We start from the raw sequence: 60,948 nt of genomic DNA on the forward strand, positions 1-60,948 counted from the left end.
TTGTCTGGACAGGGAGGGGTTATAAAGGGAAACTCCTTGGTTAGGAAATCCCATATTGGTGTCTCTTAGTGGAATGCCACTGAGGTTTATTTGATCCTCAGTTTTGTGTGTGTGTGTGTGTGTGTGTGTTGCATGTGTGTAAGCATGTGTAGCAGTTTCCTTCTCATTGTTGGGGCAAAACACCCAGCCAGAAGTAGCTTATAGAAGGAAAGGGTTTACTATTTCTAGCTTACAGTTTTGAGGGGAAGTTTTATCATGGCGGGGGAAGCAGGGTAGGACCAGACAGCAAGACATCACCTCTTCACAGCAGCAAGAGAATGAGCCAGGTCAGTGTGGCAAACAGGGCTAGGCTATCCGTAACAGCCAAAGGCCCGCCCCCAGCAACACACCTCCTCCAGCAAGGCTCCACCTCCCAGACTCCACCAGCTGGGAATTAAATTTGAGGCTTATTCAGAGAAGCAAGAGGATATGGGGGACCCTTTACATTCAAACCACCACAGCCTGTCTATGTGTGTGGGCACATGTGTATGCAGAGGTACATATGCATGTCTACACATGTGTATGGAGACCAGAGGGCCACCTTGGGTGTCATCTTCATGTGTGCTGTCCACCTATTTTTGAGGCAAGGCCTCTCATTGGCCTGGAGTTCACCAGTTAGGCTAGCCTGACTCACTGGCCATCAAGGTCCAGAGATTTCCCCCATTTCATTTCTGCCTCTCCAGGTGTGGGCTGCCATTCCCAGCAGTCCACATGGTCACTGGGGATCAAATTCAGGTCCTCATATTTGCAAGGCCAGTGCTTTGAGGACTATGCTCCCTCCCCAGCCCTGATTCTCACTTTCTAACAGAGACAAGAGTCATAAGGTAAAGCCATCCATTCCCATCAGATGCTGTTGCCCGTTTCTGGAAAGGATGGCTTCCAACTGTAACATGACATTTTCTTTTTCTTTGTGTAAATCGTGCCATATTGAGGCTGGGGAAAGACCTTGACTAAGTCAAGGTCTGTGATGGTTTGAATCAGATGTCCCCCATAAAGTCATAGGTTCTGAATGTTTGGTCCCCAGCTGGTAGAAATTTGGGAGCTGGAATCTCACTCGAGGAGGTGTATTGCTGGAAATGGGCTCAGGGGTGTTACATCCAGCTTCCCCTCGCTGGAGTTTGGCTCACTCTCTTGCTGCTGTTTTCCACCTGCTATTTCAAGAGGTGATGTCCAGCCTCTGCTCATACCACACCTTCCCCTGCCATCATGAAGCTTCTCCTCAAGACTGTACACCAAAATAAACACCTTTCCTCCCACCAGATGGTTTTGGTTGGGAGCTTTGCCCCAGCAGCATGAAGGTAACTACAAGAAGTTCCCATAATGGGTGTCATGGTGCATCCAGAACTCTGTACCCTGACTCTCCTTGAGTGAAACCAATCCCCTGGCAGCAAGTAGAGGAGGTGACTTGTCAGTCTGCCTCTGAAGGCTGTAGAAAACTAAGGTCACTGGAAGTGCAACTAATGGGTAAGAGGCATGAACAGGAGCTGCCTGCTGCAGAGGCCCCTTGACTTGATTGAGCCCATGGCACTAAGCACATGCTTCTGGCTGCATCACAGGTGCGCACAGCCCATCTACCCCAGCAAGGCCCTTTCCGACACTGGATGGATGCAAAGGTGGAGGAGAAACTCACTGGCTGGAAGGAACGCCGCAGCCGCTTTGGAGACATCAACGTGCACAAGTGCTACCAGTTTGGAAAGATCTTCTCCCCTTTCCAGGCTCTTGCCACGACAGTGAGTTCTTCCTTTATAACTCATTTTCAAATAAAATATTTTGGGGAACCAATGCCAAATTGCAATTCTTTCCCCTTTAGAGGAGTGTAGTAGTCAGTTCGGCCACGGTAATGCTGCATAACAAAGGACTCAGTAGTTTCCAATTATAAGCATTTATCTGACTCACCATCTGCAGAGAAATATATACCTTCTGGACTCACCATCTGCAGAGAAATATATGCCTTCTGTTTTTGTTCACTGCCAGCTCACACTTCAGGAAGCGGTAAAGAATTTAGAGTAACCCTCCCATTTGCTACTGTACCTGGGTCTCTTAAGGTCACACAAGATGGTGACCTAATGTTCAGCAAGGATCAAGGGAGGATTTGGAGTCAATGACTGTGGTTTTGATGTTCAGAAGCAAGGTAATTTCCAAGGGAGGAAGTAGATGAGGAAGGTGGAGGCTTTTGCTATATATTATGGTTCTAAAATTTTCCTATGCCTATAAATCACGTGAGAAACCTGATGAGAATGGAAATTTCAGCTTTTAGTTAGTCCAGTCTATGGGGGTGTGGGGTGGGGAGAAGGTCGGCGGTGGGGTTTGGAATTTTCCTCCTAAACAACTCTCTATTTGCCACCTCTGTGCTACTCAGACAGCTCAAACCAACCTGTTCCTGTGAAAACACATGTGGAAAATGGTACATCTTGGAAGGCATACTAGGGTAAACTTGGGAAGTTGCTAGTGGTGCTAAGCAATCAGTATCCTAAGCATTTTGGGGACTGGATGTCTCCTGTCACCATTTACAGCTCAATAGTGTGCACTAGGACCCAGGCCATGCACGTTTGCCCATCCGTACTTATCCTTCCCTGAGCATCAGAACCCCCTGTAGAATTAGACATCCATATAACAAGGTGACGTCCCACAACACTGACATAAGAAGCGTAGAGGTGGGCCCCAGACACACACCAGGAGGTTTAAAGCTCCACCACCAGGGTAACCAACTCACCCGAATTTTCCCAGAATTAATCTTTCATACTTGTCCTTGGAGTTTCCAACTTTTAGCTCTTTAAATCCCGAGTCTCTGGAAACCCCCTCAGTGCCTGTTTTAAAAATAAATACCTTGGGCTGGAGAGATAGCTTAGTGGTTAAGGCACTTGCCTGCAAAGTCTAAGGACCCGGGTTTGATTCTCTAGATGCCATGTAAGCCAGATGCATGTGGTAGTGCATACATCTGGAATTTGTTTGCAGTGGCTAGAGACCCTGGTAAGCCCTTTCTGTCTGTCTGTCTGTCTGTCTGTCTCTCTCTCTCTCTCTCTCTCTCTCTTTCTCCCTCCCTCTCTGTCTCTAATAATAAACAAAAAGAAAATATTTCAAAATTAAATTAAATTAAAGGAAATAAATATCTTATCTCCAGTCCTTGGAACCAGAGCAACTCACATTGCTTGCCACTCTATCTCCTGGTGATTCCTGAGTGTATCCAAAGGATTTATGCCTCTGAACTTTCTAGGAAGCATTGCAGACTCCCTTTTTATTCACTCATTGGTCAACTTTCCTTGAACATGGTGCTTGTGCACAGTCTAGCGTTAAGCACGCTACAGAACACAGGAATGGAAATGTCAAGCCTCCTACATTCAAGGGCCTTGTACTCTTCTAGGAAAAGATATTCTTGCACCAAAATCATGCTACAAATACAAACATGATAAATCATTAATGAGAACAACTCCATAAACTGACCACCCAGAAGGAGCTGAGAGAAATCTAGATTAGAGCAGTTTTCTTCTGAAAACACACACACACAAACATACACCCAATCTTGCTGCAGAGCAAGAACAAGTCTCTCCCCATCTCTCTCATACCCTCTAAGGTTCAGAAACCACTGGGGAAGAGGTGGCAGAAAGAATGTAAGAGCCAAAGGATGGGGAGGAGAACTTCAGAACACTGTCTTCCAGACACAAGGTGGTGGCTGCATGTATGACCTCACAGAGGCTGTCATTGTCTGCACAAGACCAGCATAATATTGGACCCATGAACATGTTGTCATGGATAATGGAGGAGAGAATAAAAGAGAAAAACATATCAGGAAAGATGGCTCAGTAGTTAATGGCACTTGTTTACAAAGCCTGTTACCAGGGGTTCAATTACCCCCAGACCAACATAAAAGCCACATGCACAAAGTGCATCTAGAATCCATTTTCAGTGACAGGAGGCCCTGGCACACCCACTCCCTCTTTCTCTTATTCATTCTCTCCCTCTCTCTCTCTCTCTCTCTCTCCCTCTCTCTTTCTCTCTTTCCCCCCTTGTAAATCAGTAGATTATTTTAGGAAGCTGGAGAGATTTCTCAGTGGTTAAGGCACTTGCCTACAAAGCCTAACAACCGGGTTCAATTCCCCAATATCCACATAAAGCCAGATACAAAAGGGGAGTTTGGAGTTTGTTTGTAGTAGCTGGAAGCCTTAGTGTGCCTCTTCTCACTCTCTCTCTCTCTCTAAAAATAAATAAAATAAAATATTATTTTTAAACCTCATCAAAATAGGAAAGATTAGTCAAAAAGACTAGTTCAGTGGAGGAACAATAAGGGTACAAAAGAGGGTGGTGGGAAGGGATTATGACCAGGGTACATTATGTAAATGTATGAAGGTTGTCAATGAAATTTTTAAAAACTGGATGTCTTCAGAAAGGGACTCCTTCCCTATGGGAAAAGCACATTCCCATGTACAGGAAGGAATAATACCCATGTATTGAGTTCTTAATATCAGCCAAGTATAGCACCAAAGACAGAAGAAACACGTGATTCTCATGGATTCCACCTGACACCTATGCAGTAGCTTGCCCATGTCGGTTATTAGTCTGTGGCAGAGGCAGGATTTGAACCCACTGAGGTTTATATGGACGCTCTTGTCAATCAATACCTCTTTCCATTGACATGGGGCGGGAGCTTTCCAACCTCTCACTGAATTTCACTGCCTGTCTTCTCTGCCTCATAGGAGATGCGAAGGCTGGTTTTTCCCCGAGAACTGCCCATGAGTTCTCACATGCAGACAATGGGTGCTTCGTGCTTTGGTGACATGACTCTCCAAGACTCACCCTTGTGTCCCACACAGCTGGGCTTGGGAAAGAATGCCAACAGCCACGACGAAGAGAAAGCAGCAGGCCACATCAAAGTGCCTTTATTCCCTCCCATATTTAACGCAAAAAAATATGACATGAAATAAAATTTCAATACTGCTTTCTGACCCCTTGTTACAAGATTTTGCATTACAATAAGAGTCCAGGGATCCAAAACTGCTGATGCATGTTCAAAGCCCAACCGTTTGTAGATAACTTAACAAACAATAATACCATGCTCGCATGTGATGAAGCAATTTAGAAACTTCAGCATGGGCATAGAACTGACTCCTCTGCTCTTCTCGGAAACCTCAAGGCCAGGGGAGGAGATAGTTACAGTTGGGAGCCAGAGTGCCGTTTTTTCTCTGGGTTCTGCTCTTGTATCCCCAGAGTAGTAGGTGGTAACCTCAGGCTTAGCCCTTATAAGGGTCTTAACACAAAATGTCCCCCATAGTCTCAGGCATGTATGATTAAATCTTCCACTTAGTCCCAGGTGGTGGCACCTTTGGGAAGTGGAACCTTGCAGGAGGAGGTGCGTGATTCGGGGATGGGAGCGAGCCTCTGTCAACTCACTCTTGCTGCTCCCTCCCAGCCGGTTTGACAAGATGCGAGGCCCAGCCTCTGCTCTGCCATGCTTTCCCCACCACGGTGAAACTTCCCCTCTGAACTGTAAGCTGAAAATAAACTCCATTCTTACCACTGGCTGCTTTAGGTTGGGTGTTTCATCCCAGCAATGAAACGGTACAGTTTTTCATGGTCCCAAGATAGCTGCTCACCGAGCACATGGAGTGCTGGAAGGATGGTGTTTCTGAGAGGGGGTACAGAGAGAAGCCCCTGCCTTTACCAGGTTCTCAATAGATTTCACTTGGCTGGAAAGGGGTGGCTTGTCCCTACCACAACTACAAAGGAAGCTAAGAAAGAGAATACTGGACATGTACTCGAAGTTCAGCTCTCCGATCAGAGAGAACCAACATGGCATACAGGGCTCATGCTAAGATGCTAAATTGTATCTCTCCCTCAAGGAGCCCATCACACTCTTGGTACGTTTTCCTAAGTGATGCTTTCCTAGAGAAACCACAGCCATGCTTTCACTCTCTTTTACAGAGCCTTTCTTAACAGCTTCAATAAAATCTCCAAGTCTGCGACATACACCTTTCTAGCATCGAAGCCACAAATCCCAGCCTGGCCTGAGTTGAGGTCCTTAAAGCATAAAGGGAACTCCTGAGGCTGCTGAGTATGACAGTGTGGAGCTGGACTTCTGCCCCTTACCACGAACAGCATCACAAGGCTGGCGCTCAGGCCTGATTTTAATATTTGTGTTTATTTGTTTGTTTTTATTTATTTGAGAGTGACAGACAGATAGGGAGAGAAAGAGGCAGAGGCAGAGAGAGAGAGAATGGGAGCGTCAGGGCCTCTGACCACTGCAAACGAACTCCAGATGCATGCGCCACCTTTGCATCTGGCTAACGTGGGTCCTGGGGAATTGAGCCTCAAACCGGGGTCCTTAGGCTTCACAGGCAAGTGCTTAGCCAATAAACCATCTCTCCAGCCCCTGATTTTATTATTTTTGAATTTATTTGAGAGAGAGAGACAGAGAGGCAGACACAGAGACAGAATGGGTGCACAAGAGCCTTTAGCAGCCACAAATGAATACCAGAAGCATGCAGCACCATGTGAATCTGGCTTATGTGGGTCCTGGGGAAATTGAACCTTGGTTCTTTGGCTTTGCAGGCTAGTGCCTTAGCTGCTAAGCCTTTCCTCCATCCCCTCTGATTTTAATGTTTTTATAACCCCAAAGTACAATGGTGATGCTGATAATTTTATTACAGTTTATTGCCATAAATTATTGTAAATCTCATACTATACTTAATTTATAAATTAAGCTGTCATAGACTTGCACGTATAAGAAAAACAGAGTATCTCTGATTACTATCTGTTGTCGGTACCCACTGGTAATCTCTCACATAAAGGGTACGGCTATATGCCACATACTAATGGATTTGTCAGCCACGGTTTCTTAATAGTCTTCCCCATTGTGACTGACACCTTCGAGCATTAACTTATCAACATGAGAATACTGACTTCTTGGCAGCTAAGTCAGACAGGCAGATCTCATGGAGCTTTGGAAGGTGTGTAGGATCTCTAAGGGTGAGAGATTAGGATGGGATGGGGTGTTGAAGAGATGGCTTAGCAGTTAAGGTGCTTGCTTGCAAAGCCAAAGGACCCAGGTTCAATTCCCTAGGACCCACGTAAACCAGATGCACAAGGTGGTGCATGCATCTGGAGTTCATCTGCAGCAGCTGGAGGCCATGGAGCGCCCACTGTCTCCCTATCTATCTATCATCTATCTATCTGTCTCTCCCTCTTTCTCTGTGTCAACTCAATAAAATTAAGAAACATATTGAGGGCTGGAGAGATGGCTTAGCGGTTAAGTGCTTGCCTGTGAAGCCTAAGGACCCCGGTTCGAGGCTTGGTTCCCCAGGTCCCACGTTAGCCAGATGCACAAGGGGGCGCACGCGTCTGGAGTTCGTTTGCAGAGGCTGGAAGCCCTGGCGCGCCCATTCTCTCTCTCTCCCTCTATCTGTCTTTCTCTCTGTGTCTGTCACTCTCAAATAAATAAATAAATAATTTTTTTTTAAAAAAGAAATATATTGAAAACAAGATGGGACGGAAGCAAGGTGAACTCCACCTGAGTTGGTGAAGGGCTACAAGCCAAAAGCAAGCTGAAACTGCCACGGAAAACTCTGGGACCAGGGGCTGGAGAGATGGCTTAGCGGTTAAGCACTTGCCTGTGAAGCCTAAGGACCCTGGTTAGAGGCTCCATTCCCCAGGACCCACATTAGCCAGATGCACAACGGGGTGTACACATCTGGAATTTGTTTTCAGTGGCTGGAGGCCCTGGCGTGCCCATTCTCTCTCTGTCTCTCTCTCTGCCTCTTTCTCCCTCTGTCTGTTGCTCTCAAATAAATAAATAAACAATTTTTTAAAAAAAAAACTCTGGGACCAGGAACAAAGTATGTGGTGCTGCTGAGGAACTTGGCTGAACACCTGTGTGTCAGTTTGCAGAGCTGCCCACTAAGGTTTTCCCCATGGGGCGTGGCAGTCCCAGAAGGGACATGTGGGCGGGACTTGGGCCTCTGCGGTGGGTCATGCTCCTCCTGCATCGCCATTTCTAGTCCGAGGGTCTTCAGCCCAGGCCTTTCATCTCGGGGCCCATAGAACTCTGGGGACATCCCTACCTCTGTGTTGATCCACTGCACCCTGCTACTCAGGGAGTGGAATGGGGGAGTCATCCTTTCCCATTTGTACCTCCACAGTGGTGAAAGCTTAACCCTTCTCTGGGTTCTGATTTTAACTGGTGACGCCAACACTGGACTTCTCAGCTCTCCCTCTTTTAGCCCGATTGAGCTCCTGACAAAGGCGACCTTCAGTGTGTGTCACATGAAAAGCAGAGGTCATGGCATGCCTCCCAGAGTGCCTGATGCGTTAACATCTTCTGTGGGTCGTCACAGTTTCCTTCCTCGGCTTTTACTAAAGCTTGATTCTAAGTGTCAAGTCCAAATTTCTGCATGTGCACTCATGCCTGACTCTGTGTGTGTGTGTGTGTACACATCTATGTGTGTGCACATGCCTATGTAATGAATTCAGGAAGAAAGGCCATGAAGCATAGCCGCCTTTCATTTCAGCCTGGGTATTCACCTTTTCCCACAATTCCTTGTGAGAACCTTCTGCTGCGAAGATCAGAGTCCTCACCCTCCCACAGCCCAGACCTTGGAGCTTCACTCTGCTAAATGCCCAGAGCCAGGCCCAGGGTCACTGGGTCTAGACTAGTGTCGGGACCTTAGTGGGAGTGGAAGAAACCCCCCACAGTTTGCCATTTGAAACAGGATTGAAGTCAAATAATAAGCTAGGTTACATTTTTGTGGAAGGGGGTGACTTTTATTTGAGTCTCTAGAGGTTATAACTCTTTGTTATGAACGTGCCCATCATCTTTGACTCTAACCTCTAACAGGGTCACAGATAGAAGAGCTGCATGTCCCTCATCCTTTTAACGGCCTCAGCAATTCCCCCCACCCCAATATGCTTCCAGGTGGCAGGAAGGACAGGAAATCAATCCATGACTCTGGGGGACTGGGCCAGGGAAACTTCCACTGTGCTAGGAGCTACGGGAGAGGCCTTTCCATGTCCCTGAGGGGTGTCACATCTGCAGGAGATTCTGAGTCCTGGCAAAAGAGGTAAAGGAGGGAGGCAGGGTGATCCAGGCATGAGGAAGAGCTGAGACCTCAGGGTCCTGTGACCTCAGGCCCTTGCACTTTTCTCTCTCTCTCTCCAACCAGAACACATTTTCTGAGTATCTCCCACTTTCCGCATCTGAGCTGGGCTCAGCATACGGAACAATGTCTGCATTCCCAGGGAGTCCCTAGCCTGCTCTCCCCGTGGCCGCGGGTCAGTGCTCACCACCCGCTCTGTGGCTCTCAGATCACAGCCCCTCACTCCTAGTTTCACCTGCTGAAACTTCTGCTTCTGACTCAATAGCCAGCAGCCAGGACATTGCCTGAAGCGATCTCGACTGTCCACTCGTGCCATGGCTATGAGGTGAGGCTCATGGCACCTCCGGCCCCCTTCCAAGGATATAGTGCCGGGTGTGAAGGCAGATGTCCGTACGTTAGGCTCATTCATCAATTGGCAAGAATCTGAGAGTCTATCAGCAATGACCCAGGGTTGCCACAGGGAGATGCGGTCTGCACCCACTACCCACCCACCAGCGTATCAGTAGCAGGAAGTACAGACACATGAGCTAGCTCCACATTAAAATGAGAAATTCTATGACGACATGTGTTATTTACTTTCCTCATCGTTATGGCCAAATTACCTGACAAGAAGCAGCTTAAGGGCAGAAAGCTTATTTGGGGGCTGGAGAGATGGCTTAACAGTTAAGGCACTTACCTGATGAGCCTATGGAGCCAGGCTCAATTCCCCAGGACCCACGTAAACCAGATGTGCAAGGTGGCGCATGTGTCTGGAATTCGTTTGCAGTTCTCGTTCTTTCAATCTGCCTCCCTCCTTCCCCCCCCCCATAAACAAATAAGTAACATTTTTTAAGAGCTTATTTTGGCTTACAGTCTTTGACAGTGCCATCCACCACGGCAGGGAAGGCGTGGCAGCAAGGGAGAGGTGGGTAATCCCAGCATGTCTGTAGCCAGGCACCCGAGAATGGGCAGGAAATGGAGCTGGGCTATCAAGCTTCAAGTCCTGCTCCCAGTGACCCACTTCCCAAAGGTGCCACCATCTTTCCAAACAGCACCACCAGCGAGGGACCAAGTACTCAAACATATGAGCTTGTGGGAGACGTTTAATCTCCAAGCCCAAAGAGAGCACATCAGCAGAGGGCTTGGGTTTATCTGCAAGATCAGGAAAGGCTTCCCTGAGGAGATGACATTTAAGTTAAGAGCAGCATGAGTCAACCACAGGGGAGGCATGGAGAGCCTGTGCTGTCCCACAGGTCAGCGACCTGTGCAAACAGCAGAGGGCCAATGTGCCCGGTACAGGGTTCGTGCATGGCGAGGATTAGCACCAGGTCATGTGCAAAGGCAAAGACTTCACGTTTTACCCCAAGAGAAACAGGAACCCAAGGGAGGGTTTCAAGCATGGGAGAGCCATGTGGTTCTGCCTACTTAAAGAATGGCACCCATTTAGATATCCAACCTGGGTGTCTGATTATCAGAGCAATGGATAGAGAGAATGTGGTTTATATATTCAATGGGGTGTTTTTTAGCCATAAAGAATGAAGTTATATCATTTGTAGGAAAATAGACGCCACCAGAGATTATCGTATTAAGTGAATGAAGTCTCAGACAAATCTCACATGTTTTCTCTCATTTGCGGATTTCTTGACTTTGTAGAAACATAAAATTATACATAGAATTATATGTGTTGCTGTAGTTACATTCTTGATGCTGGGACAAAATACCTAACCAAAAGCAGCTGATGGGAAAAAGGGTTTGTTTTGGTTTAAGGCTCAAGGGGAAACCTCGTGATGACGGGAAAAAGGATGGCAGAGCAGAGGCTGGACATCACATCTTGCCACAGGAGCTGGAGGAAAGCAGCAAGAGTGAGCTAAGCTCCGGCAAGGAGGAAGCTGAGCTACAATAGCTCAAAGCCCCAGCAACACACCTCCTCCAGCAAGGTTCCACCTCTCAAATCACCTCCAGCTGGAGACCAAGCGTTCATAGCTCACAACTTATGGGAGACATCTGATTCAAACCACCATAGATGTCCATAAATGGCATGAGAGTGGATGTAAATGTGTCTAGGGGGACAAAGGAGGGCTAGGGTTAGGGATGAGAAAGGGATGTTAGCAAGGTATGGGGGAGATATGCTCAAAGTAATTTATATACTTGCATGATCATGACCTTAGATAACCGTGTGTAATGCAATTAAAAATAGAGACTGGGAGCCAGGTGTGGTGGCGCACGCCTTTAATCCCAGCACTCAGGAGGCAGAGGTAGGAGGATCACCATGAGTTCGTGGCCACCCTGAGACTCCATAGTGAATTCCAGGTCAGCCTGGACTAGAGCTAGATCCTACCTTAAAAAACCAAAAATAAAAAAATAGAAGAAATAATAATAATAAAGACTGGCCCTAACCTATCACGTGGAGCGCTAGCACATCCTAGAAAGAAGAGATTCCAGTGAGTTAAGAAGTCAAGGTAGGTTAGGTAGACCAGCCACATCTGGTATTTGAGTGGAGGGCACTGTGGGACTGCAAGGTTTCCAAAGTGGCCTCTAGGATGCTGGGGGGATGATGGTGGCATTCCCTGGAGCAGGATTAGCTGCCCAGGCTGGCGTGGAGGCCTACATTCTACCCTCCCTATGATAACATTTCTAAGTTCCAAAACACGCATCCAGCCCTGAGGAGATGGCTCAGCAGTTAAAGGTGTTCACTTGCAGAATTGGACGGCAGGGGTTCGATTCCCCAGCACCCACATAAAGCCAGACGCACAAAGTGGTGCATGCATCTGGGTTCTTTTGCAGCTGCCCATAATAATTCATTCTCTCTCTCTTCTGTAAATAAATATTTTTTTAAAAACTTAATCCAAGAACAAAATTTTAAAACAAGACCCACATAGAAATTGCCAACAATTTGAACTTCTGTCATTTCTTTAATAACAGGGATTTTCAAACAAGGCTTGCTCCTTGTACACAAGCCTCAGACATCTCCACACTTGGGAAGCAAAACAAAACAGAAAGGAAAAAAAAGGAAACCCTGCTCACAATTGGGCTTTGTTCTTTTCCCATGTCTTGCTGATTAGGGCTAAACACTGCCATATGTTCACAAAATGTCCAACGGTTGCATGTTTGGGGTTTCTTTTTGTTTTAAGTTCATTTTAACTGGTCAAGTCACAGAGCCTTCAGCTAAATAACCCTATAATCTCCACTTCATGAATAACCATGTAATTGAGCAAATGCAGTAAATGCTAAGGGCTACTGTGTGGACAATAAGGTTTTGGGTTTTTTCCAAACTATAAAAAAAAAAAGTCCTTTTTCTGGAATGCCAGTAAAGTGAACACACGAGTAGACTTCTTCACAGGACCCAGGGTTCTTGGGAACCTGCAGCCTTTCCTATTAGAGAGAAGCCCTGTACCAGGCCCAGTTACATGCCTAGAAATGATCTTACTGGATTTTTTTTTCCCCTTTGGTATGTGTGTTTATTTGTTTGAACTGAAAATTGTGGTAGCAGATAAATCTTCCCAGATCCCATGTGAGTACCTATTCACAATGGCGTCTTGAATCTGCTGGGTGAGCTTACATGGATTTATTATCTCCCGTGTCACCAGAACCCTGTGGATTGACATTACTGTCCCCTGTGCTTCAGTTGTGAAATCAGCTGGCTGCTGTGGGTTCCCTTGTAGAAAAGCGAGCTTTTAGTAAAAGAAGGTGATAGAATTTGAACCAGAACCCACCTCCGTGTCTTGCTACAGCTGTCTTTTCTTTCCTCTCTTCTTGGGCGACCCCTGCATATTCCTTGCTCCATAAGCTCCTGCTCCAACTCACAAGCAGAGTCACTTCCTCTCTGTTGTGCTCCTTTTATGATATTCATCACAGTGATTCGTGGCTGTCTGTTGTCTGCCTTGAGGGCTCTGATTTCCTAGAGAGTGATGATAATCATGTATCATTCACCACTGCATTCTCCCACCTCCAGTTTAATGCCAGGCCCCCAGTGGTTACTCATTAAGAGTCTGGAAAATAAACAAATAAAAAATAAATAACAACGCATTTAGGCTTTGAAAAAAAAAATCAGATGTGGTTTTGCACTATCGCAGCAGCTGTTGCCAGGGATAGAAGAAGATTCCAGAAAGAGCACAAGGTGACTCCAAGGTGAATACACCTATGACAGAGGGTAAATGGGATGTTTGAAAACTGCAACGAGCAAAAGTGAACGTCAGCAGACTGCCCTGCATTTGGCAGGCTCTTCCCTCCGCTTCGGCAGCACTGTGTGATCTGTGTAATTGAAGCGCTTCTGCCCATCTTGTAAATCATGGTCTGCAAACGGCCACACTGCAGCGGTCTGGCAGGGAACAAAGCAGAGGCTGGGTTTGGAGAACTTCCCCAACCAGCACCGCCAGACCACGCCCCAGGTCTCGTTTTACTCCGTATGAATATACTGCATGCCCATTATCTGGCCCCTTGCCCCGCACTCAGATTACTATTTTTAAGTAGTATTCTCTTTCCATTCAAGAGATGACAGTATCACTTAGGTAAGCAAATACCTGAAATTATTAGAGGCCACATGATTGTATAAAAGATTGTAGAAAATCAGCATTAGATGATAAAAGGCTGGTCGTGAATAAAGATGCAACAAAGAATATTTGAATGGGTGGCTGGATAGGTGTGTGTGTGTGGACAGATGGGTGGATGGATGGGCGGATAGGAGGATGGATGGATGAGCAGATAGAGGTGTGGGTGGGTGGGCGGATGGATGGATGGGTGGATGGATGGATGGATGGATGGATGGATGGACTGATATATTTGAGAAAAAGTTCATAGTGTCCAGTGTCTGATATAGATCTGAACATACAGATCAAGCTTAAAAATGTTTCTTGATTGTTGCATAAATGACACAGAAGACAGGCAGGAGGTAGAAAGGCAGAAAACAGGACAAAAGACCCCAACAGAGAGAAACCATGACAAAAGTAAACATGAGTGCACTATGGAGCAGAGAGCATAATTTGGGGAGAAGAACGTGGATTTAATAACACCAGTAAACATGAGCATGTAGAGCCTAATCCGCGTGTGAAGCCCTCTCTGTGCGCTGTCTCCAGTGATCCTCACACACACGTGTGCACACAGGCACCGCCAGGCACGTGCTTGTGAACAATTCAGCACGGCACATTGGACCTCTAGAGCTCAGAGTTTAAGAAACTTGCTCAAGGTCACCAAGCTAGTGGATGATATAAACAAGACAGAAAGCCAGGCTCTCTACAATTTCTTTCCACTGGACTGAACTAACTGAATAAACAGAGTAGATTAAGGAACATCTTGACTTTAGTGAAGCAGAATTTTTTTCTTGGATACTAGGTCTCTAGATGTGCTGGTGATTGTTAACTAGGAAAAATGTTAGGGTTAGCAAAGAGACAAGCTTCTGGGTATGTCTGTGAGGAAGGATCTATATGGAGTTAACTGAGATGGGAAGATTTACCCTAAATGTAGGTGGCACTGTTCCATGGGCCAAGGCCTCAGATTGAGTCAAAAGGAGAAAGTGAGGGCTGGAGAGATGGCTTAGCGGTTAAGCGCTTGCATGTGAAGCCTAAGGAGCCCTGGTTCGAGGCTCGGTTCCCCAGGTCCCACGTTAGCCAGATGCACAAGGGGGCGCACGCGTCTGGAGTTCGTTTGCAGAGGCTGGAAGCCCTGGCGCACCCATTCTCTCTCTCCCTCTATCTGTCTGTGTCTGTCGCTCTCAAATAAATAAATTTTAAAAAAAAAAAGGGAGAAAGTGAGCTGAGCAGCGGCATTCATCTCTCTGGGCTTCCTGACAGCAGATACCGTGTGACCAGCTGCTTCAAGGTCCTGCTGCCCTGCCTTCCCTTCCACACTGGACAACATCCTCAAACTCGGCTGACAGACCTGTCCTCCCTTGCATCACTTTTGTCAGGGGTTTTGTCACAGCAGCAATGAAAGTCACTAATATAGTAGATAACATTCTAAACCTCGCATCTTTTCTTCCCAAAGCTTTAACTTAATCCATGCAATTAATACATTATGCAAAGTAACCCTCCAGATGAACAGCCTGGACAACCAATGTTCCTTATAAAATGTGAGTTTCTCATCTGAGAAATTCAGACCTGCAAATCATAGTAAAAACTCTCCATTGACTGAGTGGTAATTTCCCGACCACTGTGCCCACCAGCCCCAGACTGAGCTGACGATGACATCTTCTTTGCTGGCCACGCCCCTTCTTACCAATCCCTAAGTGCTGAAGCACTCTTCCCTACCCATGCTCTCCCTTCTAGGAGAACCGGTTCTAGTTTCACAGCTGTAAATAGACATTCCCTGCCTGAGCCCCAGTCTTGAATATCTTCCCGTCTTTTGGACACCATCTCATGGATGCAACAAAATTAACTCTAGGACTGTCAGTTTTTCCTATCTCCCCAGGATTGGTCACCCCTCTGTGTTCCCTGTTCCAGCAGATCTGTCAGTGTAGTTTCTCAGATCATACACCTAGACACCGCCATGGGTGAGTCTCTTTCCTTCCTTTTCCAAGGCCTGTCTTCTCCACAGCCTGAATCAGCCCCTGTCTATCCACTGCATAGCTCTCATTCCACATAGTCTCTACTCTTGCCTCCCTGAAATCCCTTCTCCACACAGTTGTCAGAGTTATCCCTAAGAATTGTGAATGGTATTATGCCATCTCCACTGCAGTGGAAATAAAGTCATCAAGATTCTTCACCCATGGCCTATAGAGATCTCCATGACTGAGTTCCCACTATCCCTTCTTCTTAATATCTAATCTTCCTCCTTCCACTGTCTCTCCTCCCCTCCTCACTATGCTTCAGTTCATAACTTACTTTTTTCCCCCTTAGGAACACTGAGTTCATCATTCTTTGGAACCTATGCATCTACTGTCCCTTTAGTATAAAATACTAACCTCTTCTTTGAATGGATAGACGAACAAATGGATAGATGGTCACTGGGAAACTGAATTTCTTCAAGCTAATGAGATATGTTAGGGGGTTATAAAGCTTCAAAATTATAATGCTTCATTCAACACTCTAAGTACCAAGACAGTATGATTTCAAGGAAAGAACTGATGAGTTTGAGGTAATAATTTCTGGAAGATTACAGGTGCTGATATTTTGAGTCCTTAAATGATACCTTCTTTGCCTGTATAAAAATGTTAGCCCTGAAAAGAAGCACCAGGCACTTGAATGAAAATAAGAATGAGTAAAGACAGAATGAAAATAAAAGGCAAACAGGAAACCATGTTTATTTTTTACCGTAAGTTAGCCAAACTCCCACACCTAGGCTGTGCATTTCCTCAGTTGGGAATTATAAGGTGCAGTAAGAAAAATGACTCCCTCTTTTCTCCAAAGAAGCTGTCCCGCAATCACCCTGCTGGAACACAGCTAAAGACGGGGGGCAGGGGTCCCTTCCTCATCCAAGATTCCTCAAGACAGCCATCCCTACCAGGGCTCTTTAACAAATATGAAGATTTATTTATGAATGCATGGTAGTGAAGGTAAGGTAGCATTTGCAAACCTCACACAGCCAGGTTGCTACTGAAAACTTTTCTATAATGAAATGATGGGGGAGAAGACATGAGGACTAAAGTATGGTCTGGGCTCTGAATGACTAACCTTTCCTTGCGCATCGTGTCTGGAGAAGCTCACCTTCACACAATCATTTTGTTCAAGATTGCCTCAGTGAACTTCCTTTATCTGATAGACTCCTCTCAAGAGACTTTGATATGTGAATACCTGTTCTAATTTAGACTGCTCTTTTAACTTCACATAAATTACTATCATTATGCCCAGTCTGCCATAATGATGCACCTTGGTAAGCTGAAATGTCTCTGAGGTGCGGGCCTTTAATGAGGATCTTAGTACAAGAGATATAATTTGACCAGTCTGCCATGGGTGCACCAACTCAGTGGGGTCTTGCCCTGGACTTCCTGTAAACCTTTTTCTCCTGGGACTGTGTTGTTTCTTATGTAAAGGAGACGGGGGCTGTTTGCAGTGAATCTTCTCCAGAGTCCTCTCTTGGTCTGGAATTCATCTTTGCAACAAAATCTGGGAACTGGAGAGATGGCTTACTGGCTAAGGTGTTTGCCTGTGAAGCCTAAGGACCTGGATTTGATTCCCCAGAACTCAAGTAAGCCAGATGTACAAGAGGCACATATGTCTGGAGTTCTCTCTCTCTCTCTCTCTCTCTCTCTCTCTCTCTCTCTCTCACACACACACACACACACACACACACATATCCATAAATTAATAAGTAAAATATGTTTAAAAGCATAGTCTGGAGCTGGGGAAGGGGCTCTGTGGATAAGTACTTTCCACTCAAGTGTAAGTGCTGGGGTTTGGATGCCCAACAGCCATATAAAGCTGAACAGTACAGCTGTTATGTGTAATCCCAATGCACCTGGGGTGAGGTGGAAAGCAAGACAGAAGAATCTCCTGGAAGCTCACTGGAGGGACTTGGGCAGCAAGCCTGGAATTCACAGCAGTGACCAATAAGAGACCTTGCCTCAAACAAAGTGGGAAGTGTAGATTATCATCCAAAGTTGTCCTATAGTCTTCACAAATAGACCATGGCACATGAACAATCACACACACACACACACACACACACACACACACACACCAAAACAAAACAGTCTGAGATTACAGAAGAGGGTCAGAAAGAATGTAGGAGCCAGAGGATGAGAAGAATGCTGTGAAGCTCTGTCGTTCTGGATATGACATGGCTGTACTCTTGAACTCACAGTAACTGTGGTTACCTGTACGAGACCCACACAAGATTGGTCCCATTAACATCCCATCATGGTGGGGATGGGGAGATGGCTCAGCAGTTAAAGGCACTTGCTTGCAAAGCCTGCCAGCCTGGGTCTACTTTACCAACCACCCAATGTAAAGCCAGATGGGTATTTGTTTCCAGCAGCAACAGACCCTATTGGGCATGCACGCACACACTTGTGCATGCGTGCATAGACACACATACAAATCACTTTTTAAACTAAAATATTCCATTATGAATTGGAGGACTCATGAGACCCCACATGTACCTGAGGAGCTGTTGGAAGAAAATGAGCATCCAGGTTTAAGAGTGGAAATGTATGCCTCCAATAGACTCAGGTGTTTTATTAAAGCTTGTAACTTGGCCTCCAGCCTCATGACTAGAGGAGGTGTCACTGGGGTCAGATCTTGGGGTCCAGCCCAAAGGTGTGTTTGAGGGTGGATCTGAATTCCAGCCCAAAGGTATGCAGAGAGGTGTGAGTTCTGGGGGTGGGGGGGTCTGTTTGCTGTCATTTTTCTTGCTGCTTTCTACTATCTGCTGGCTGATGCTAGTTTCTCTCTCTGCTTGGATCTGTGAAAGGGGGCCAGCTTTTTCCACCACTGATGGAACTTCTCCTGGATCTGTCAGCCTGAAATAAATCCTGTTCCTCCCATAAAAATAGTCTGTTTGGTTACTCATTCCAGCATTGTGGAACTGTCTACAACTCCAGGGAAGAGGGAGTCATTTGTCTCAGTGGCGAAGCCACTAGTGATATTGCTCAAACTCCTCCCATCCATGATCATGCAAGTGGCCCTAATTAAAAACGCAAGCATGTCACACCCACACAAAGACATGAAAGGAGGAGCTAGGTGAGTTGGCAAGAGGAGGTCCAACAGGAGTGGGAGAGGTTAAGAAAGGGGATGGAAGGTAAAAGTGATCCAAGTACCTGTGTACATGTATGAAACTGTCAAAAAAATTTAAACATAGTCTGGAACCTTCATGCTCTGGAAATGGCTGTGAAGTGACTTCACAGGAAACTTGGGGTTTCCAGAGCACACAGCTGCAGGCTCATTGGCTCCTTGGGCCATGCAGGAAGAGGTCCATCTGCCACAGAGGCTAGGATGGGAAAATGTCAACACATGGCACCTGCATCTTGGCCTTGTCCCACCTCGCCCAGCTAGCTTGCCTCCAAGCTGGATCCGCTCTTGGGTCTTTCCTATCTGGGATCTTCTTGAAGGTGGAGGGTTGACTATCTGGAAAATGAACAGCTGTAGCCTTCAGGAACAATGTTTACTGCTCTTGGGTTTGTCAGAATCACAACACCCCTCCCCTTCTGGGCTGGTCGGTCTTTCTTCCTTGGCTTCCTGAAACTACAAACAGCATCTATTCATAAGCTGAGAGACAAATTAGTGGAATAAGCAGAATGTTTGTATCCTTCTGAAATTCATAGTTTGGAACTCATCGCCAGTAGGGTGATGAGGATGGGGGGTCATTTGGGTATTAATTTCTTCATGAGGATAGAGCTTTCATGGATTAGTGCCTGGGATGAATCAGATGAATCTTCATAGTCAACTTAATGGGATTTAGAATTATCATGGGGACACGCACCCCTAGGGGTTTCTGTGTAGGTGCCTGTGTGGGTGTTTCCAGAAAAGTTTAACAGATCAGAGGAGACTCACCCTGAATACGGGCAGCACCATTCCATGAGCTGGAATCCAGCTGAATAAAAAAGGAGAAAGTAAACTGAGCACCAGCATTCATCTCCCTCCCTCCTCCCCTCCCTCCCTGCTGCCTGGCTGTGGATGCAATGTGACCAGCTGCCTCATGGCCCCGGCCACCAGGGCTTCTACACCATGATGGGCTGTACTCTCCAACTGTGCGCTGAACTAAACCTTCCTGCCTTTAACTGTCTCTCACTGATACCACAGTCCTATCTAGAAACTGGAAATACCTAATTAAATGTTTAGTTATTCCAAGGTGGTCATGCAGGGACAAAATTTCCTGGAGGTCATTTGCTGCATCCTGGGGCCAGATGGGTCTGCCCTTAATTACACAGCCCTACTGTTGGGTAGACCGCTTCCATTGTGTACTTACTGGTATTCGAACCGTTTCTGGCATTGACTTAAGAGGAGGAAATAAGTCACGAAAGTTCATGGGCAGAGATAATAGCAATGGGACATGGTTTTCCTAACCAATTTTTTTTCTTCATTGCTTGTAGATTCAAGAGGACTCTGTCTCAATATTCCTCACCACAGTTGTCTTCAGAGAGTGGGCAGCCCTGTCCATGCCTTCTTGGTCTTTTCCTTTAAATTATTTATTTATTTACTTACTTACTTACTTATTTGCAAATGTGGGGGAGGGAGCACCAGGGTCATGCCACAACAAATGTACACCAGACATTAGTGCCGCTTTTTACACCTGGTTTACCTGGAGTGTTTGGGAATTGAACCCAGTATAGCACATTTTGCAAACAGGCACCTATAACCACTGAGCTATATCCCCAGGCCCCCTTCTTAGTTTACATTATTCAGATAAATGACTTTATGTTTGCATACTATTAGGTTAATTTTTAAATGCATGTGCTAATGAGTGAAGAGTCTATCATTTTCATACACACACTGTAAGTGATCCAAAAAGGGTGGACAGCAAAAGAGGAAGACACTATACATTGACCTCTGGCCTCCATCAGCATGTACATACATGTATAATGCATCCACATGTATCTGAATCTGCACACACATGCAAAATTTGACACGTAAACTTTAAAAAAAAATTATTGCATTAGGCTGGAGAGATGGCTTAGCAGTTAAGGAGCCTGCCTGCAAAGCCTAAGGGCCCAGGTTCAATTCCCTAGAACCCACATAAGGCAGATGCACATGGTGGCACATGTGTCTGGAGTTCGTTTGCATTTGCAATGGGTGGAGGCCCTTGTATGCCTATATTCTCTCTTTCTCTCTCTCTCAAATACATGTTTTTTAAAAAAAGATTTATTGCAGACTTTCTCCCTAAATGCCACTTTGTGGAAGATGACTTTCCTTTTGGGGGGCCAATTTTCAGAAGTACCCCTCTTTCTTGCCATCTTCCCAGCCCCTGCCCTTGCCCTTGCGCTCCCTCCCAGTGGACAGGCATTCCCTCTGGTAACAGCACTCAGACGTCATTTGTCCTCTGCTCTGCCCGAGCCACCCAATGGCCTCTCGGCTTAAGAGTAAATTCCAAAGCCCGTCCAGGCCTGCTGAGTCTCCTTAGCTGCTGGGCACATGCTCCCCTGCCCTCCTCCCCGGCCCCCAGCTCTTTCAGGCCTTTGCACAGGCTGTCTGTCCCCACTTCTGGGAATCCGACCTTGGTTGAATCCGCCGGAGCTTTTAGCATTAGGGAGCCCATATGGAGTTGAGAGTTCTGCTTTCTTCTATTCCAGTTTCTAAAACGTTAACTACCATGGATTTTTCTCATGCTCTCGCAGCTACCTTAGAAGAACCAAAAAAGAAAAACAGCCTTTAGTAAATTTTGATGAAGATCCTAAAAATTTCCCTCTGGTGCCCAAAAGTAATTACACTCTGTTGGAGTGAAGAAATCTTTGTTTTCTAATTATAGAACAGATGTTTTCCAGAAGCAATTATCCCTCCACCAGTAGTAAAAATAATCTAACAAATTGATCTTTGATTTAGGAAACAGCTGTGTGATTCTGTCACAAAAAAAAAAAAAAAAAAAAAAAAAAACCTCTTCAATGAGAAAAGAATCTGCTGAGTGTGGTGGCACGTGCCTTTAATCCCAGCACTTAGGATGCTGAGGGAGGAGAATTTGTTCTGAGTTCCAGGTCAGCCTGGACTAAAATGAGACATTAACACCCCCACCCCCCCCCCACACACACACCAAAAAAAAAAAAAGACAGAAAGAATTAGAAAAAATTCATCATTTTATGTATCATGTTAAATAATTTAAATAGAACATCTTTTCCTGGTATCCTAGAATTCTGAGATTCCAGGAACCGTGTGCAAATGACTGTCACTGCCAGTGCTATGAAAGCAGTTGAGCCTGAGGGACATTGATTTGGGGAGAAGAGGAATTCCATGGGCCACTGTCGGCATCTCGGGACCTCAGTACCTTTCACATAGCACCTTCTCTATAAAAGGGTCTGATAACTTGCCGCAGGGTGGATCCCATCAGACATTCGCTTGCTGCTCCACCGTGAGGAGCCCCTGCAATCTCAGATGTAGCCCCCTCGCTATGCTCTGAGTGCATTCCCCAAAAGTTCCTGTGTGGGAAACCTGGGCCCCTTCAAGATGCAGTTAGAGTCAGAGGAGGAGATGAAGGTGGAGGTCTCCTAACATCACTAGTGGCTTTGTCACCTGCTCGGCGCCACCAAAGGATGCGCAGGGTAGTCCTCACCAGCTGCTGAACAGCTGTGGGACGTTTTCTTGGACTTTCTGCTCTCCAGAGCTGTAAAGCTGTTGGAACTGTGTGTGTGTGTGTGTGTGTGTGTGTGTGTGTGTGTGTGTGTGTTCACGGGCATGCACTTATTCTGAGAGCTTGTGGAAGCCACAGAACGACCTCGGGCATTGTTCCTCAGATGTCATCCACCTTTTTAGAAACAGCATCTTTCACTGGCTTGTAACTTAGACTCGTCCAGCTGGCCAGTAGTCCCCAGCTTTGTTTACGTGAGTTTTGGCACTCGCTCTCAGGCCCTCGTGCTTATTAGGCCAATACTTGGCCCACTGAACAACAAGGTTTCTTTGTCACCTACTAAACCAAGCTGAGTGTAGGTACAGGTTGGTACTCATGGGTGTCAGAGACTCCCTATAAGAGTTCCTTTTTGTCTTCCACTCATAGCTCCTTGCCTCTGTGTTCATTAAGCTCTGAGCTCCCCTCCTCTGTTCCTCCCCCAGGGTGATGGCCCAGCCAGAGCAGGTTACATCGCATGCAAGGAACTCAGTTCTCTGCCTGTTATATCCTACAACCCATTACCTTGTGGGAACATGAATGATGTCTGGAGTATGTTCTCTGAACGTACAAGACTACAAACAAAATGATTCTTACATTTTCCCACTTTCACCAGTAATTTGTCAGATTTCAGAATTTTTGTACTACTAAGTGGTATATTATAAAGTGCTATTATGGTTTTTTCTCTCCATTACCCCAATTTTTATTTTATTTTTCAGAATGCATTCTTTAAAAAGCCATTACAATATATCATAGCCTTGACGTGTTCTTTTTAAACCATTTTTCACATCTAGCTTCATTCCAAAGTTGTGGGTTTTTAGCCTCATTTTTCTGTAGCTAGTTTGGCACCAGCACATAGTAAAAGGTTTGAGAATTTTGTTACAGAGCATATGAAATAATGTAATTAACAATAACTATAGAGGTTCAAATTGTAGCATCATAATCTCACAATCACAGAATTTCCAATACCTATAAACAACAGATTGGTTTTCAAACCAAACAATAATGGCATGGAATTGTGAGGACTTGACCTTCAAAAGCAGGGTCAACATTTAGCAATCATTTGAACAACTTACTATCCAAACAGCCTACTGGTTTAGAAACTATCATGAATGATATTTTTAATTTTTTTTTTTTTTTTTAGTTATTCAAGGTAGGGTCTCACTCTAGCCCAGGCTGACCTGGAATTCACTATGGAATCCTAGGATGCATTTATTTATTTGAAGGACAGAAAGAGAGAGGATGGGCCCACCAGGACATCTTGCCACTGCAAACAATCTCTATATGCATGTACCACTTTGTGTGTCTGGCTTTATGTGAGTACTGGAGAATCAAACCCAGGCCAGTAGGCTTTGCAAGCAAGCACCTGTAAAAACACTGAGCCGTCCTTCCCAGTCCCGTTCTCTTTCTACTAGCCACGTCCTAGTATTGTGGAATGTGGCCCATTACAACGCTTGTTGGGTAGAAGGGAAGATGCTGCACGGGCCTTCCAGAACACTATTCAACAGGCTGTACTTTGACCCTTTGACCTTCTTCCTGCCTAACACAGGAATGAAAGTCTAGCTGCAACAGTTATTTGTCTTGGTCAGACTTTTCAATACTGTGATAAATACTTGTTAGGAATAAGGGAAGAGAGATTTCTTTGGACTCACAGTTCCCTTCCGTCACTATGGGAAGGGTGGGGTAAGGTAAGCAGAGCGGCTCACTTTGTGGTGACCAGAAAACATTGTGTTATTAGACATAAAATTTCTAGAAGCACTTTATTCCCTGTCTCGAGAAACAGATGGTCTGTTTATCTCTGTCAACAGAACCCAGTTAAATCTTTATTAAGAGAGAGCATGAAAATATTAGGGTCATGTCTATAAATCATTTTGTGCATTTACCTAGCAAATGAACCTCATCACAATGAACAGTTCCCTGGCATTTTCTGAAATTTCAGCTGTGCTTGCTATGTCTTAACTTCCAGAAGAGGTGGCGGCAAAGAAGCAACAAGACACTGTGGATGAGCTTTATAGCAGATGAGTGATGTCACCATCAGAATCTCTTTTCATATATTTTTATCTGTTTATTTGAGAGAGAACTACAGAGACAGTGTAAGCACATTGGGAACTCTTGCCACTCTAAGCAAACTCCAGGTACATGCACCACTTTGTAAATCTGGATATATGTGGGTACTGGAGAATTAAAACTGGGCTGGCAGGCTTTTCAAGCAGGTGCCTTGAACCACTGAACCACCCACCCAGCCCAGAATCCATCCCGACGGCATAGGCGAGAGCAGACCCATGTGCGGGGGGAACAGTGTTGTACTCACACGTCGGAAAAGAGGCGAGACATCCAGCAGAGCTGTTTCCAGCCTAGTGCCCTGCTCTTTTTCTTTTCTTTCTTATTTTGACTTTGCTGGTTATTTCCTTAAGAAGTTTCTCCAGCTATTTCATTGCAGTGAATGCCCTTGTGGGTTTGGGAGTAACAAGACTCGGGGTGTTCCTTGGAGCCTCTTGCCACAGAAAGAGCAACAGCAACCCTAAAGAATGGCGTGCCGCACCAGATGGTTTGTTCCATAGCTCAGTTTTTCCAATCTTCATCCGATTTGGAAATGACAGACTGGCTTGCAGAAAGAGCAAAAGCCTCATTTTTCTAAAAGACTAAAGATTTGAGGGCTAAACCTCAAGCCAGTAAAGCAGAAATGTTAAGTCTGGGGCCTGGGAATCCACACGTGACTCTGTTCTCAGGGCTCCTGCTCATGCCTTACACTGCAATACTACACTTTCTCTAGGAAATCGTAGCAAGGCCTGAAGAATAAGGCAGAGCTTGTTGAACTCAGCTAGATCACAGCTCCATATACAACCTGATAGAGCTGGGTGTGGTGGCATACACCTTTAATCCCAGCACTGTGAGCAGGAGGGTCACCATGAGTTTGAAGCCACCCTGAAACTACATAGTGAATTCCAGGTTGGTCTGGGCTAGAACAAGACCCTACCAAAAAAAGAAAAATGTAAATCAGACTAAGCTATTGGTCTTGCCACCATTTACAGGGTAAATCAAGTCTACTGATGTGGTATACTGTTTCGGTAACACAGAGTAGCACACAATGGAAGAAAAGAAAACCATAAGTGCTAAAAATATGAGTGGTAAAAATAGTAATAATCAGAATAGGGTGGGGACAATCTCTTGCAAGAAATTTAATATGGTTATGATATTAGAAATCTGCATACCTGCATAACAAATACTGTTTTGGTGGCAGTGATGTCTTAGAATTAGATATTTTCAGCCCAGTAGAAAGACTGAAAGATTCAAAGGATGAGGAGGAGAGCTATGGAGTGTCGTGTTCAGGACGTGAAGAAGTCATGGCATTCGAGACTTCCTGGTAGCTGTCATTACCTGCAAGACACTGGACCTAGAAGCATGTCATCATGGACGACGGAGGAGGGGAAACATCATCAATAGAGAAGAGAGACTAGTTGTCAAGAAGAAGGTGGTTATTGGAAGAGGGGTGGGAGGATAGACCAAGAGAGAGTAATGGGAGGAGATTATGATCAAATACATTATGTGCATATATAGAAACTGTCAATGAAAAGTACATTAAAAAAGAATCTGGGCCAGGTGTGGTTGTGCACACCTTAAATCCCAGCACTTGGGAGGCAGAAGTAGGAGGATCACCATGAGTTTGATGCAACCCTGAGACTACATACTGAATTCCAGGTCAGCCTAGGCTAGAGTGAGACCTTACCTAAAAAAAATGAAGACTCTAGGCTCAGAGATTAAAGGTGTTGGCTTGCAGAGCCGGTCAGCCTAGGTTTGTTCCCCAGTATCCATGTAAAGGCAGATGCACAAAGGGAAATATGCATTGGAGTTGGTTTGCAACAGCAAGAGGCCCTGCCCCACATATTCACTCTCATTCTCTCTCTTCTCTCTCTCTTCTCTTCTCTCTCCCTCCCCCAAATAAATAAATAAAATATGAAAAAAATAGAGTAGAGCATTGAGTGTGTATGTTAAAAAAGAAGAACCCTGTCAACCAAGAAACACAAGCACAAATATGTGGGCATATAGCATGTGAGGTAGCATTTCCAATGTGAAGGAGAAAAAAGTAATAAATAATTGTGTTGGAGATTTGCATTTCCAAAGAGGAATAAGATCCATCATACTCTATACAAAAATAATTACAGGCTGAATAAATACCTACAAAAAGCACAAAACTACAAAAGCGTTAGAGGAAAATTAATCTTAAGCATCTCTAAGCAAGACGCAAAACTTAGAAGTTGTAAATGAAAATAGCTGACAGATAGGACTACAGAGAAATAAAACTTCTGCACTACAAAAGATAATACCAAGTTTTAAGAGGCCAGTAACATCCAGGGAGAAAACGTTAGCAGCAACATATAAAAGATACCAAAGTGCTCGCTTCAGCAGCACATATACTAAAATTGGAATGATACAGAGAAGATTAGCATGGCCCCTGCGCAAGGATGACATGGCAATTCATGAAGGGCTCCATATATTTTGGATCCTAGCTACAGATGATTGGAGTTCTGTGTGAGTAGGAAGAAAACTCAGTAACAAAGGCCAGTAAGCTAGAAAAGAGATATAAAGGAAAGAGAAAGGAAGGGAGGGGGGGTACTTAATAGGATAGCATTGTATATATGTAAGTAGAAGAACAGGGGTGAAAAGGCCTAAGTGAGGTCAGGGGAAGAGATTGAGTAAAGAAAGGTGGAGGGAAGGCTAATCAAAATATAAGAGGATATAAATAAATCATATATAAACCTACTTTTTTGGACAATGGAAAACATAGCAGCCATAGATTGTTACTAGAAAATTTTCAGTGCCAGAGATGGGATACCTTCCAGTGAGTTGTAGGCCAGGGAGGTCCCTGATGCCCCCAAAACATTACAGGCCATTGCTGAGGCCCTTGGTTTCCCACCAGGAATAGATGGTAAGACCCTATTGTTGAAGACTCCACATACTTGGGCTGCAAGACCACCAAGAAATACCTCCTCCACGTAGACCAGCTGACAGAAAGCTGGAAGAAGCCATTTTGTATGCAGTTCAATGGGAGACAGAGAAATCACCAGTGAAGATACTCAACAGTGAACACTGCAAACCTCATTTTTGGCCTGCCAGGCCAAATGAGCCACCGTGTGCAATAGTAGCATGTCTGTCATGGTGGAAACCAACTGCCCTCTAATTGGACTAGAGGCCCACTCCATGGGAGGGAATACATCTATGATACTGAAACCTAAAACAGGGGTAGTCATGAGCCCTCAGGGTGTAACATCTGCTGCTGTCTGGCTAAATGTATATATTATGCTCATCAAACTGCCCAGTAAACACTTCTCTTAATGTTCATACCCATATATTAATGCTACTCTCACTTTTGGTAGAGAACCTTCTCTTTTCAGATGGCAGTGATCTTGGATGACTTAGAAGGCATCAAGGTGCTAGGGAGAAGCGACAAGAGTGCTCAGCATATCTCTATCACACCTTCCAAGGATCAGGGTCCATTGCAGAAGAGGTGGCAGAAAGAACTTGAGAACCAAAGGAAGAGTAGGACTCCTTACAACATGTTCCTCCAGACACAAAATGTCTTTGATATCCATGATCTCACAGTGCCTGGCATTATTGACACATGACCCTCATAATAGGAGGAAAGATCATGATATCTAAATAAAAGAGACTGATGGAGAGGGGGAGGGTAGATGATCTAGAATGGAGTTTCAATGGGGAAAGTGGGGAGGAGGGAGGGCATTACCATGGGATATTGTTTATAATCATGGAAGTTGTTAATAAATAATAATAATAAATTTTTTAAAAGATACTGAGAATATAGCTATACATCAATGGTCAAACCTTACCTTACACCTTACCTTAACAGACAACAAAAGAGAAGGGATAAAGATAGGAGAAGACTGGGGCTGGAAAGATGGCTTAGCTGTTAAGGTACTTGTTTGCAAAGCCAAAGGACCCAGGTTCAATTCCCCAGGACCCATATAAGCCAGATGCACAAAGTGGCCCATGCATCTGGAGTTCATTTGCAGCAGCTGGCAGCCTTGGCTTGTCCATTTTTCTCCCCCTCTGCCTCTTTCCCTAGCCCTCAAATGAATGAATAAACATAAAATATTTTAAACAATAAGAAAAGAAACACCAGTGAGGAGTGAACATGAAAACCAGCTCAACTTCTTTTAAACTTTAAGGAGACAAAAGTGACCATGGCAAATATCCAAGAAACATTAACAAAATCCACTGTTAGAAGTAGGATAAGAATACCCTTTATCTGCCTTCTGTCCAACATATCGTTTACATTCATGTGACCCTAGGCATAGGAAAGAAAGAGAGAAAGAAAGAAGAAAGAAAGAGATAAAAGAGAAAAGAGAAAAAGGAAGGAAGAAAGGAGGAAGGGAGGGAAGGAGGAAAGGAAGGAAGGGAAGGGAAGGGAAGGGAAGGGAAGGGAAGGGAAGGGAAGGGAAGGGAAGGGAAGGGAAGGGAAGGGAAGGGAAGGGAAGGGAAGGGAAGGGAAGGGAAGGGAAGAGAGCAGAAGGGAAGGGAAGAGAAGGGAAGAGAGCGGAAGGACAGGGAAGAGAGAGGAGGGGAGAGGAAGGAAGGGGGAGTGGATGGAGGAAGGGAAGGGAAGGGAAAGGGAAGTAGAAGAAGAGAGGGGAGGGAGACAGAAAGGAAGAAAAAAGGAGGGAAGAAAGGGAGGGAGGGAAAGAAAGAGAAGAAAGAAAGAAATATTTCCTCAAAATAATAGCAAAAGGGGGCTGGAGAGATGGTTTAGTGGTTAAGGCACTTGCCTGGGAAGCCTAAGGACCCAGGTTCAGTTCCCTAGAATCCTCATAAGCCAGATGCACAAGGTGGCGCATGTGTCTGGAGTTCGTTTCCAGTGGCTGGAGGCCCTGGTGCGCCCATTCTCCCCCCCTTCTCTCTCCAATAAATAAATAGAATACAATTTTTTAAATATTAGCCTGGGCAAGGGGCACGGCTCAGTGAGCAAAGCGATTGCTGTGCCAGCATGAGGGCCTGAGTTAGGGTCCTCGCGCCCACATGAAAGCCAGGCATGGTGTGCCCGCTGTGAGCCCGGTGCTGGGGCGGGGTGACGAGGCTTGCTGGACAGCCCGCCTAGGTCACCAAATCAGTGAGCCAAGAGTGACCGGAACAGATGCCTCATCCTGAGTCCCCACAAAAACAGTGCTCTCCTTCAGAGAAGGGAAGCAAACACCTATTTGGACACATATCTAACCTTCCCACCATCTTTTGGGTGACTGAGGCGGACACCTTTCAGATCCCCTGCTCTATTTCGTGATTCTTGGTCATAAGAATGGGAGCCGGGTTGTATCTCTGGCCCCGGGGAATGACATACAACTTTCTGACTTGCCAGGAAGATTGCAAGATGACTGCCTAAGCAGTCTGTTTTCTGGTAAAGAACAAAGACATATCAGTGTTTCTTCCCCTAAAAGGTAATCCACATGGGCTTGTCAGTGACCTGGATAAGAAAACATGCCTCCAGAAGCTCTCAGTTCTAGAGACTTCAAGAAACAGTACGAAGGCTATCTAAACATGCAGATTGGCACAGCGGCCCCTTTGGTCAGCGTCCTCTCTCATCCCCTGAAAGTCAACACTATACCATGCTCTCCCTGACCATGGTCCATTCGCACTCTATGAGAGTGTTTTCCTCTGTAATTGGGTCTCTGAATGGAAGTTCCCAGAAACAAACCAAAAAAAAAAAAAAAATTCCTGTGCTAAGGTTCGACAAAGCTGATGATTGGCTTATCCGAGCTCCTGTGATTATAAAGGGTTGGAATGCTGCACACGGATTCAGAGCCAAATTTATTTTGAACTAACTTTCTTGAGAGCTCCCTTACTAGTCAGTCCCTCATGCCTACCTCTGTATCTGACCTAATATTCTTGTGACTATTCAATAAGGTGGTTTGTTTTTAGATGTATTAATAATAGACCACTAGCTTCTACCAATCCCGAGGCTAAGGATTTCGTCAGATAACATCTGATGCCTACGCTAGTGATCTGCCCTCTTTGCTATAAACCTATCTGATGTTTCCACCAGTGTATTTGAACAGTGACTTGATTTATAGCTTCCGTTTGTTTTGTTACTATAAAAACTTCACATAACTGTTGCCATGTTGGAACGTGGTATTTGAGGAAACCTAAATCTACGCTACCCGAGGCCATAGTCACTCATATTTGGCTCCAGAATAAATGATCTCGTTTCCCTTGGAGGGGAGAGCTGCTTTTTGCGTGGATGAGTCACGGCATGGTCTCAGCCTTGAGGGCCCCCCTATTTTTCTGTAATAAACTGCTGCCTCTCCACGGTGCTGCGTGTCTTGTCTGAATTCCTTCCACGGCATTCACAAGCCCAGGGAAAGGGAGAAAGAGCCAGGGTCAGATCCAGTGACCCAGTGAGAGTAGCTTTTCCAGGAACTGAAAGTAGGTCCCTCAGTTGACTGGAGCTTTATTTTCCTAACCCCGTGACGACAGAATAACCTTTCTCTTTACAGTTATTAAAAGTGGGACTTTTGTATTCCATTGATTTCTCCTTAGAAAGTCTGGGAAGACTAAAATCACGACCTGTTATATATTTCTTGCTCCAGTCTCTTTTTTCGTCCTCTCCCTCCCACTTTCCTCCTCTATCTCTCACTGGTCATTCTCTTTGTAATTACTCACATAAATAAACTCACAAAACATTGGTGTGTGTCTTAAACAGCTTTCTCCCACTGCTGTGCAGTGTCTTTGTAAAAAAAAAATCATAAAAATAGATTCTCTTTATCTGAGATTTCCCACTCGCAAACAAGCTGTTGAGATTTTATAAGTCAGAAAAGAATAAGCTTGTGGCTGGACGAAACAGCAGACAGAAGAAGCTGACAACCGACTTGGTAAGCCCGCAGCTCACTGGGAGGCCGTGGAGAACATGCGTGGCTCCTCACGGGAGCAGAAGCTCTGTGACCCGCGGCAGTGTTGTCCCATATGAGAAACAGCTGTGACGAGACCCTGGGTCACTGAAACAACCTCTGGTGAACAGACCTAAGGGAAGCCATCTTAGGTCACTCAGCCATCTTGACATTCTCAAGGAGCCATAGGAGATTAAAGATCAGCACAGAGCATTAATTACAAGAACGAGGGTGCGGTTCCAGTCAAGGCATCTGGTGTTTGCTCTCACCCTGAGGTCAAGATGTGCTGGTATTTGGTATCTGCTTCGTACCTGGTGCTAACTGCAAAAATTCTGCTTTTGTAATCATGCTGGCTTACTTGCTTGTTCTTGCTAAAGGCGATTCTGCTTGTGCATGGAGGGGGTGGCTGGGGTTTTTGTCAGATCATTGTAAGGGAATGTGGCTTTTGCCTTTAAAAACTCACTGTAAACGTAAGCCAGGGCTGCTCTCCTCCTTGCTGTGAGGCGACAGACGTACTCGCCAGCTTAACAGACTCTCCTTGTTAATTTTTATTTGGGTGGTCTTCTGTTCATTTTTGGTCTGAGACTCATTACAGTCACCAATATGAAACTAAACAAGTATTTTTAAACAAAGATATTCACAGCTAAATGTATATGAGTACCCCCTGCCTACTGGCCAGATCCCCTTATTAGTAGTTGAGGGGCTAAGCCTATGGGTAAGAAGGGAAGATTTTCCACAGAAGAATGAGAAACTGGAAAGAGAAAAGGCATGAGAAAAGACACCATTCTCCCTACTCTCATGGCTTTCTTGTTCCAAGTTCCTGGTATGCTTAGGTTACATAAGACGCCCAGCAGCCTGGTGATAAATCACCCTTTGTTTTGTTAAATCTGACATGAATGAAGGCCTAATGCTTGTAACAAAAGTCTGAAGAATTTTGGTAGATACTACTTCAGTGAGGGAACAAACCCAATGGCATTGAGAAGCTCGCCCAACGGCAAATGAATTTCTTCCCCCAGGTCTTCTAACTCAGAAGCCACCGTCCTTTGTGCTGTATAAATAAGGACAGATGTGTCTAAGCTGGTGGCATCTGGGTTGCCAGGGAAAGAGCACCCTGTGAATCTCTTTGATGACTCTTTGCAAGGAGTCATGTAATAATCGACTTTCACTCATCATTCATCACTCTTATGTTCCCTTGGGGTTTGTCTTCTCGTTTTTCTGCTTAGGACCAGAGCTCTTTCCCCAGCCACAGCCTTGAAATCTCTGGGCCATGACAGATGAATGAAAGAGGAATTTGAGAACTTGTAAACTCATATCTCCTTTCAGACCCAAAGCCAGGCAGATTGGCTGTTGTTTACCCTGCTATTATTTGCTTGTGTTCTTAGAGGTTAGAAAACAGGTGTCCTTGCTCCAGGTGTGTGCATGCTCCCTTCCCCCATCCCTGATTCTCTGCTCTTCCCTTCCCTTCTCCTCTCTTTCCCGCCCCCTCTCTAATGTGCACCTCTTTCTCTCTGCTCTATCCCTCTCTCCTTGCCCCCTTCTCCCTTTCTCCCATTATGAAAGCAAGCGCCTAACCTCACTCCTGTCAAGTCTGCAGAAGACAAACACACTCCACTTCCTTCCCATCTTGTCTCGTACACAGGAGTTTCTAAAATGAAAAAAAAAAAAAAAAGTGTGCTGCCCCCTCCCCCTGCCCCGCTGAACAGCCTATGCATTTGAATTTTCCATATTTTGTGGAAAATAACAAGTAAGAAAGTATATACCATCCACCATCCTACCATGCACAGACGACCACTGCTAGGAATTTGGTATATTTTTTTCTCACCCTTTTTCTTCCCCATCTATTTCAGGCAAACTTGTTATTTTCTATATTACTTCATATTTTTAGTTGCTTTCTTGACCCTGATTGTTCTCATGATGTAGCCCAAACTGGCCATGAACTTGTGAGCCTCTTGCCTCAGCCTCCGAAGCACCCGGTGTATTGTCACGAGACACCATGTCTGCCATGGTTTCAAATTCTTTACAACTACAGCTTTGAAGGTAGATACCTTGAAGAATGCAGCGTAATGAAAGTGGACATTTGCACAGGGATGTTCAACACCCTACACTTATCTGCAAAGGCCAAAATGTTTATTATTAGGAGATGAGTTGAGTATTCTCTCTCCCCACCCATCCCCAAGCCAAGACATGGGAACAAGATTCAAGATCAGCCACAGGAAGTTTAAGGCTCAACCTTGAAGGCAAAAGAATGGGGCTGGAGTGATGGTTTATCAGTTAAGACGCTTGCCTGCAAATCCTAAGGACCTGGGTTCAATCCCCCAGTGCCTACATAAAGCCGGATGCATAAGGTGGCATAAGAAAATAGGGGGGCTGGAGAGATGGCTTAGCGGTTAAGCGCTTGCCTGTGAAGCCTAAGGACCCCGGTTCAAGGCTTGGTTCCCCAGGTCCCACGTTAGCCAGATGCACAAGGGGGCGCACGCGTCTGGAGTTCATTTGCAGAGGCTGGAAGCCCTGGCGCGCCCATTCTCTCTCTCTCCCTCTATCTGTGTCTGTCGCTCTCAAATAAATAAATAAATAAAATTAAAAGAAAAGAAAATAGGGGCTTGTCAGTGTGGAGGTGGCTTGGGGCACGAGACCCAGCCGTGGTGCCCCAGCACGCATCCGGATCAGATGCTCCCGGGCATGGCCGGCTGTCTTCCCCACGCCCTGTCTTCGCAGTTCTTACCATTCCCACCCCAAGCCCTCCTACTTCACCATAGATTCAGAACCTGCTGAAGATAAGGTTGCTTCCAAACATCACTGTTGTTAATTTTGAGTAAAATTTAGGATGATGAGAACAGTTGAGAAGAGAGTTTTATAAAATTCCAAACAAATAACTGGACTATAGGTGACAGAGGAACCCTAGTAGGATCAAAAGTCAGCTTCATCTCTCCCCACTTTAAACTGCAGATGTCTCTCAATGGGTTTGTAGTTGGATGAGAACAAACACATGATAGAAACTTGTTAATGAATACGTATAGAGAAAGATGACAGGGAATGTCTCTGGGCCCCATCCCAAAACAGTCTACAGGTTTTAGAAGTCTAAAAGGGTTCTTACCAGTAGAAGAGCTATCTCATGTACAGTCCTTAGAAAGACTATGGTCTAGATGTTCAATGATTCATTCATGATCTAGACATTGTCTTTCAATTGTCTGTCCTTACAGTTCTGAGAATGGAACTGCATCAGATGTGGGAGGATGGATGGGTTGTTGGTGGGTAAGTGACGGGTGGGTGGATGTATGGACAGATGGACAATACAAAATCCTTCCAATGCTTTAATTCCATTGACCCCCATTCTCCACATTTTTTTGTTGGATTATATTTTAGTCAGTACCACAGTGTTTTATCGTTGTTGTTTATGTGATCAATATCAACTTAAAGTTCTTCATGTATTTTCCCAGAAACAAAATGCTCTGCTTCATTTATCTCTTATTTGTGCAATATACACGCACATGTATGATGGGTTGAGGCAACTAAACTCCTTCCAGAATCCTATGAATGAAATCTACTGAAGTCAGATGGAACTTTCATGGGAAGAGGTTTGGAGGAGGAAGGTTATTATAATACTTGAAAAAGTCATATATTGTGTTATACAGTATGGTATTGATTAATTTCTATGATGTTTACATTGCTTCATTGGTGGAAGAAAGGAATAGGGAAACACATCAGGCGAGTCTGTAGATGAGAAGGGGTCTGTGGAGACACCCCAAGGCCCAAGAGGGTTAGTCATGCCACATAATACTGGTCATTCCCGACCGTAGGTCCCTGGAGACTGGGACATCAGAGTAACGTCCCAATAATAACACCAGTGACATGCCCGTGAGAGTCCTCCATAGTTATGAGTTCTCTGCTGAGAAGATGCAGTTTCCAGCACTACAAATATTGTCATCCCCGCTCACAGCCTTCTGAAAAACCTGTCTAGAGCCTTGCTGTTTGTGCATATTCAACCTCAATTAATGCAAATGAGCCGCTTGGGTAGGGTGGCAGTGGCCTTTCCTCTGCTGACTCTGAAGCTGGAGTCCTAGCAGTGACGCGATTTCAGGAGTGGCAGTGACAAAGTAGAGCTGAACCCGGTCTTCCCCTGACAAGCCTCTATCTGAAGACATGGCACAAGAGGCTGGGATCTGAGTCTTGTATTTTAAAATGAGGGCGTCAGGTATCCTAAAATCAACACGCTCAAAGTTATGTTGAAGCCATACTTCCTTTCTACAAAAAAAAAGAAAAGAAGAAGAAGAAGAAGAAGGAGGAGGAGGAGGAGGAGGAGGAGGAGGAGGAGGAGGAGGAGGAGAAGAAGAAGAAGAATTTAGTGACAACGGCAGCACTTACGTCTCATGGCTGGGATAAAACACCCAACCAAAAGCAGCGGATGGAAGGAAAGGGAAGCTTCACCATGGCGGTGAGGACACGGCACAGCGGACAACTGGGTGCCATGGCTTGTCACAGCATCAGAGGAACGAAGTCGTCCAAGGGAGCTAGCTCTGAACACCCAGTGAGTGGGACTAATAAACCTCATAGTCTGCCCATCCCCCAGTGCCGCACCTTCTTCCAGCAAAGCTCCAGCTCCCAAACTGCCACCAGAGGGGGCCCAAGTAGTCAAAAGATGGGAGGTTGTGGGGACATTTCACATTCAAACCACTACAGAAATTTTCATACATACACATGGTATATTTTGTTCATAACCATCTCTTGTTACCTTCTTTTTTGTCACCCTTTCCCCTGTCTTCTTCCACCGAGTCCTTCTTCTTTTCCACTAGTGTCCCTTCTACTTCGATATCTTTTTCTTGCCCTCCCTCACCATCCATGAGGGAATGCTGACGAGCCCAGTCTTGCGCAGGTAATGACAGCTGCTGCCAGGTCAGGAATGCAATGGCCACTTCGTGTCTGGAAGACAGTGTCCCAAATCACTCCTCCCTGTTTTCTGGCTCTTCCATTCTTTCTGCCTCCTCTTCTGCCGTGAGTCTTCAAGTGCATAAGAGGGATAGATGTCATTTAGCACTGAGCACTCATCAGAAACTTATGCTCAGCACTTTGACAAGTTCTGGGTCTCCCCACTCATCCCCACCAACTGCGAAAAGAAGCTTCTCTGACCAAATGTGAGAGCACACGTACCTGTGGCATCAACATGAATGCTTAGATGTCCATCTGGTGGACACCACACACCCTTTAGGCAGGACAGCAGTAGTAGCATAGCCACATTTTCTATGGTGAGAGGAACAATGGCAAACTCATGCCCAAGGTGAGAGCTGCCTGAAGGCCTTAAGGCCAGTTCAATGAAGGTCTCTGCCTTTCCTGGGTCGTTTCCATCTTCATAAATAAGGGCTAAACAAAGAGCCTCCTTGACCAGACTTCAGATGAGGCGCTTCTCAAAATATCAACCCTGTTGGTGTAAGTTAATATTTGTTCTGGGCTAGCCAGAAAGTCAGGCACCCATTCTTAATATGAGTTTTATTAACACATTCAAACATCAGAACAATCCTACCACATACATGCTCCTCTGATCCCCATTTGAAACCTCGGCAAGGTTGAGAGTAGCTTACCTAAGGTCAACTGCCTAGGAAGTGCCAGGAATTACCCTGGAAGTATCAATCGTGGCTTCTTACTGCAGAGCCCGTGACCTCGAGCCGCACCCAGGACCGCACTCTACATGAGCCGGCCACCTGCACTACCCCCACTGACGGGGTCAACTGTCTTGAATTCATCCTGGTCGCCACAAACATGCCAAGGATGGGCAAAGTCAAGAGAAGCCACCTCCTCGGTCCCCAGACGGGTGTCCCTGCGCCCTGCTACTCCTCCACTGCCAGGCCTCCCCGCCCAGTGACTTCTTCGCTAATGAGGGCGTTCACATGAGCAGAGAAGGACAAATGTAAGAGATCGACAGTACCATTTAAAAATGTACAAAGCTGGGCTGGAGAGATGGCTCGGCGGTTAAGAAGCTTGCCTGTGAAGCCTAACAACCCAGGTTCGACCAGTACCCACGTAAAGCCAGATGCACAAGGTGGCGCCTGTGTCTAGGGCTCGTTCGCAGTGGCTAGAGGCCCTGGTGTGTCTATTCTCTCTGTCTGTCTCTCTTCTCTCTATCCCTCTCTCTGTATTTGCAAATAAATAAATATTTTTTTAAATATTGACCTGGAAGATGGCTTAATGTCTGGAGTTACAATGGCTGGAGACCTGATATACCAATTCTATCTCTCTCTCTCTCTCTCTCTCTCATTCTCATTCTCATAAAAAAAACAAAAAAAAAAAAAAACATGCAAAGTAGAAAGAGTTCAATTCCTGGGTCAAGGCAAACTGTATGAAAATTCATCTGACATTAAATCTTGTATCAAAGTGATTATCTTAAATATTAACCTTCTGGGTCCTCCCTCCTCTTCTAGCATGAAGCTCTTTTATGCTTATTAGTTCACGGAGAGGGAAAGGGAAACCTATAAAGAAAGAAGCAGAGAAATATTATTTATTAATATTTGCCTGGCTCTGATGCTTTCAAAGCCTATGATGTTAAAGACATGGAAATTGCTCTCTGCTTACACAAAATAGTTCTTGGAACACATCTTGAAGAGTAAGGCTATGCAGGAGCTGTACAAACAAAACAAGGAAGTGTGTGGTATGGTGTTTAGACCAATGAGGAAAGGCCAAGTTGGGTGGCAGAGATCTTATCCAATACCCATAAAATCGGATTATGTTCCCAGAATTTAAATGTAATCCTAGTGCAGGAAGAAACCTCACAGTAGCTGAGATTAAATTTTTCCACCCCTGTGAAACAGGAGTCAGGTCGGGTTTTCAAAAATACACTAGAAGTTGTTTTTCTTGTACACTTAAGCTTCTGAGCCGAGTCATACCTGGAAGATACCTACAACAGAGTTTCAATGGCCGGCTTTGGTTCCAGAGGAACTCCTGGGAAAGGACAAAAAAATAAGAAGGTTATAGTGGCAAGTTTGGGAAGGTTCTGGACCTCCAAAAGGACAAGCCACACTTCCCTGCCAAGTCAGCTCAAAAGAAAGGACAATTTGTCTCTTTGCGGACATCCCCCCGGCAGGAACGTCAACAATTTCGAAACACTGCTTGAGGAAAGGTCCAAGATGTTACATAAAGTTCCAAGCCAGTTTTCAGCCCAAGGCCCAGTCCTAACACTGAAGTTGCTCTATGACTGTACTGGGAATTTCTCTTCTCTGAAAAGGAAGGCACCTGGCCACTGGGTACCATTGTTCACTTCTCTCTTGAGAGATGTTCCATGTGCCTACCAACGTATCTGTGCCCAGTCTAGTCAAAATACCAAATGTTCTGCTTCATGAGCCTGTATCCAAGTTCATGCACACAGGAGCTCAAGTGATGCCTGGGAGACAGGCTGAGGAAGAAGAGCAAGACAGGGACACGCTGCACTAAGAGTAGGTTCTCGAAGTTATGGAGATGGTTCCTCCGTTGGCAAAGTCCTTGCCATACCAGCATGAAGATCTGAGTTCTTGGACTGTAGCAGCCACATAAATGCCAAGGGATGAGGGCCTATGATCCCAGTGTTCAGGAAGCAGAAACAGTCAGATTCCCCAGGCAAGCAGGCTAGCTAGATTAGCCAAGTCTGTGAGTTTTGGGTTCCAGTGAGAGGCCCTCTCTCAACAAAGAAGGTAGAGAGAGATCAGGAAAAAGAGACAGTGTTGACCTCCAGCCCCACATGCCTACGTACACATATGCACGCATATGCACACACACTCCCACATACAAGTGCGCCTACACACATGCAACCACATATCTACACACACACACACATCCTCACATACGTACATTCACACTCAAGACAAAAGCTCCTTTGGTGGCAGATGTTCCTGAGTACAATGGGCAGTGGTTGATGCGGCGATGCGTAGCTGGCAAAACTGCTGAGAGTAAGTGAGCCAGTGTGAGCTCAGCTTCAAGCAGACCATCTGAACCTCCCCTCCAAGGCTCGGGGATCCTCATACAGAAAGGTGAGGAAGCTTGTGAGAGCCGGAGGATGGGGAGCAGGTGGTCCTCTAGATACAGCATGGCCGTGACCCTCAGGAACTCATGGCAGCTGTGGTTTCCTGCACAAGACTGAGACTGTCGCCACTTCGCCAAGGGTGGGGCTGGTATATCTGACACCACACACCTACCAGAGTGGCAAAGGGGTGACGCCCGCGTCAGTGGCAGAAGGACGCATCAGTAGTTAGCCACTGGCAAGTTGCCCATTCCATAGCAGCGAACCTTCCACCCGTGATCATGAAAGCAACTCGAATTTAACTCAGTGGGTTAATAAAAAGGGGGGCATGAGAGTAAAATGGAGTTAATGGAGAAGAAGGGTGTTAATGGGAGGTAAGGGAGGTGAGAATGGGTAATTGCAGGGGAATCAAAATGTACTATGTACATGGATGAAAATGTCAAAAATAGAATGAATTAATTTTAAAGATACTATAGCTCTCCGTATATGGCTGTATAGTTTTGCATATATATAGTTATAGTTATGCACGTTTTGTTGGATAAATGAAGGGAACCATTTCCTTTGGCATTTCTAGAAATACAAAGATAAAAGTAAAGTAAATTTAAAGCAGCTCAGTCTCTAGGTTTGGGCCTGTCATGTACACAGCAGCTGCTATTCCAGTAAGCCTTGCCATTTGATTTATGTTCATGTACAACAGTAATTGGGAACTGTTTTCTTAGTTTCATTATAGCTGCTGATAAAAATTAAAATTAAAAATTAAAGTTTCTCTCTCCTTACTAAGATTTCTATCTATATGACTTAGCAGTTAAGGCACTTGCCTGCAAAGTCAAAGGGCCCAGGTTCAATTCCCCAGTACTCACACAAGGCATATGCACAAGGTGGCACGTGCATCTGGAGTTTGTTTGCAATGACTAGAGGCCTGGATGTGCCCATTCTGTCTGTCTGTCTGTGTCTCTCTCTCTCTCTCCCTCCCTCTCTCTCTCTCTCTCTCTCTCTCTCAAATAAATGAATAAATAAAATATTTTATTTTTTTCTATCTATTTATTTACTTGCTTATTTTGGGGCAGCTGGGGGGTAATCATGGTCTCTTGTCACTGAAAATGAATGCCTGCCTAGCTTTACAGGGCTGCCTGTGGAATCAAACCTGGGCCAGCAGGTTTTGTAAACATGTGCCTTGAACCACTGATCTATCTTCCCAGCCCCAGTTCCTCTCTTTGTAATGCCTGGAAGAAAAAAAAGGCTCTTGACATTTCTTTGCAAATCCAGGGATTGGCAGAAAGAGCAATGGGTGTGCTGCACTGCATGGCCCCAGCTCAGCTACCTACTAGGAATTTGCATTGTCACACAAGAGCCCCAGGTGATTCAGAAGGCTCAAAAAAATAAGTGTGGGGCTGGAAAGATGACTCATTGGTTAAGAGCATTTCCTGTGCAAACACGCAGACCTGCAAGACCACTGAAGTTTGATCACCAGGAGCCACATTAACAGCTGTGCATGGCCCTGAACCTCTGTAATCCCAGTCCTGTAAGGGAGCAGACAGCCATGAAATGCTGGATCTCCAGCACGCTCCAGGATCAGTAAAATACTCTGACTCAAATAAGAGCTGTGCCAGATGTGGTGGCGCACGCCTTTAATCCCAGCAGTTGGGAGGCAGAGGTAGGAGGATCGCCATGAGTTCAAGGCCACCCTGAGACTACCAAGTGACTTCCAGGTCAGCCTGGGCTAGAGTGAGACCCTACTTCAAAATAAATAAGAGCTGTTCTGTTAAACACACCCCACCACAGGAGAACACATGGGCACACACATACGCACGCAGGCACACGCTCGTGCACGCAAAAGAAGTGTGAAAAGCAAAGGAGCCAGGCTTAGGCTTCTGAAAGAGTGTGAGACCCCCTCAAATGCTGCAACAGGAAGGACTCCCCCACTTGCAGCACTTGCAGTCAGACGTGCAGCAGGGAGAGAAGGCAGGCCCCCACGTCAGTCTGATCAGTTGGTTGCATCATTGACCTTAAGAGGCACTCAGTAAATTTTCTTGAGAGCTTTGCTAATTTTCTCTGGAGCCTCATGCTATGTTCTACCTGGCTCTTGACTTCCTCATTTGTGACACCAGGGCAATGATGTTAGTAATGGCATTCAATTCCTAGGGTAGCTGTAAGGATTTGATGAAACAAAATACATCAAACCTTTAGAATACTGAAATGTTCAATAAGCCCTCCATAATGTTAGCTACTGGCATGTTTGTGTGTGTGTATACATCTATGTGAGCATGAGTGTTTGCATGTGCGTGTGCACACAGTCACACATGGGCGTGCCAGAGGTTGACATGGATGTCTTGTTCAGTCCCTCTCCACCCTACTGATTGAGAAAGGATCTCTCACTAAACCCGGAGCTCATTACTTCATCCATGTAGTCTAGCTAGCCTGCCTGCCCGCCTGTCTCTGCCTCCAGCACTGGGATCACAGGCACCCACAACCACACCCGGCTTCACACATGGGTACTGGGGAGCCAAACTCAAATCCTCATGCCTGCACAATAAGCTTTTCCCTCTGAACTCTCTCTCCAGCCCTTTGGCTACCAGCATTTTTCAAGAGGAAATGCCTTTCTGCTTTGATACCGGACAAAGATGCCAAAACCATATTGGTGATTCCTTCTGTGTTCTCCCTTTCAGCTGAACACACAGGGACAGGGGAGACAGAGCTGTTAATCCCCATGACAGACCCATGACAGGAGGCAAGCCGTGAGCACCTTCTAGAGAAGAATGGACTAAGTCACTATTTCCCAAACTTTATCCACTCCAGAAGCTTCACCTTTATTCTTTTTAAATCCATCTTCAACAAACTGTGCTCTGATCAGATCTGAGGCCTTCCACTCAGGGAGAAATTCATGCGTGGTACTGAAAACCTAATCAAAAGCTTATGGCTGAGAAGGTCATAAGACCTAAGGGGGAAATTATTACTGTTGTCTTCTAAATGGATACATTATGCCCACCTAACTGCCCTCCTCTAAATGCTTATGTTTATTGCCGTATATTAGTCCCACTCTCACTTTTGGTTAGAGAAGCTTCTCTTTTCAGATGGTGGTGACCACTGAGGAGACTCAAAAATTACCAAGGTGCTGAAAAGAAGTGACATCTCTATCTCTCCCTCCAAGGCTCAGACACCATTGCAGAAGAGGTAGTGGAAAGAACGTAAAAAGCCAGGGCTGGAGAGATGGCTTAACAGTGAAGCCTAAGGACCCATGTACTGCTCTCCAGGTCCCACATAAGCCAGATGCAGAAAGTGATGCAAGTACACAAGATTGCATATTTGCACAAGGTGGTACACACATTGCAGTGGCTGGAGACATATGTGTGTGTGTGTGTGTGTGTGTGTGTGTGTGTGTGTTAAGAGTCAAAGGAAGGGGAGGAGCACTTACAATATTATCTTCCAGGCACAAAGTGGCCATTTCATGACCTTATAGTGGCTGATGTTACCTGCATACAACTAGCATAATAGGAGAGGGAAAATGATGACATCACATGGAAGACAAACTAATTGGGAAGAAGGGATTCAGTGGAGGGGGGAACCCAGTAGGGGAGAGGGGTAGTGGGGAGGACACTATGGTCATGGTATATTTTCCATATGTATGGGGTCTGTCAATAAAAAGGGTCTAAAACACACTTCAATATACTACTCTCATGTGCTACTTTTATTTAAACCCATAAACAGTGAACTTGCCCTTTTGAAAGTCACATCTTTAGGCAATAAATACCATCTATGAAATAGGTAGTTTAACATGAGAGTTATATTTCTTTCTGACTCACAATAAAGCAAAAACCACAACTATGGGAATAAATGCGTTCACACATGCATAAAAATGTTACTAGAACTCCAGGGTGTCTCTTGGTTCCTATGTTAGCATTTTATTAGCTCCAAGCTGCTGCGTTAAATGTTTTGACATCAAATCTCTCCAACCATGTGATCGGTACAAAACTTTTGCTTTGGGCCCATTCTACCCAGCTGAGTCCCAGAGCCACCCCATGATTTGCCCAAGGTGGCACAGAGTAGACAGAAGATCAGGTCCCTGCTGTCCCATCATACAGATAGCAGGAGCGTGCTTGCTGTCCACAAAAGCATATGGCTGGCAATTGTGCCCACGAGTCTCTACTCCTGTCCTCCATGCTCAGAGACTTGTGCGTTCTTGTTGTTTGGAATCTGCTGTGGTTTGAAGGTGAAATGTGCCCTCATAGGCTCATGTATTGAAACGCTTGGTTGCCAGCTGGCGGAGCTGTTTTGGGAGTTGTGATAACTCAAGAGGTAGAGCCCCCATGCAGGAAGGGTGTCACTGAGGTCTGGCTGGAGGTTTCATGACCCGATCGTGGTACTTCCTGTTCACTGCCTCCTTCCCGTCTAAGGGTGCAATGTGACCAGTCACCTCCCTCCTGCCTCCATGCCTGGAATTGTGACCCAGAATAACCCGTTCCTGCCTTAATTTGCTCCTTGTCAGGCGTGAGCAGTGAGTAAGTAACTAACATAACATCTAGCATGATTGCTGAAGTCATGCAGCAGAGCTACAACTGCTTATCACAGCTCTCATGTCTGCACTTTCCACACAGGGTGGTGGGATCACAGCTCTCACTTCTGCGCTTTCCACACTGGGTGGCGGGATCACAGCTCTCACTTCTGCACATTCCACACTGGGTGGTGTGATCACAGCTCTCACTTCTGTACTTTCCACACTGGGTGGCAGGATCACAGCTCTCACTTCTGCACTTTCCACACTGGGTAGTGGGATCACAGCTCTCACTTCTGCACTTTCCACACTGGGTGGTGTGATCACAGCTCTCACTTCTGTACTTTCCACACTGGGTGGTGTGATCACAGCTCTCACTTCTGCACTTTCCACACTGGGTAGTGGGATCACAGCTCTCACTTCTGTACTTTCCACACTGCGTGGTGGGATCACAGCTCTCACTTCTGCACTTTCCACACTGGGTGGCGGGATCACAACTCTCACTTCTGCACATTCCACACTGGGTGGTGTGATCACAGCTCTCACTTCTGTACTTTCCACACTGCGTGGTGGGATCACAGCTCTCACTTCTGCACTTTCCACACTGGGTGGCGGGATCACAGCTCTCACTTCTGCACATTCCACACTGGGTGGTGTGATCACAGCTCTCACTTCTGCACTTTCCACACTGGGTGATGGGGAGCACTTATTTCACAGTCATCAGACTCTCATGTAACAGAAGCTGTGGGTTGACTCTTTCGATCCTACTTGGCCCAAAGTGTCTTTCAAAAGATGTGCCTATGAACCTGAACCTTTCTTAAACACACTACAGTACCTTGAAATAGATATTTGAGCATGTTTCTCTGACCGCCTCCAGCCCGGGCTTTATTTTTATTTATTTTTTTTTCTTTTCCATCTTTGTTTTTTTTCTGCAAATTATCTAGAGACATCATAGAGACTCCTGACAACATCAATTAATGTATAAGGAAGGAGAACAATCGGCCCTGTCTCCCTGCTCCATTTCACAGTCGACGTGAGAATGGGTCACGAGGTTGCCTTACCCATTCAGCTCCATTGAGACAAGGGCCAGATGCAGCAAGGGTACCACAGTTAGATGTGGCATCTTGCAATCCTCACAAAAGAGGGTATCTAGTCTACAAGGTCACCCCACAAAAAAAAATAGTTTTCAGCTGTGCTCATCTGAACCATACATTGTCAATCAGGCAATATTATCCCCTAGGGCCACAATAAAAGGGTCTTAGAAGCAAAACTATCTTAAGTACCACTACCTACAGAAAAAAAAAAAAAGCCAATCTTCAGTGTGTCATGTCTCTAGTCAGAGAGAAATTTAATTTAGTTTTGAGTAATTAAATTAATAATTTAATTTTTTCTTGAGTGTGTAATAATAGAAAGTTAATGAATACCAGTCTAAACAAAGTAAAAATTCAAATAATGCTTCTCTTTTGTCCTAGCAATATGATTTCTATTATGTATCCTGAAAAAAACAGTCACCTAGAGAAGCAATAAAGTTGCTAAGTGCACCATCACTTTTAATAATAAAACATCCTAAATATCAATCAATTGGAAATGATTCAATAAACTATGGTGCATCTGGCTTTATGAAATCCTAGAAGGAAATGAGATAAGTTACAATGAGAAAAATTAACTTACAGAGGCCTGCAAGCCAAATCAATGGCTAGGAAGACAACCTGAAGAGTATTGTGAATCCTCAGCATGAGGGTAATTGATTCCAGAATATCCAACTGGTTCCAAGGTTATCAAATTCTCCACATGCTCAATAGTTCATTTGCATAGAACCTAGGCACACACACCCTCTCATTTACATTAAATCATCCCTGGATGACTAACAAAGCTTAATATAATATAAATGCTGTGTAAATAGCTGATATTCTGTGTTGTTTAGGAAGCAATAACAAGAAAAAGGCTACAAATATTCAATGGAGATGCATTGGGTTATTTTTGGTGTTTTTTTTTCAAATTATTGAGTTCAATCTACAGACTTGGGAGCTGTGGAGACAGAATATATGTATAAACTGTATATATACATGATCATATTTGCATCACAATAATTCCAGTCAGCTCTTTGTGTTTGTATATGTGCACTGGCATATGCAAATGTACAACAAAAGTCAGTGGGCAACATGCCCAAGTGATAAACCCAGTTACATGAGTCATAGGTTGGAAGGTCAGGGCTGTTTGTGCATTGCTTTCCATGTGCTCCTTTCTGCCTTCTGAACAACAACAACAAAAAAAAAAAATAGAGTCATAAATAACTCTTACAAGTAAGAATAAAAAGTACATATTTTTTTAATTATTTATTTATTTATTTGAGAGCGACAGACACAGAGAGAAAGACAGGTAGAGGTAGAGAGAGAGAATGGGCGTGCCAGGGCTTCCAGCCTCTGCAAACGAACTCCAGACGCGTGCGCCCCCTTGTGCATCTGGCTAACGTGGGACCTGGGGAACCGAGCCTCGAACCGGGGTCCTTAGGCTTCACAGGCAAGCGCTTAACCGCTAAGCCATCTCTCCAGCCCAAAAGTACATATTTTTTGTAAGAAATCTGGGAAGATTTCTTAGCTGGTAAGACCACTTGCTACTTAAACATAAGAGCTTAGGACAGCCATAGTTTCATTCCCAGGACCCACATAGGAAGCTGGGCATGGCCATGCAGGTCTGTAACCCAGTCCTCCAGGGGTGAGAATGGAGGTTCTGTGGCGCGTGCTGATCAACAACAGCGACTCACAGGTAAGGGAGAGACACCACCTCACGAAACCAAAGAGAACATGTGACATCTGCTCCGGCCTCCACGTGTGCACGCACACCATCTGCACAAACGTGCATATGCACTCGTATGTCACATCACACGCTACACCATACATATGCTACTTACATACAAACACATACCAGAAGAAAGAAAAAAGAGGGAGCGGGGGGTGGGATAGAAGGAGGGAGTGAAGAAAGAGGGAGAGAGGGAGGGAGGGAGGAAGAAAAGGAGAGATGAAAGATGGGAGGAAGGAGGGGAAGGGAAGGGATACCTGCTTCATTCACCTAAAATTAGAAAATACTTCCTTATCTGAAGAAACAGATTTTTTTTTCAGCCCTGAAGAAAACATCTGTCACCAGACTTCTAATAAAACTGGAAATCAAAAGCTCGTGTGTACCAGGTGAATTAAAATTTTATCTTTTCTATCAAATGGTAGAAAAATGACATAAAGATATGCCAAGCCTTTGGAAAAGTAATTTCCTAAGTTCTGAAGTTAAAAACATCAATAAATAAAAAGCAGAGAGAGGTGGATCTTAGTAGCCGAAAAGTGAAATCCTGGTTAAGTTTCCCTTCTAGAAGGTGGTTTTGACAGATATGCATAAAAATGTAGATGAGAGTATCTTCCCACCAGCAATCACAATTCTGGTCACACAGAGATGCTTGTGTTGCTGCATGCTTTTCAAAAGAGGAAAATTAGAAAGCACTCAAAAGTCCATTAGCAGAAAGTAGGGAGCTCCTTGGGAAGAGACCGGATCCAGGGAGACGCGGACGGGAGATGGAAAGCGGAGGCCGGGCTTGCACAGGAAGTGCTCGCAGCCACTGGGCCTCCTCCGCGGCCTCATCAATGGCCCTGCGGTGCCTGTGGGTCAAGGGCTTCCGCACAGCTTGGACTCCACCTCAGACTCCCTCACAGGCTGCCGTGGAGGCGACCCCTGGGGCTTTTTCTGGACTGGCTGGTGGATGACAGCATCTGCTGGGCTCAAAGCCCTGGTACTTCGCAGGCTGGTCGTCGGAGTGAGCCTGTCCTTGCCACGTGGGCCTCCATTGAGGGTACTCACAGCGGACAAGTCGGCCTTCTGCAAGCAGTAAGGCAACAACAGAACCAGCGGACTAAACGAGGTGGAAGTCACGCTTTCTATGATTGGATCTCAGAAGCGACATGTTATTGCTCTTTCTATGTCTATCTGCTGGATGTAAGTCCCTCGGGTTAGCTCATCCTTTGTTACATGACAGACGTTATCTACCATGGCCAGCCACTTTCCTCGTTGTATTTAAAAAGAGAAAATAAAGAGAAGAACAGAGAGGGCATTTTGTCAATGTGTTGGTGCTTTCAAACCAAAGTGGCAAGAAAAAAAAAAAGCAGGCTGGGGTGGGGATAGAAATGTTGATTTTTCAAGTCATCTCAAAAAACAAAATTCTCATACACACTCTGTGTGTCTTGTATGTGTCCTGATAGGACTGACTTGAATTCTGTCCAAAAACCAATTTTCCGCTTGCTCATCCTGAGGAAGATTAAGAAAACAAAACCTTGCTTTATAAATAGTATAACATGGCATCTTTCAACCAAGGAAAGTGAAACATGGGGTTTGAGAAGAATCCTTTGTTATTTCACAAACAGCAGGAGGTTGGGACAAAAAACAAAAACGGATTTTTTGATGTCTGATTTCTCTTCATCTGTAAACCTTCCCCTCCTACGGAAATTCATAGGTTTCTGGTTTTCTTTCCTTTTAGTCATCAAACTTCATTCCCCCATTGTGTATTTGTTTGAGGGTATTTTCTTTTTTTGCTTCTAAACTTAATGAGGCTGTTCCTGTGCTTCGTGTCCCGAGTCTTCTCTCAAGTTAGCCCTCCGCCTCTAGCACTCCTCCCTCCACCTGCTCCGCAAGCTCCGAGCCCGACCAGATCTGCCTACGAACCAGCGCGCGTATTTTGTGTTTTGTCATCATCTCAAAACATCTGAAACTTTTTTTTATCTTTTTGATATAGAATAGGCGCAAGGGTAGCTTTTTATAGGTAAGTCAGCCAGGGCCAGAGACCCCTGGAGAACATGGCTGCCGCCTTCCCTTGCCTGGAAGGACTAGAGCCACATCTGATCCAGTTTCGTTCAAGATGGCTGCAGGCAACAACTCAGCAGCAGTGTTCTTGTTTCTTCTTCTTCAGGTTTTCTCTGGCTCAACACACCTGTGCACTGACCCTGCCTGAGTCAGCCTTTAAAAATATATATATTTATTTATTTGAGAGAAAGAGAGGACAAAGCAGAGGGAGAGAATGGACACACCCAGGTCCTCTAGCCATTGTAATTAAATGTCAGAAGCATACGCACCCCCTTGTGCATCTGGCTTACGTGGATCTGGGGAATCGAACCCCGGGGTCCTGAGGCTTCGCAGGCAAACACCCTAACCGCTAAGCCATTTCCCCAGCCCTGAGTCAGCTGCTTGAGTCTACCAACCAATCAGATCTCTCCCTTCCACACCTGAGTCTGATGATGAGGCTCGTCCTGATTGGATGCTTGATCCGGAACTGGGCCTGGCACTCGGGTATAAATCTCGTCTTCTTCCTCCTCTGAATCCCTCTGGCCACACACGTGTGTGTGTACATCTCCCTCCGTCTCCTCTCTCAGTCTTCTCTGACACCACATGTGAGTGGAATCTTGTGGCTTGGGCTCTCCTGCTTTGTGTGTGTGTGTGTGTGTGTGTGTGTGTGTGTGTGTCTGTCTGTCTGTCTGTCTGTGTCCTCCTCAGAAAGAAGCTTCTACCCCAGAGCTATGAAGGGAAATTTTCTCCATCTTCCCTCTTCCTTCTGAGCCAGGCTAGGAAGGACTCGGAGAACAACTTCTGGCTTGGCCTTCCCTGCTAGGCTTCCCTTTGGATCCTGTCCCTAAAATAAGCCTTATAATTCTTTGAGTCCATGTCTTCAATTCTTTGCTAGGTGAGACAAGGACCCAATAACTGGAGTCTACAGGTTCGGGATATCCTGCATCTTTTATGGATTCTTATCCCCCTCCCTGGACCCAGAATCCTACAGTACTTGCCTTCAGATTCTGTCTCTAAAGCTTAGATCTTGTTCTTCCATACCGCTGAGCCATCACCCCAGCCCCTACGAAGTAAACAGGTATCTTAGTCTGTGCAATTTATTTTCCAGTCAATAGGAGTAGTCCTTTCTCACTTGGTTGTTGTTTGAACTCAGTTAACCCAAAACACAACCATTATCTCATCACAGTCCCTCAAAAATAGCATTCATTTCTGTTGGTCCACTTGCCTCCTGAGTTTTGCCTTATAATCAGATGCTACATAAGAGAAATGAGTATGGATGAATTAATGATATCACAAGTAAAGGATGTCATACAAGCCCGTGTGTATCATCACTGCTGTCTACCTTTTATAGCATAAACCACACTCATTCAATACATAACTCCACACGACAAAAGGTCCACCAAAAAAAATAAAGATGAACTTGGCGCTGGGGAGATGGCTGAGCAGTCCAAGGTTGTCGCTTGCAAAGCCTGCCAGCCTAGGTTCAACTCCCCAGTACCCACATAAAGCCAGCCAGATGCATCAAAGTGATATCTGGAGTTTTCAGTGACAAGACGCTCCTAATGTGTCCATCTCCTCTGCCTCTCTCTCTCCCCCTCCCTCTCTCTCTCTCTCTCTCTCTCTCTCTCTCTCTTTCTCTCTGTCCCCTTATGAGGCAGTTATTAAACATATTCCCAGAACATAAACACTAGAGTTAATTGAAAAGATTCTTGTCCTGAGAACGCAACCGTTGCTTTCACTGAGAGGCTCGTTTTCTTTCTTTCTCTTATGTCATTCATCATTGAGCTCAAATTAATCTCCCAAGAAAGAGAACTCGTACCTGAAAGTTAGCTGGTATTTCCTTCTTATAAGAGCCACACAGAGCAGATAGAAATCGGCCTGTCCGATTACAGAGTCACCATTATTGGTACTTTGTTGCAAGCCTTTGATGTTCTCTTTCAGGGTCAGCAACTTGCAACCACAAACTGAATCTGGCCTTCCTCCTGCTTTTGCAAATAAACTTTCGTTGGAAGACAACCACCCCCACTAGTTCACATGCTGTCTATGACTGGTTTTGCACTACAGTGCAGAAAGAAGTTATTTCAACAGAAACCATCTGGGCTACAAAGGCAAAAATGTTTATTATCTGGTCCTTAGGAGAAAAAAAATTTTTTCAACTTCTGTTCCAGTTAAAAAGTCATTGCAGGCCAGGCGTGGTGGCGCGTGCCTTTAATCCCAGCACTTGGGAGGCAGAGGTAGGAGGATTACTGTGAGTTCAAGGCTACCCTGAGAAAACAGAGTGAATTCCAGGTCAGCCTGGGCTAGAGTAAGACTCTACCTTGAAAACAAAAACAAAACAAAACAAAAAGTCACTGCAGGGTTGGGGAGATGGCTCAGTGGTCACCGTCCTTGACACAAGCACGAGGGTCTGACAGGGTCTGAGACCACCTGAGTTGGGTTTCCTAGGACCCAGGTAAATAGCTGGGCATAGACACAGGTATCTGGAACTGCAGTCCCACGGGGAGCAGAGACTTGCCGGGGCTGGCTAAAACCCCAGCCTGGTTCAGAGGGACCCCACCTCTGCGAAATGTACAGATGAGGGGTAGAGGAATGGTAGTCGATGTTCTCCTCTGCCCTCTGCACACTTGCGAGAGCACCTGCACATACGTGTGCACGCACCACCTACTACACAAGCAAAAAGTGTACGCTCTTTCATTTATCTGGCCATTCACTTTACTGACATTCGAACATCACTGAATAAGTGTCAGTCTGAAATCAGATGCTGCCTTTGAAGACTCATAATGCAAGCTTTTCTTTTCCTGTGCTTAACAGACAGTGGTTTTTGTTTGTGAATATGTGTGGGGGTGGGTGGTGCTGCGATGTGTGTGTGCCCATGGAGCCTCCTCACACAGTTACCTGTGGCAGGGTCCCCTCACCTACAGTGGTCAGAGTAGAAAATGAACTTTCTGGCTCTATTTCCACCCATTCTTGTCTAAGCCAGAGTCTCTTACTGACTCCAGGACTTGCAGGGATTTTTTTTTTTTTTTAATGAGCTCCAACAATTCCTGGCTCTCTGCTCCTGTGGGACTGAGATTACTGTCACATCCAGCTGTTGACGTAGGTTCTAGAGATTGGAACGCAGGTGGTCTCAGTCACCCCCCCACACCTGCCCTCATGCCTGTGCAAGAAACATACTTAACTGTGGAGCCATCTCTCCAGTCCATTTTTAAAAATATCATTTATTTATTTATGAGAGAGAGAAAAAGGCAGATAGAGAAAGGGAATGGGCACACCAGGACCTCTAGCCACTGCAAAAGAACTCCAGATGCATGTGCCATCTTGTGTGTCTGGCCTTACGTGGGTCCTGGGGAATCGAGCCCATGTGGTTAGGCTTTCTTTGCAGGCTCCAAACTCAGATCCTCTTGATTGCACAGCAAATACTTTACCAACAGATCCACCTCTCCAGCCTCATCTGAGGTTTTAAAAATCATCTTCCACCTAAGTGACTCGTAGAAGCCTGCACTCAATGCTTGATATCTTGCCATGTCTCAGACTGGAGGTTTAAACTTCAAACTTCAGAGCAAACAATCAAAACAGATTTGTTGCCAAAAGAGACTGGAACTATACAACTCTAACTTTAAGAGAAATTTTAAAAAAAGTAATTATGCCCCAAACCCATTTCCCTGTCTTCCTTTTTGGAAAATTGCCTCTAAATAATTCAAGGAAGATGACAGTCTTCTCAAAGGCCTTTCTTTCTCAGCTCTTCTGACATCATGGATTCCTCTTTAGAGTGACACCTTCTCTGAGAACCCATCAGTGAGTCATAATGAACAGAAGAGGCCTGCTTTCAGAGAAAGTGGTGCAGGGGGATGCCAGACTGGACTCTGCCAGCCTAAAAGGTGAGTGCCACACAGAACACACTGCGCTGTTCAAAGATGCCTAGAGGCTATGTGTGGATTTCTGGTTACATGATTCCAGTATCCTGCTTTTGCCCACAATGTAAGCTTCCTCCTGCCCTTTCTTCTCTGAGTGAATGCAATTTGAATTCTGGGAAGGTTTATTATATATATAATTGATTTATTTGAGAGAGAGAGAGAGAGAATGGACACACCAGGACCTCCAGCCACTGCAAACAAACACCAGATGCCTGTGCCTCCTTGTGCATCTGGCTAACGTGGCTCCTGGGGAATAGAACCATGGTCTTTAGGTTTTGCAGGCAAACACCTTAACTGCTATGCCATCTTCTCTAGCCTTAAACCCTCATTTTTTCATATGGCAAGCTTTCTTTTGTTTTCTTCCCTTTTAAGTTTTTACTATTTGTTTATTAGGTGAGTGCAGGCGCATGCATGCATGTGAGACAGCTCACATGTGGAGGTCAGAGAACCATTGGCAGGCGGCGGGGCAGGAGGGGAGTCATCGGTTCTTACCTTCAACGGCATTCAAGCAAGGTCTGTTGCTTACAGCTGCTTCCAAGAGCTTCCAGGAAATTCTGTCTTCAGTTCCTTTGTCACCACAGGCACACTGGGATTGCAGAAGCCAACCACAGCTTCTGGCTTTTTGTTTGGAATCTAGGGATCGGAACTTGGGTGCGCAAAGTGGCACAACCGCTTTATACACGGAGCCCTCTCCCAGCTCTTTCTCTCTCACCCTTCTTTCTTCCCCCCCCCCATTCTCTCTCCAGGGTCCCATTAATATTATTTCCAGATTGCCCTTATATTATATGTATATGTATATAACTTTATAACTGAAGGATACCTTGAACCTTTCATTCTCCTCCTCGCTTCCAGAGTGCCGGGATGACAGGAGTGAACCACCACATGTGGTTGCTTTGTTTGTTGGTCGGTTGCTTGGTTGGTTGGTTGGTTGATTGGTTGGTTTTTCGAGGTAGGGTCTCCCTCTAGCCCAGGCTGATCTGGAATTCACTATGGAGTCTCAGGGTGGCCTCGAACTCATGGTGATCCTCCTACCTCTGCCTCCCTAGTGCTGGGATTAAAGTGTGCGCCACGATGTTTGTTTTAAACTTTCCTTTCACTTCAAATGTAACATAAAATTCTTTTTTTTTTTTTTTTTTGGATTTTTTGAGGTAGGGTCTCACTCTAGCCCAGACTGACCTGGAATTCACTATGTAGTCTCAGTTTGACCTCGAACTCATGGTGATCCTCCTACTTCTGCCTCCCAAGTGCTGGGATTAAAGGTGTGCGCCACCACACCCAGTTACATAAAATCTTTTTATAAAAATACCCATAACCCCAAAAGAGGAAGAGAAAAATTTTAAATGTTCTCAAATCCTACCATCCAAAGAAACCAGTATAAGTTTGTGCATCTGTTTACTTATGTTTGCAGTGTGTTAAGTGGTACTCAGCCCTTATTCTACCCTGCAAAAAGTATTTTAACACAGGTCTGGTCATTGTTACTATGTTTGGAAAAATGACCTTTGCAATGACAAACATTCTTCTGTTAAAGATCTTATATTTGAGGCCGAGGGAGACTCAATGGAGAAAGCACTTGCCGGGCAGCATGAGAAGCAGAGTTCAGATTCGCAGCGCCCACACGGGCGTGGTAGCTGCCTTTAGTCCCAGAGCTCAGGAGATAGAGAGAGCAGATCCCCAAAGCAAGCTGGCCGGCTAGCTAGACTAACTGAATTGGTGAGCTCTGAGTTCTAGTGAGAGACACTACCTCAGTGAACAAAGAAGAGAGCTATTGAGAAAGACATCCAACATCAACCTCTGACTTCCATGTGCACACACAGATGCACATGTGTGCCCACATGCATGTAAACACATTAACACACACAAGAAACACACAAATATATGCAGAATAATAAGTCTCCAATTGAGATAATTCTGGATTATCTGTCAGGTCTTAAACCCAATGACAAATATTCTTTTTTAAAAATAATTAATTGTGGACTTTAATATAAGAACATACAGTAATTTGATCATGTTCTCTCCCATTTTCCTCTTTTGTCTCCTCTCCTTCCCTTATCCCCTGAGGACCCAGCCTCCTCTTTCAAGGTAGTCCTTCCTCTGTTTTATTATCTCATTCCTTTTGCTCTTTTGCAATGACAAATGGTCTTATAAGAGGAGAAACCCAAGCCAGGCATGGTGGGGTACGCCTTTAATCCCAGCACTTAAAAGGCAGAGGTAGGAGGATTGCCGTAAATTCGAGACTACCCTGAGATTACATAGTGAATTCTAGGTCAGCCTGGGCGAGAGCGAGACCCTACCTCGGAAAAAAAAAAAAAAACCCAACAAATAATAATAATAAAAAATTTAAAAATAAGAGGAGAAACCCCTCAAATGGAGAAGAAAACCACATGAAGAGAAAACCAGAGATGGATGTGAGTTTTTCACAAACCGAAGGATGCCTGGAGCCTTCAGACATTGCAAAGGTAAGAAAGAATTCTCCCATAGAGCCTCTGAAGGAAGCAGTGGCCTTGACTTCAAACCTGGTACCCAGCAATGTGAGGGAAATAAATTCCATTATTTGTGCAAGTTTGTAGCAACTCATTAGAATATCCCTACATTATACTTTGACTGTGGGGTGCCCCCCATTGCCTCACATGTTTGTGATTTAAGCCTCATAACAATCCCCAGCTGGCAGAGCCTTCGGGAGGTAGAGCCTTGCTAGAGGAGGTGTGTCACTGGGTGGACTTTGTGGTTTATTAGTCCAGTCCCACTGGGTGTTCAGAGCTATCTCACTATTGCTGCTTCCTCCCAACTTCAGTGATAAGATATGACACCCACTCTCTGCTCTGCCATGCCATGACAAAGCTTCCCCTCAAGACTCTGAGCCGAAGTAAACCTTTTCCTGCCATCTGCTGCTCTGGTTTGGGTGTTTTGTCCCAGCAATGACAAGGAAGTGCTGCACCCTAGGAAGATAATATAACATGCTTGTACGATAGATGCTTGCTGAGCAGTAATGAGCCACACGTTAGAACAAGGAGTTGTTGAATAGGAAACAGAACTATGAGTAGAGGGCTGGAGGGATGTCTTGGCGGTTAAGGTGTTTACCTGCAAAGCCTAAAGACCCAAGTTCAATTCCCCAGGACCCACGTTAGCCAGATGCACAAGGGGGTGCACACAACTGGAGTTCGTTTACAGTGGCTGGAGGCCCCGGTGCACCCATTCTCTCTCTTTCTCTGTCAAATAAATTAAAAATATATTTTTTAAAAAAAAAGAAATATGAGTAGAAATATGTTCCTAATGGTTCATATATAATTGTTTGTTATTGACACATTTTTATTTAATAAGATAAGCATTCTCATGACAATAAACACTGATTTGTTGTATACATGAACCACTATTTTGCTCAAAGAATTGCTCTTTTAATTTAGTTATCTTTTACACTGAATGCAATACTATTATGTATACCTTTTAATTTCTTTAATTTTGGGGGGGGTTTTTTTTGTTTGTTTTTTGAGGTAGTCTCACTCTAGTCCGGGCTGACCTGAGCTTCACTGTGTAGTCTCAGGGTGGCCTTGAACTCACAGCAATCCAGTGAGTTCTCTGCCTCCCCAGTGCTGGGATTAAAGGCGTGGGCCACCATGCCAGGCTTAATTTCTTTAAATTTTAGAAATGGGATTTCAGAGTTAAAAATCTGCTCCTGGGGCTGGAGAGATGGCTTAGCGGTTAAGCGCTTGCCTGTGAAGCCTAAGGACCCCGGTTCAAGGCTCGGTTCCCCAGGTCCCACGTTAGCCAGATGCACAAGGGGGCGCACACGTCTGGAGTTCGTTTGCAGAGGCTGGAAGCCCTGGCGCGCCCATTCTCTCTCTCTCTCCCTCTGTCTGTCGTTCTCTCTGTGTCTGTCACTCTCAAATAAATAAATTTTAAAAATATATATATTTAAAAAAAAAAATCTGCTCCTGATAGCATTTGACCGTCTCCCTAGCTCCACGTCTACCTTTCTTCACCCGCCTTGGGTACCCTGGGAGCGTCCTCCTTTACTGGCTGGCACAATGACAAAGTCTGTCCACAGGGGGCACCAGAGGGCAGAAAGACGCTTGCCCTTCCAGATCCCGGCCCTCCCTCCATTTTATCGGAGCCCGCAGCACGCTCCGGTTTAAGGCCTGTTCTCAGGCCGCATCCCGCCGACAGCCCTGAGTCTGCGGCTGCTGTGGCCCCAAACGCCAGTCTCCCAGCCCTCCACGGACCAGCCGTGGCCTGCCCTCTACAAAGTACCTTCACTACGCAGGACTTAATGTGCTCATTAAGAGGGCTCAGTCTCTACAATGCAGTATAGAGTTTCGCCTTGGGTTGAGGCTACAAGAAACTACCTAGTCCTTGGTCCTTAATTTCCTTACTTCCACATTTTTTAAGCTTATGAGTATTTTGTTTGGGAGTTGTTGTTGTTGCTTTGGGGTTTTTTTGTTTGTTTGTTTGTTTGTTTCAAACCTTTCCTTCTGAACCCTTTAGAGGTACCTTGACACTTGAGTTATTTCTGTGAAAATTTTTCATTGCAGATAATTGTTGCGCTTGCAGACTCCTAACTGGACCCTGACAGATAGCAAGTTTGCATGCATTTACATTACCAAATTAACTTCCAGAACAGTTTCTTCAATTTGCAGTTCTTTCCCCAAGTCCTAATCAATTGTGCATTTTTGTCCTGTTCATTTTCAATTAAAATATTAAAAAAATTATCCCTTGTCAAGTGCTTTAATTTGTATTTCTCTAACTTATTATTCTAGTTACTTCTAGGAGAGAAAATAAGACCAATGGGACAGAGAAGAGGGTGAGGAGATTCTATTACTGCTACTAATTATTACACACTATCCAAATATTTAACAAGGGAAAGTATGCAGGTACTATTTGCAGAACTGAAAGGAAAAACATCATGAAAACCGCTCTATGAACTACTGCTGATACGCAAGCTGTTGCCTTCTGCGTTGCACGTGTGGATGCCCCACGTAAATTCATGTTGAAACACTTCCCAGGGTTACTACACTGAGGCGGTGTGCCTTCAAGAGGCTCTGGGGTCATGGGACAGTCTTGTCTCATGATCGATTAACCTTTGCCTGGAGAGACTGGGTTAGTTCTCCCTACGTTGCCCTAGGGCTCATGGGAGAGGATTAGTCACAGAAAAGGGAACTTGTCATGATGCAAATTCAGTGTTCTTTGCTGGCTCTCCTGTCTCACCTCGTGTCATGTGACCTCTCTTGCACATGCTCATTTCTGCTTTTCTGCCACCCATGGAGCAATACATGGCCCTTAGCACCCCACTGGCCAAGAATAGAACAGTGAGCCAAAATAAACCTCTTTTTTTTTTTTTTATTTCATATTCAGCCTGGGAGATTCTGTGAGAGCAACGCAAAATGGACTAAGCCACTTCCCTCAGCAGAGCTGAGCAATCCAGCCACCGTGGACTCCAGCAGTGACCACTGACTGTATCCCCTAGAACACAAAGGGAAATGGGGATTTATGTAGCTGTTTATGGCTATATCCCCTGCATTTTCTTACATAAGTCATGTTTTTTTTTTTAACATCTTGTCCTGAAGAAAGAGCACATGTAAAAAAAAAAAAAAAAACCCTGAATTGAACCCTAAGTCCATCCTTTTTATTCATAGCATGTGGTCACCATACATCTGAAAAGAAACAGAGTGAAAGAAAGGTCAGTGAGTCCATTTGCCAAATGCGGGACTCAATCTGACCGAGAGAGGAAAAGGTATGTCTACTGCAGGACAGGCTTGCGTGCAGTCATGTGTCTGTTGCTAAAGATGACTCATCATTGTTTTCCCTTTTCATCTATACTTCCAACGCTTAAAAAACAAAATCATTAAGAGAGTCAAGATGATCAGTTAAATTCTTAATGTATTTTAAAATATGAGAGTAAAGATGATGTCATTACATTCATCCCAACTGAAATTGATCATTTTGATTCTTAACCTGACAGATCTAATTAAGTTAATATAGCCAGTTATTAGTTTGCTACAATATTTGTTATACTGTTTTGTTATGGGTATGTGAAAGAAGGGCCCAGCAATCATCCAACAAGCTAAGAGAACACGGCTGGGCTGGACTGTGTGGGACCAGGCAGGGAAACAGCAGAGGTGGGAGCAGAGCAGAAGCAAGTTGTCCGTGTGTGAATGGAGCAGATCTCGGGAGAACAACGCGATGGGCTGGGTTTTGTGGGAAGAGACAGTGAAAGGGTGGAGTGTAGACCGTGCAGCCCGGAGTTTGTAAAGAGACAGAGACAGGCACTAAACATGGCTCCAAACAAGTTGCCTACCTGACTGACATAGCTCTCCGTTCTCTGCCCTCTCAGAAGTGATTCAGTTAAAGACCAATGTGAATTTCCAAAGCGCTCTGGAGTCATGTCTATTTATTTTAGTTGTATTGACGTTCTGAGACTGGACTTTGAGCCAGAATAAGATATTTGTTTGTGCTGCGTGTTAAATGTTTGCCTCGCTCGCTTGCTACAAATTCATATCATGAATCTGGAATAGCTAGCTCATGTTACAGTCCTTAACAATATGACTTTCTAAAAAGCTCACGCAGTCCCAGCTCCCCGCCTTTTGGGAAAAGCTGAGCTGTCAAGATGGTGAGAACTGAAACAAGGGAACGTGGCTGTTTTTGTTCAGTCTGGCACCAAAGTTCACATCACACCTGCAAGGGAGCTGCTCAGAATGACCTGATTCTGAAAGCAGCCACACTGAGGTCTGTGGATTTCTTCCTGTTCTAAGATGTAATTAAAGTTACTCTAAGCAAAATTGTCATCTGTGCCCATACCACCTGGAATGCTCCCGACCTTGTCTGAGTCAAAATTGTCCTACCTTATAGTCTTTACCCTCCATAACGTGGCTCCTCAGAAAAGAATGGGGCACATGTTTGATTTTTATTAACCTTGCTTCACCTTTAAGCAAAGCCCAACACTACCACGGCTGTCTTTTTCTTAAACTCAATTAGGATAAATATTTAAGAAGATAGAGGTATTTACCCTGTCCTAAGCATCACACAATGTCTACATGTATCAAAACATCACAAGGGGGCTGGGGAGATGGCTCACCAGTTTAAAGGCACTTGCTTGAAAAACCTGCCATCCCAGGTTCAATTCCCCAGTACCCACGTAAAGCCAGAAGCACAAAGTGGTGCAAGCATCTGGCGTTTGCAGCAAGAAGCCCTGAAACACCTCTCCTCTTCACAAGTAAATAAATAAATTTTAAAAATTACGGGCTGGAGGGATGCCTGAGCAGTTAAGGCCTTTGCCTGCAAAGCCAAAGGACCCAGATTAAATTCTCCAGGGCACACATTAGCCAGATGCACAAGGGGCCGCACACATCTGGAATTCATTTGCAGTGGCTGGAGGCCCTGGCGTGCCCATTCTCTCTCTTTCCCCCTCTCTCTCTCTCTCTCTCTCTCTCTCTCTCTCTCTCTCTCTCCCTCTTTCTCTGTCAAATTAATAAAAAATAAAATATTTTTTTAAAAAATTACATGGCCACTGATACCAATGTGCAATTTTGTGCTTTTATGAGTCAGTCAGAAATTAAATTTCAGAAAAAAAGAAACTAAAATAGTCTAGGATGTGATGCCATGAGGTACATCGAGTCAAACTTTTAAATACAGTATTCTAAGTAAACAGGAAAACATAGAGAATAATGTGACCAGTGTGAAAGTTTGAATGTGAAGGGTCCTCCACAGCCTTACCTGTCTGCGATTAAACCTCACACTCGATTCCCAGCTGGTGGAGCCTTTGGGAGGTGGAGCCCCGCTGCAGGAGGTGTGTTGCTGGGGTGGACGTTGAGGGTTAGTCGTCCAGACCTACTAGGTTCCCACTAGCCAGCTCACTCGTGCTGCTCCCTCCAAGCTGCTGCAACAAGACATGATGTCCAGCTGCCTGTCATGCTTTGCCTGCATGACGGAGCTTCCCCTGAGGGACTGTAAGCCGAAATGAACCCTTTCCTCCCATAAGCTGGTTTTGGTTGGGTGTTTTGTCCCAGCAATGAGAAAGAGCTACTACAACTGGCACACAGAATCCCACTGAACTAGCATTTTGTGATATAGCCTTTCAACTTGTATTACTTATATATTATTTGAGAGTGGGAGGGGGCAGGCTGCTATAGAGAAAGAGAATGGGCGCACCAGGGCCTTTGCCACTGCAAAGAACAAACTGCAGAAGCACGTGCCACCTTGTGCATCCAGTTTTAAGTGGGTTCTGGGGAGTAAACCAGGGTCTTAGACTTTGCAGGCAAGTGATTCAAGCACTCAGCCTTCTCTCCAATCCCCTTTCAGTCTTTTTAACAATCCCTTTCTCTCTCTTCAATCCCACTGTGGTGAATGGATACTGCCTATGAACTGAATATACTACCTTCAAATTTACAGGTCAAGGTCAAAACCCCCAGTGACAGGGTATTTGAAGGTGAAACCTTTGGGAAGTAATTGGGACATGGAGTGTGAAGCCCTCTGGAATGTGATTCAGAGCCTGTATCAGTTGCTCTCTCATTACTGCAGCAAAAGCAACTGAAGGAGGAAGGGTTTGCTTTGGTTTATGGTTTGAGGGCACACAGACCATCATGGCAGG

At 45.1% G+C, this 60,948-nt stretch overlaps 1 long non-coding RNA gene and 1 other non-coding gene across 2 annotated transcripts; one reads left to right on the top strand and one right to left on the bottom strand.

Moving 5' to 3' along the window:
* Positions 1 to 26,671: 26,671 nt before the first annotated feature.
* LOC123463708 lies at positions 26,672 to 26,778 on the top strand. Its single transcript, XR_006639098.1, has one exon. It is a non-coding gene; the product is annotated as a U6 spliceosomal RNA (small nuclear RNA).
* Positions 26,779 to 35,519: 8,741 nt separating this feature from the next.
* Positions 35,520 to 50,385, bottom strand: LOC123463414. Its single transcript, XR_006638920.1, has 5 exons — positions 50,276 to 50,385; positions 38,044 to 38,098; positions 37,556 to 37,629; positions 36,317 to 36,584; positions 35,520 to 36,166 (listed from the first exon to the last, which is right to left on the bottom strand). It is a non-coding gene; the product is annotated as an uncharacterized LOC123463414 (long non-coding RNA).
* Between the last annotated feature and the right edge of the window lie 10,563 nt (positions 50,386 to 60,948).

This window comes from Jaculus jaculus, chromosome 9, assembly GCF_020740685.1.
Source record: "Jaculus jaculus isolate mJacJac1 chromosome 9, mJacJac1.mat.Y.cur, whole genome shotgun sequence".
Taxonomy (NCBI): domain Eukaryota; kingdom Metazoa; phylum Chordata; class Mammalia; order Rodentia; family Dipodidae; genus Jaculus; species Jaculus jaculus.